The sequence below is a fragment of the Silurus meridionalis genome, chromosome 22, assembly GCF_014805685.1.
Source record: "Silurus meridionalis isolate SWU-2019-XX chromosome 22, ASM1480568v1, whole genome shotgun sequence".
Classification (NCBI taxonomy): Eukaryota; Metazoa; Chordata; class Actinopteri; order Siluriformes; family Siluridae; genus Silurus; species Silurus meridionalis.
This window is the reverse complement of record NC_060905.1, coordinates 9,480,257-9,541,896: the sequence shown is the minus strand read 5'-3', so window position 1 is coordinate 9,541,896 and position 61,640 is coordinate 9,480,257. Positions and strand designations below refer to the sequence as shown.

Here is a 61,640-nt window from a genome sequence, read left to right as displayed (position 1 = left end):
CATGATATGGCCCCCCCTAAAACACAGAGGGATAAGGGCCTTTCTCAAGGGCCCAAGAGTGGCAGCTTGTCGATACCGGGGCTTAAATCTTCCGATCAGTAACCCAGCAGTTAAGTTTCACTAATTAGCATTTTTATTTGTTGATTCTTCTTTCATTAGCAGTCACCCTTTGGCTTATTTTACACTGTAAACTAGGAATCTCACCTGTGTGTTGGTTGGCCCACCAGCAGAGGTCCTTACAGTCCCAGCAAACCAGCAATCAACAAAAGGTAACTCAAGCGTGCTGACATTCCGGCAGACAAAACTGTAGCAAGAAGCCACAGTATAAAATAGAGTTTAAATAATAGGATGATTCCATCTATGTGTGTTTAAGACATACACGGCTTTCTCACAACAGACATAATGAATTAAAATACAGCATAAAATGCTAGAGGGCTGCTTCACTTAAAAGATGAAAATGAAATGATTAAACATATAACACATATAAAATCTTTCTCATTTTAGTTGATTGAATTTGGTTATTAAACTGAACTGCCTGCACCAACATGTCAGTATGTACCTATACCTCCCATGAACTAACTGCAGGTGGTTTCCTTTTTGATTTAAACTCAAAATTGATTAATTGCCTTCATCATTGCGATGGATAGCTGGAGACACCCAGACAGCCAGGTGTGAAGTGATTCTGTATTGGAAAGGTCCACCTGGACTGAGAGCCTCTCCATCTGCCCAGACAAAATGCAGTGTAAGAGGACAGAGTAAGAGCACCTGTGCCTGCTGCTGCATGTCCCACTTCCCTGTGTCTCCCCTCTGTATTTGTCTTTCAATTCCTCAGAGTCGATGGCTGTTCCTGAACTTGTTTTATTTGGCAATCATAGCCAATTGGGCAGAGTCAGACCTGGTTGTGCCGTCCAAACCTCTAGAGGGTTGTCCCGTTTGTGGAGTCAAAACCTTGGAGTATAGTTTGATTTGGGCTAATTGGATTTGTGTTGTGGTAATCTGTCATTGATTAAAGGGATCATTAAGTGCTAAATGTTGATGTAAGAAGACTGGTCTGGCCTGTAATGTTCAGATATATTATGGCCTAAGTGGAAAGGCACAGTAAACTAACTAACCAAAATTATAGCCTGACAAATAGCAGGGTTTCTTTGTTTTTAAATTTTTGTAAAAGTTATGACATCATACAATTTTGATTAATCATTCCTTCCATCTTTGAGAGCTGAAATGACGTGTGTAGCGCCTAAAGTATGGCATTGTTAAACTCACATCCAGACACAAAGTAATAAAAAAATAAATAAAAAATAGATGCTCTGACATGTGAGACTATAATTTGACTTCATTTACATTTGCAAGAATGTTTAGACAGCATCGTCTGCTATTCTGACACAGATTGAAGCTCCCCATTTCTGTCTTGGCTTCCTGAAAGTAAACTTTGTCAGGTCATCCATTCTTGCCTTTAATCCAATAACACTATTTTGCAACTTGCATTACCGATTGAGCTTGGCCGTCTCACAGAAACACATAAATAAATGAAATAATTCAGCCTGATTTGTGACCATGTTTCAAACACAAAGTTTTTTAAAAGAGAGAGGAAATCCCACCCCCTGCATTGCAAATAACACAGACTATGAACACTGTTCAAGCAAAATGAGCTCATTGAAGCAACAAGAGCACCGTGACCTGGGGACTTTTCATTCTTTGGATGCATCTGTAATATATCTGTCTTCTTGGAGAGAAGAAGTGAGTTAAAACAGGAAGAACAGTTTGAGGGGGTGGAATATGAAATATCAGGTCTTATTTGAATCCTTCACCATCACAGAAAGAGTGTACAAAGGTACACATTTCAGGGGACTAGTAAATAAAAAGGTAGATGATATTTATGGATTAACTACTGCCCTAAGAGTTATCATTAAACTGTTGGGGCTCAAATTCTATAGAAAAGTACCTGTTCCAGATGACAAATCTTTTTTTTCTGAATAGACTGTAGCATCACTAAATGTCATACAGTCTTCCTTTTTGTAGATGTATATGCCAAATGACATTGCAGTATGAAAACACTTTGTCAAAAAGGTCAAATAAAAAAAAATCTGATAATATGAAGTATCAGGAGCAAGATCTTCCTTGAACCAGATCCAACCATTTTTTACACAGATATCTTAAACAATCAGAGTAGCTATTTCTGCAAATGATTGCATGATTAAATTGCTTCAGAACATATGGATATAATTAAAAAAGAAAAGAGCAGCTTGATTGGAACATTATAGGCCGCCCAGAGATAACTTTAAAGATACTGTTTGACCAAAAATGCTTACTTTGCTAAATCTAGTCTCTAAAGTAAAGCTTTAGTGATACAGTTAGCTTTAGTTATATGCTAATGAATGACTATCATCATCGTAAACTGTGCTAGAAGTATCATTAAATCATAGCTGTCTTCCTACAAGTTTAAACTTGAAATATTCATATAAAAGCTTACTGGGGTACTGAAGAGTACTTTATGCAGAGCAGTGACTAAAGTGAGGATGTGATAGTAGTTTTCCTGATCAAGTTACTTAAAACATGAAACTGTATTAAGGTTTACACTGGAACATTTTACAATACATTTCTATGTCTCTTACAAATCAAAAAACTATTTAGAAAATATCTCTAAGCCTCAAATTCAGTGATCTTCTGGGACTGGTTTATTAGTTCACCCTTGAGTCAGCACCAGTTCCAAAATGCATTCTTGACATGGGATGCTACAAAATCCTTTAAGTAGAAGCCTGCAGTCATCCCACTGGGGGAGTCTGTATATCTCTCATAAATCACTGGTTAACATTTCCTGTGAAGGACAACATTGTAAAATAACATGGTAAAAAGGAGTAAATATATGTAATACATATCGCAGAGGAGGACAAAAGCCTAATTGATAAAACACACATCCTTTCCTCACCAAAATTCCTGTACATTTTAGCAAACTGTTAACTTAATTGTTCTTCCATGCGGCCTGACCTCAAATTCATTCACTTCAGAGCCATATGTTCCTTTATGCTCATCTATAAATCTCAAGCACAAAAAGGTAAAGAGCAGGATATACAGTTATAAAAACTCCACACTTTTTAGTTTTTGTGCTTCAGCAGTGAAGCAAAATAGTCCAACAATGCAATGAAGTGCAGACTGTCAACTTAATTTTTGTCTATGAAGGATACATCCTTATCAGCAAAACATTTGGGAATTGCAGCTCTTTTTTTTCACAGTCCTCCTATTTGTTGTAATTGAACAATTGGCTGAATACTATTTGAAACCAAACTATTTGCTGCTTAGTGTTGTCTGCTCAGTATTGTCTTGGACTGCTGTGTGTTGGTGCAAAGTTGGGTTAACAAAAATGTATAGCTGATACTATCTGATCTTCCATCTGTATCTGATAAGCGTTCATGCCAGTAAGTGTTGGACCATCATGACGTTTAAAAAGCAGTGCAAATCATTCAGAGGCAAAGCAAAAACTTTAGGCATGTCAGCTATTTGGTATATTGTTCTCAGAAAGCAGAAAGCACTGGTGAGTTTAGCAATAGCAAAACAATCTGACAGAAAAATGCTGACTGTCATAAAAAACCTCATTAAAGATGTGTGTACCCCATCTTTAGAGGTTGCTGGTAAGACTTAAAAGCTTAAAGGCCAAGTCAAAGTTTGATAGATGCAGTCTCTAGAGTGATACGAAGTGGAAAGTGTGGACAGAAGAAGTAACTGCTTTTCATCCAAACTTCACACCTCTGTAAAACATGACATATTCAGCTTCCATTGGAATTTACTTACTGATCTTTGTTGATAATGTGACAGCAGCAGCAGCATGCATTCTTAGCAAGTCAGACTGTACATCATATTGCAGCAGGAAAGTACTAATAATTTTATAACAGTGTTCTTTATATTCTAGACAGCCTGGGCAATTTCCTTTTCTCAGCTAAGGTTTTTGTGTGCTCAGGGTCTTACCTTGTGACTTTGACCCCATGTTGTTTCCTATTAAAAGTCAATGCAACATCTTTTTGTCCTATTTCCCTTTAATATTCTGGCAAGCATTTAAGAAACTGGATTTGCGAATGCTAAATACAGAGCATTGACACACACACACACACACACACACACACACACACACACACACACACACACACACACACACACACACACACACCTTTGATGATGAGACTTATCATTTTTGACATTATTTTATTCTCCACATTTGACTGTATGATTGTTAGAACAGAGGCATTGGAAATCTGTGCCATTGTCTATTAGTGTGAAAGGTGTGCAAGCAACACACTTTACAGTTTTACAAATTCATAATTAGCTGTGAATTAAAAACATTTCCTAATATTTGTTTATTTCTTGGATAGCTATTTGCACCCCAAGGTTGAATGTAACACACAAAGCTTGACTCAAAGGCCATTTAGGTAAAGTTAATTATACAGTATCTTTCTCTGCTGGTACATTGTTTCAGCAATGAGTAAAGTGAGTAGTACACACAGTTGCTAAACCACCTAGGAAGCAAAAAGTAAGTAACTTTGCTGTGTTTTGCATATTTGTAAGAACAAAAAAATACGCTGATCAACCCAATGAAAAGAGGTGAGTGAGTGCCTGCTCTGTGTTTAAATGCAGACTAAAAACCTGGACCAAATGCACTGTATAAGCATCTCATTAAAATACAACATTGTAATGAAGAGCAGAGCTTGAAGGAACATAGTATAGTTGCCTTGTACTTAGAGTTAGACCGTATATTTTTCATTGGTTCTGTCTCATTCTTTATACTTGAGAACTACATTTTTAGAGATTGTTGTTAGCCTGCCATTGGAGCAGTATGGATTCAGGGAGTTCTGACCGTTTGCCATCACAATTATGTATACAGTCAGGAAATTCCAAATGGTCCCACACAATCTATGTGTCTCGGTTGGATGTTGGCAACAGCAACTAGAAAACTGGGAATGCTGCACCTTAGGCAGTTTTAGTGTTGGCTGAATTCTCAATGACTGTCAACATTATTACAAAGGCAGTGGCTGGATCCGCAACATTTTGCAACAAGAAGACACACATGCTTGAGTCAAGGTGGTGTTTTCTATTGTATTAAACTACAAGGGAGCCTTAAAAGGGTCATATGTACCAGTGGGGATTGACAACACCACAGTATTTTTTATTTTCATTTTACCCAGGAGAGATGCACATAGATGATGTAGAGGTGTTCTTGCAAGTTGAATAAATGGAAGTCAGCAGATGCACACCCGCCAATGAGAGCTGTGTACCTGTGCAGTACAAACAGATTGTGTATGCACATTATTTGAAAACATGCAGACAACTTCCCAATATTGTTAACAGACATGACAAGAAGACATTGGGCCAGAGTTTTACAATTTGATAGCTACAGTATAAGCCTTCCCACTGCTGATAAGGAGTTCATGTCTATACTTGCATACTATGAGAAAACATTCAACTTGCCTGCCTGCACCCAGCAGTTACTGTAGATAGAACAAATGCATTTACTGTACTTGCCCCTTTCCATACATATCACTTATTTGACATCACATATCACATATCACATATTTGACTTGTTAGGAAGCTGGAATCGGAGTACAGGGTCAACTACATGATATAATGTCCTTGAACTGTTAAGGATTAAGCACCTTGCTAAAGGGCATACCAGTAGCAGTTTGACAGTGCAAGGTCTTGAATGCTTTACCATCTGTTTGATCTACTGCTCAGACTAGCTCAAAATGAAAGTGCCCTAGTGCCCTGGGTGTAAAAGAGAACAGATGGTTATGTATCTAACCATATTTCTTCATCTCTGTGGAGGTCTACCAGGCCACCTGAGTCAGTCATGTTGACTATAATGACTAGAAGCTAAATATGACATAGGCAAACCATTTGGGGTTATGGTTACATAAAAGTGAACACAAAGAAATTCTAGTTGCAAAAGGAAATCACTTAAGCAGTCTTCCCTTTAGTTGTGGAACTATAGATGTTTGTAATTCTCCATACATCTTTCTTTTTTTAGTCACCAAAGATGAAGAAAACTAATCTTTTTAATTTACCAGGACAGACCAGGAGCTAAGTGATGTTGTCTTGCAGGCCCAGGTATAACAAAGTACACAAAGACATATGCATGCTCAAGCAGGAAATGAAAAGTAATGTTCACAAGTCTGTTTAGTCTGTTCATTTTAAGTTGTGTGGATATGAATGTCAGATAACATGGCACAATATCATCAAAGAACTGGTGAAACCAGTTTACATATGTGAGACACCATAGTACAAAAGTGTTTAAAATAATTTGCACTTCATTATAAAAAGTGAAGCCAAATTGCCATCATATTTGATAACATTTCACTGATTATTCTCAGTGGAAATAATTTCAGTGCCATGAAATAATTTGTGAAGTCCCTGTGAGTACCAAGCATTTCAAAATGCATATATCAAGAAACCCTGTCTTGTAATATTTCCCCTTGTGGCTCCACGACTGAAATGTAAAATCTGCTGGCCCTGGACTTGAGCCCCTAGTGCCATCTAGCAAACAAACAAACAAGGACTGTTCTTAGCTATCCCCGAGTGGGCAGTCACTGTGGAGTCTGTGGTAAAGGAGGTACTCCCCTGGGCCTGCTTTGGAGAAGGGATCTGATAAACAAACGTTGGATTGCCCTGTGCCCCAGAGCTTAGTCGTAACTCATCTGGCGCTGCTAATCTAGACACCCCCACTTCCTGACACCCTTCCATTACCTCAACCCACTTCTTTTTTCACACCAATCCTCTAAACTGAATGTTGCACTTATTCTTGTTACTCATCCATCATGGTGATCACCTACAGGGCTTCTTAATGCTAATTCCCAAACTCCAGCTGTGTGTTTATAACTTCCTCTATGACTGTTTGCTCTGAATGTCTGAGGACATTTTTGTTTAAGATCCACTCAGTTTAACGTTGCCGTGTTGGGAAAGTCTCAAGGGTTTCTGCTGTGTAGCCAAACTGAATATCTGTTTCCTCATGAGTGACACAGGGTATATCAGCAAACACTGATTGTATTTCCAAATCAAGGGCCAGGGATCAAGTATTGCTGGCCTTCTGGCACTTGTAAAGATGAGTTCTATTGACTTCAGTGTTGCAGCAGGGTTGTGAATTTTAGTACAATTTTGTTTACTTCCGAAATAGAGGGAATTAATTTTACATCTAGTGCATTGCCAACAAGAGTCAAACAGATCTCACAGAAAGCATTTACTGATAGAGTTCAAAACTGCCCTATTCACAAACTAACCATAGGCTATTCTCCTGCAGGCAAATCTTCATAGGTTTATATTATTATAAGTGTTTAGTGTAAGTTGGCCATGCATTTTAAATATAATCATTTTGTTCGTACTATAATCTATTTACATGCACTCTACTGTGACTTATTTTTGGTCCAACAAAACCACATGTATTTTCTCCATTAAATGAGATATCACAAAATCTACCAAAACGCGAACACAATAAAGCTGTTTTACTTAAGTGAAATAGCATTTCCATAAGACACCAAACACTGCCAGTAGTGAGCTGGCTCACAACCTGCTGGCACAGGTCTTAATTAAACTAAAAACACAATTGCAATGCTGTTATTCTTAAAATAAAAAAAAAAAGAAAGAAAAGCTCACAAGTGCAGTATTTCTGCAGTACCAGTGCAGTGCAATATTATCCTTATGATGTGGTCATTTAACATTTCCCTTTAACAGAAATTTCTGAGGTAATATTTTATGTTGTAAAGCTTATCCAATTATACATGCATTTAGTGTACTTCTTCGGAAAACCTCATTCAAATAAGAACCTGAATTATATGCATAATTACTCACAGTAGCTGGGTTCACACTTTTATGCTGCATGAACTAGTTCCCCTTAAAATCTCACAATAAATTACAAATCCTCTTTTCTATTTAGTGCTCCCCTATCCCCTAACGTAGCTATGATCAGATGGTGAGTTAATATCCCAAATGAATGCCAATGGAACTAAGTTCCACTTTTCAAGGCTTCTTGAAATGGGGCCATAACCTTTCCAGTATTACTGAGAAAAACATGGTAAATTGATATATACATTATTAGTGAAAGTGTTATCATTCAAAATACATTGGCACAGTATTAATAAACTAGCTGTGCTGAAGTGGTAAAGAGTCGTGTTTAGATTCTGACTGTTATCTCTTGGCTCAACAAATTGTCTATCTGGTGCCCAAAAATGGCCTGGAGTAAATTTCTAATTCTCCCACATTTATCTAGAGTTTGTACATGATTTGTAATATCCATATAAGGCCATCTGGTTTATTTTTAGAGAATCCTGCCTAATTTAAACATCTGGAACAGCCCTACAATGCAACATTATCTTTTTTTATGTATATTCTTTCATTTCCAGTTTTACTGCTAAACTTTTTGGTGTGCTGTCTCTCAAGAGGACAAGATAGCGCTCTTTGTCCATACCAGTGGTATATACTGGTTGCGTATCTGATCTGGTCCATGGTTTGATGCCTATCTTCAGTTCAACCCTTCTGGGTACCTGAGTCTCCCACATTCTGCAAATGTGCAATGAACCATCCGAGTCAGCAATCCATTAACGTATCTGACTTTATGTTTTCTTTGTATAATGAGCTTTAAACTCAAGGCTCATTGGCCAAAGCTTTTTAAAAAGAATGCTGAAACATCCTGCAGTACTCGGCTACACAACATTTTCTCATCATCATTCACAGCAGACCTGCAGTAACAGTGCCAATGAACAACATATATGATATGAGCTTGCTTGTCACAGAGCTGATATACTGGCTAAACTTTCTACATTTAATGTATGTTTTACCCATGTCTTAAAACCTTTCCCAGCATAGTCTTACATATAATTACTTAATCTAGTCTGAAATTACATTCACACGGTCTACATTTATGTAATTATATCCTGTTTTTGTCCTTCGCTCAACTAGTACATTTTTCCACAGCAGAGAATAGTGAATGAATATTGATTATGTAACATCTAATATACAGGATGTTCCAAAAGTCTATATACAGTATATAGTGCATTATGAAAACCAGCAGTACATCTGTAATACCCTCGTCAATTTGTGGGCATCCACTTCTTGGTTGAGTTAGCCACACTTCTAGTCTTTTTATTTGCTAATAAGTTTGGCAACAGTGATGTTTGTGATGTGCTTGCTGTTCTCTGTGTTAAAGTTTACAGCAAGCTTGGTTATTCCAAACCAAATAATTAAATTCTTCTTATTGTCAAAAAAGTCTCTCCAGAAAAAACATATGAAATATCATAGAAACTATGTATGAATAATATTAAAAGGCATTTTGCAAAACCACATATATATTAAATCCAATAAATAATTCAGTGCATATAGTTGAATTGTTTTATTTTGCCACTCCTGCATTCATCCTATTCTATTTTTAAAGACAATGTTACGGCTTAATATATAGAGTAGATAAATATACAACTTAAGTTTGACACACCTGCTCTATATTATGGTTTAATTCAGACTCTGACCAACATCAGTGTATCATTGATTGAATTTGTGAACGTACACTTTAACATTACAAAGCACTCAGGTTTTGCACTGTAGCTGCCTCAGTATATCATTCTTCTGTTTGAGAGTTTATGATGTTGCTCTTTGGCTTAGTCTATAATGATTTTCGTTTGTCCAGATGTTTATGTTTATCAGCAATAAGTCAAAGCAACTGGAATGGACTACTGCTTAACTGTGTTTTTTTGTGTGGGCTTCAGCAAAATATATGGCCTGCCACTCGTTCATTGTGTGACTGGGCCCATTAGATGGTGGCAGCGTTCCAGAGGGGCTACTGGGTCAGTGCAGGTGCTGAGGGATAGGCAAGAGTTTGCAAGCAGAGGCGTTTGCTTAACCCTCCTATTAGGGTGGAAGAATGTTGGCTGTGGAGTAACTTGACCATCCTGACAGCATTGCTTGACACCTCAGCAATCTGTCACAGCAGCAGCGCTGCTTGAACAGACAATAGCAGCTTGGCGGGCTTCAGGCTTTCTTCTCAACACCATATGCTTGTGTTCTCACAATTCTTCCTCTTTGTCTGGGTGTAAATACAATGTCTGAAATACAATGTGACAAGAGCAGGGAATGCATTTTATGGATCTTAGCAGAAGCAGAAGTCTGTAGGTAAAAAAAAAAGAAAAAGCATACATGACCTAAGATTGTGCTGTCTAAGCCAGAATGTAAGATTTTAGTGCATCACATGCATTCTTTTATTTAAACATCACAAAATGCTGAATGTTACAAAGGATTGTACAATTTTATGAGGTAAACTGTAAAGTTTTGAAGGCAGCCCGGACTAGAATTATTATTTCTGGTGTAATTCTGTTTAGAGCAGATCCCATTGCTCTGACACAATATAAAAACCCCTCTTTCCTCAGGACAGCAAGGAAACACACATTATTTTAAAATATTTTAAGTATGTTAATAAATGGCATGCTAGTATTTAATATGCTCCAGATGCTGTATGGCTTATCTATAAAATTACCTGATATTTTTTTAGTAACACAAAACAGATAAATGTCTGCAGTTTTTCTATGCGGCTTGTTCTAAAGTACCCTGCACTAAAATGAGCCACTTCCACTTTTGCAATTTCATAGAAAAAAGCAATCTGTATTCTTCACTAATATTCTGCAAAGGACACTGTGGGTGCTTTAGATGAGTTTTAAGTTATTGTGTGTGCATGATGATTCTCAACATAAAAATACAATCCATCTGCCATGTACTCCAAATAGACAGTAAAGGCATAAAAACACATTTTTTTGCACATTAAAGTGGTACATTTGCAGTGTCGCCACAATAAAGCTCATTATGTACAGTATATGAACGATTTAATGCATATAACATATTAATAAATTGCTGTCTGTATGTAAAAATAATTGAAAACATAATTAATCTTTGCTATTCTTAGTAATAAAAGGGCAGGCAGTAATTTTATACTGTGATGCTCAAGCTCAAAGTGATGTTTCACCTCTCCTGGGCTTGGTCAGTGCCTGCACTTCAAGAATTTTGGTTTTCCTTTTCTAACACATCTGAATTTTAATTCACAATGGCTTTAATGAGTAATTGAGCAAGGTGTATTTTACAGCAGAGGCACCTTTTTAATACATTCTTACATCAAACTGAATTCTAACTCGCATATAAGTCTGTATCGTACATGTGAACCCTGGCCTGTATTCTGTCTGTGACTGCTTCTAATAAAAAACAAAAAACAAAACAAAAAAAACTCTAAAAAAACACAATCTGGCATCAGTCAGACCCTATTTTTTCGATTTAATATCAAAACCTTCTTTCACATTATTGTTTGAAGTTTGTAAGCTGTATACAAGGCTTTCTTCTCTATTTTGTCAAGAATCATGTACAAAAATTGTGTGTAGGTACAAAACATATAATAAAACATTTGTATGTGTCTCAGTGGTAACTGTGCAACAACACTGCTTGTTAAAAAAGTCCAAGACAGTGGCTCACTTTTGGTTTTCAGAAATGTTTCCAGCTGCTGCATGTTTGTTGAGCTACCAAATGAGCCGCAGGCTTATTATATGTGCAGTATCGCCCAGTCTGCTCCTATCAAAGGTGACTTGCCTGCCTCAGCAGCTGACAGTGACCCAGCAACGGCACTCGAGTTCATATCTCTGATATACAAAAATAAAAGCAGTCCAAGAAAATCCCCAGAGTTAATCATCTCCTGTGATAATCATAAAGCTGAATCTCCTCTTTTCTCTGAAGCCCATTTTCCATAAAAGGTGGATTACTGCAAGTGAATGTCACACAATACGTATCATATAGAACATATAGTGTACCAAGCCACTTCTAATGTGTCCTGGTATAATGAATCACCACCTCCAAAAATGTTTCCACCTACACAGTGGGTTTGTGAGAAGGTCTACGAAAAGTCCAAAGGTCGGATCATCATGGCAGTTGCATGGAGAGAGTAACTTGGCCCTTTGAAATAATGCCACTTGATGCCATTGAGTTTGCCAACATGTTGTCCCTGGATGTAGTACATCCCGTTCAGGTTTGATGGGCCACAGGCATCAAACCACCAGCCTGAAAATTAAAGGTAATAAAAAGATTGAATTAGTAGGTTAAATGCAGACACAATGTGTATTAGTTCAATATATGAACTTGATACATCATTAACACTTAATCCGTCTCTACTGAAACACAAGAGGAGACATAGGTTATAATAATGAGTTTTTTTTTTCTGAGAAACAGCTGAGAAACAGGAGACTATATGAGGTGTCTCTTTTATTTTCAATTGAATTCTTATCTAGGAGAAAATACAGAAATATCAAGGAGAGCTGTTCTTAAAAACACAAGACCCTGTGAACGAGGAAGCTGGATTATAAACAAAGAAAAAAATCAAGAAACACCAAACAGCATATAAGTACAGAAGAAGAGTGTAGATCTGTGCAACAAGGGTTAAAATTTTACAAGATTTACAAGATAGTCTTATAAGACGATAAAAACAAAATATGGATAGTGGATTGAGAGTCAAATGGATTGAATACGTTCTCATACTTCCATGTCCATGTTTATTATTAACAATAATAATAAAAAAAAAATCAGGAGTGCCGTACTGCATGTATTATATGCGTATAACATGGATGAGTGACACTAGAACATATTTCTACATTCTACAGCTTTTGACATTGACAGCTTGCACTTATGATAATTGCAGAAGCATGTGACAGGCAAAACCAGCACTTCAAACTGTACTGACAATGCACTGAGAATATCATCCACACATGTCAGGAAAGAGGGAGGAAAAAACGCCTGGATAAAATAAATAGAAATCTTTGCTGAATTCCAGAATATGATGAGATGAAATATAAATCAGTGCAGTTTTGCTGTCCTTGTTTTTCTTAATAGTTTCCTCTCACTAAGATGTTTGCTTGTAGCTGTGAGGGGTAAAGCCTTTCATCTGTGTCACATTACAGTCCATTAAGCTCAACTATGTTGCAGCGGTCACACTCAGGACACACACATATACAAACAAACACACTCTTTCTCTCTCTCTCTCTCACACACACACACACACACACACACACACACACACACACACGCACACGCACACGCACACGCACACACACACACTCACACTCACACACATGCACACACACACACACACACACACACACACACACACACACACACACACACACACACGCCACTTGTAGAATGCGCCCATAGAATGCCCCTTATTGCATGTATCACTTCTGTGAGAGAACTTGGCGCCTCTTCACCAGGTCAAATGGCACTTTCATCGGTGACATTTCGCCTGCCTGACTTCTAAGAGCCAAGTATGCTGCCCTTTTATTGCTATAGACCAATCTGACTTAGGTCCCTAACTGGATGCTAATATTCATTGTTACCATGGTCATAGAGTTCAGGTATCAAATTAAATCATGGCTAAAACCAAAGCTTTATATCCATACTAGATGACTTAAACATAATTAAATAAGGCAATAGGGCAATGCATTAGGTACCCCAACATGTTCCTGCCATGTATTCCAATACAAGAGGTGGTAATAGTAATAATTCTCAATACTAATTATATATATATATATATATATATATATATATATATATATATATATATATATATATATATATATAATAACATAATGACATTCTTGCTTATTCCTAGCCTGATAATTACCAGGTAAAGATACAAATGTATTTAGTTACTGTTGTGCAATAAGCCAAGACTGCAAAGTCTTAGTGAAGTTGTGAGTTCTATACTTACATCCTAGGTGATAATATGTGCAGCAAATGTGACATTAGTGGTTAGGAAGTGGTAGCTCAGTAGTTAAAAGTTAGACTTTTGATCAGATGGCTGTGAGTTCAAATCCTAGTTCCACCACTGTTGGGCCATTGAGCAAGCGTTTAAACCTCATGTGCTTAGTTAAATAAATTGAGTGATTTTTACAGAAAGTTGCTGTGAATATGGGTGACTGCCACAGCAGCCCTTTTTTTAGTTAGTTGATTGGCTGTCTGACCTGTTGAAGACTGATCTTGGAAATGAAACATAATGCTGATTGGCTAAAATCATTTAATCAGAAAGAATGTTTTTAACCTGCATTTGAGGTAATTCATTTTTTCAAGTCAAAAAGCTCAAGTCAAAGTGGAGTCACAAGTCACTAATGTCAAAGTCAAAGTTGAGTTTAAAGCTTTTTTTTTATTATGTCCAGTCACAAGCCAAATTTGTGATTCAGATCTAAGAACATTGTAAAATAACTGGTGCCATGAAGTGTAAGAGACATTTTTAGAGAAGGAGTCTTCAGTGTCAGAGTCAGCATTCAGGACAATGGACTTTTTGCTATCTCTTTAACATGACAAACTAATCATTTTTTGTCTTATTGAGTGCAGAGAAAAAGTTTTCAACTAAATAATTGATAGCAGGTTGTAACTTCTATCATTAGTATATCATTTGCTAATGAATTAAAAACTGTTGGCAAAACACTGTGGAATAAGAGACACATTTGGCACATTCCAAAGACTGAAAGTGACCAAATAAAATTGTCTTAAAACAAAACCAAAAGCATAAGCTACAAATATTAGTAATCAGCTATTAAAACTATTAATACAAGTCGAAAAGGAAGTGTCCAGTTTTGTGGTAGACAGAGGTCCATTCTTGAATCTCTCGGTCTATTTCTTCTGACACATAAACTCAACATGCCTGATCTTGTTATTAGATGTGCAGCGACAAAGCCATTTAAATGCACTTGTACTTGACTAACTCAGGAAAAAAACAATTTTCCACTTGGCTGCACTTGTATTTTGAAAATTTTGCACTTGACTGGTTCATAAAAGATCTGGGAAGACAGGACCTCTCGCAGGTCCTGTGCTGTCACGTTCTGCTTAATGATGTATCCCAGCTATCTGAAAACCAAGTGCTTCCTTTGGGGTAAGAAGGTCTCTTCACAGGAAGAGAGTAAAGAGTTCATGTATTCATAGAAATCCTTGGGTTTTGGCTTATGTTGACTGAGTCTTCACAGCATGTGGAGGTCCACAAAGACCTCATTACTCCATACTCAAAGCATTACACACCTGCTTTGCCAGCAAGTGGTGGTCTTGTGGCTGTTTAGCCAAGAGGACTTCACTGTGTGACAGAGAATATCCACTGTGCTGAGGTCTACATGCAGAGTTGAGGGTAAATATGCATGCCTACAACACGCCTTATGTGTTGAACTATTTAGAGCTCTCAAATTATTTAACAAACAGGTTGGTTTGAACATATTTGAAAAAAGTCAGCAATGTAGGGTTTTATCATTAACACCCACATTAAATTACTTGCTGTTAATAAATATCTCAGTGGATATTTTACAGCTTTGTATAAACAAGCACAACAGCACCCCCAGTGGTTGTAGGTAAGAAGCCACAGAATGATATTAAAAAGTGACACTGAAGGCTGATTTCTTTTTAGCCCAGACTGTAGCACCACCTATATTGTATTCATTTGGTCTGATGTTATTCAACCTGGTTCACTTAACAAACATTTAGCAGTGAAATAACTGTAGATAGAGTGTACACACATCGTCCAAATTACAGAAAAGGACAGATAACAGAATTGTTCTAACATTTGTATGTACCATGTCTGTTATTCAGAGGAAACCAGAATGAAGCATGTGTATGGACTTAATTGCAACAAAAAAAATAAAAAATAAAAAATAAAAAATAAAAATAAAAATTAGTTAATACATTAATTAATTCTAAAGGAAAAAAAACACAAATACAGCAACCTTACAGCTTTTGAATGTATGTGCATATAAATATTTATTTATTATTTTGTCATTAGTGGGACCTTAATAGATATTGCATTTTTCCTAATGAACAAGGGTTTTTTTTCAACTACTGATAGATGGAAGATTTTAGACATCTTATCAATACTGATCCTCAAAAATGCAGATAAAGAGCTTTAGTCAAGGTTTAAATTGAACATCAGATTAGAAAAATGTGATCTCAGTGACTTTGTTATTTGTAACAAAAGTACATTTCTTTACAATTGTCTGGTTACAGTGAGCTTGATCTTGGCTGACAGGAGTTGGACACAAAGTAGCCTTCTGCTGTTGTAGCTCATCCAACTCAGAGTGCATTCTGACATGCCATTCTGCTCACCATGGATATAAAGTTGTAATGTGCTTTTTTAAGCTACTTGTCTAGCCTTTCTCCTCTGATCTCGTTCATCAACAAGATGTTTCCATCTACAGAGCTGCTGCTAACTGGATGGAGAACAATAGTTTCTGAAATGCTCGAACCAGCCTGAAAACCACCAACATCACCGTGCCACATAGAAAATTGAATAAATGTACAGGTGTAAAGGTGTTCCAAATAAAATGCAAACACAATGTACCAGTTTTTGTCAGTCTAACATGAAAAAAACACCTTTGTACATTGTGACAATAAGCTTTCTTGGAAAGCGCATAGTAGCCGGCTCATGGCCACACAGAGTACACACTAGAGCGATAGCAAGACGTTTAACTTGTAGGTCTAAAGCCAAATAGTAACATTGACTTTGGCCTTTATAGCATTTAAATGATTTTCCATGCATAGTCTAAAACAATACAGGATACGGGAAATCTGTGTCATGGTCCAGAATAAAGTGAGGTAGAGAACCAAAATGAGCACCTTGAGGAGACTAATGTATCAGTGTAGACCAAGATGCAATGATAATTTAAATGATATATAAAAGTTGTTTTTGAACTCAAGATTCCTGTTTCTTACCTCCGGTTAACATCAAGGCGCACTTGCACAAACAATTGTCATTGTCCATGTCCTTAGTGCTGAAGTCTGCCCCATGGATCACCAGACTGCTCTGCCTGCCTGCTGTGCCACTGTGGCTCTTTAAGGACAATCTAAAAGCAGGACAGAAGAAACTCAGATAGTGCCAATGATGACACAGAGAAATGCATGATTTGAGACACAGCACACAATATATTTCTTTATTCTAAATGTGTGTTTCGTTGGGTAAAAAAAAGGAGAATGACAGAAAGAAAATAACAGGCACAACTGCAACACAACACACTTTTCTATATGTGCACATTGATTTCATTACAGTAAGACATTTTCTGATTATTATTATTTTTTCCTTTCAAATTTAGAAAACTGAAATCAGTAGAATGTGTACACTTGCAACACACACAATCATACTTTTATATGGATAACACTGAACTGTAATTGACAAATAGCTTGTAAATAATAATGCTAAATTTGATATAACAAAAAAAGTTAAAAATAGGATTTATGAATATTATCATGGTCATTCAATTACAATACACCTTTAAATCTATGGACATACAGTAAAGTCCAAATGTCTAAGAGTACCAGTAAAATGTTTTTATTCCAGATTCTTACAGATTCTAAATACAGAATAGAATTCTCTATTCCAGATTCTTATGACATGCAACAACTTGAGAAAAAATCTCGATTTTTCATATCTAGCTTTTTGACAGAGTACAACTGAGCTGGTATAGATTCCACAAGTTTCAACAAGATTCCAAAACTTTTGAATCCACTTTATATATATATATATATATATCAGAGGCGATTTCTTTGACTGCAAGGGAAGCTCGGCTTCCCTTATAATGTCACAAAATTAATGGTCAAATATGTACTATTGTATTAACATTTTATTGACTAAAAATGCGTTAGAAAACGTTCATCTCAAAGACGAGTTCGTTCAGAATCAGTTACATATAGCAGGTCGGCTGACTCGATTTCCTTCTCATACATTCCCGCAGCGTCACAGTGCATTTCCCTATTGAAGCCCAGCGTCCATTGACTTCAATGGGGCTGCTTTGAACGGTTTTTTTCAGCGCTTCGAAACTAGACTAGTCATTGGATAAACGCTGCGATTATGTCCCGCCCACGGACGCTCAGCGTCTCTGGGGGTGAATGGGGAGTGGGCTGGCCCGGACTCCGAGCTTCTGCGTGATGATTGGAGGGTCTGTCGAAAGACTGCATCTCCTTTTGACTGACAGCGATTCTGTACTATAAGGAATCACTGAAGCTATTCGCGCTCAGTCCCATCGCGGATTTCTCAAGTTCAGTCGAAATAAAACTGCTGCAACCTATTTCTTTGATATTTGCTTGGCGAAATTGCTTGATTTTCATCATACATTTCACACAATTATACACCACATTCCTTGTTTCAGTTTTACAGAGTTTAATATTTTTTTAGATCGTTCATTCATTCATTCATTCCTTCATTCATGGCCATCACTTTGATTCAGGAAGACTGAGGTCAGAACTTCAAGTCCTGTATTCAGATCAGGACTTGCAGGGTAACAGGGGAAAGCTGTGTGATTACTTGGTGTTCCTTAAAGACATGGAGTTGGACAGTGCAATGCCTCAGCTTTACAAACTGTTCTCATTAGTGGCAACAATTGGAGCTACATCTGCAGGTGTAGAAAGGAGCTTCTCCTGTTTAAAGCGACTCAAGTCCTACACCCGAAACACAATGGGCCAAGGCCGTTTAAGCAGCCTAGCTCTGCTGGCCATTGAGAGGACACTGGTCAAGTCACTTGAAAAGACTCCTAGTTGGTACGACAGGGTCACAGACCATTTTCTTGAAAAGGAACGTAGGGCAGAATTTACTTTTAAATAAATAGACAATTTTATGATGTAGGCCGAAAATGAGCTTCCCCTCTCTGACAGACCAGTAGCCGCCACTGATATATATATATATATATATATATATATATATATATATATATATATATATATATATATATATATATATATATATATATATATATATTCTGCTTACTTAAAATTCTAAATATAAATAAGTAAAAATTAAATTTGAACATATCACAGATTACTGATTGTATTTTGGCAAAAAATTATCTTTCTTGATCTATGATCAACCAATGTGCAACTCCTTTTTGTTTTAAGTGTGACACTGCCCGATGATATAGGAAAACAGACTTGAAAAAAAGAAGCAAACACATGTATAAAGTTATTTTAGTAAATCATACTCAAAAAACAAACAATGCTACATTCGTGCCAAATCTACCCAACATCTAAAGATGATTAAAGGTGCTAAAAAATATGAGAAACATATCCCACATATAATCCTAATTAATGAAGCCTGACATGCTTCTCTCGGGACAACATGTTCAATCCGCCCCACCTCTGTTCACATGTTAACAGCTTGCGTCTGTTCGTATGACAGTGAACATACGCTTAAATTAGGGCCAGTATGTACAGGGGCTGAGCAGTCTGAGCACACATGTGGAAGATACAGTGGTGCTGAGGGATGTGGAGAAGGCAAAGGAGTACATTTGACAGAACATCCAAATATGTTCATCAAGAAGACCACACAGCATTATGAAGCTGATAGATGAGGCAAAACAGAAACAAATGATAAAATGGTATAACCTTGGAGGAAATACAAAAGAAATCACAGCATTATTGTTGGCAGCATACACAGTTACTATGGGCTCATTTCCCTTCAAAAACTCTTTAAAAAAAATGAAAAATGACAGGAATGCTTCAGAAGATACAAAACTGTAATGGGCTAAATAAAAAAAATGCAAAAGACACAAAACTAAATACCACTAATTTACTGACTTTGCAACAATGTTACAACAGGCATAACTAATTGACCACCGATCAGGCATAACATTATGTCTACCTGTCTAATATTGTGTTGGTCCCCTTTTGCTGCCAAAACAGTCCTGATCCGTCAAGCATTAACAGCATTAACTTCATCAACAATTTGAGCTACAGTATCTTGTCTGTTGGATCGGACTACATGGGCCCCCATACATCAATGAGCCTTGGCCGCCGGTTCACCACTGTGACTTTGTTGGACTTTTGATTAATACTGAGCATTGCAGCCCAGGAACACCCAACAAGAACTTCTAACAGATCAACTTTAAGGACAAAATGTTCACTTGCTGCCTAATATATCCTACCCATGAACAGATTCAATGATGATGAGATCAGTAATCATAATGTCATAATGTTATAATATACCTGTTCAGTGCATATTCAACTTGAATTATTATATATACAGTATATATAGTATATGTAATATGAGCTATTAGACTACTAGCATAAGAATTAGTTTTTTTTTAACAGAGACATTAATCTAATCACAAAAGTTGTGTAAAGTAAGAGCATCTGCAAATTGCTTTAAATGCAAATGTTGAACTAATTACAGTCAGTGTCATATTTCAGACAGGACATGAAAATAACTTACAGGTGGTGGATTTTACTTTGTGTGCTGGGGTCCGTACTGGTCATTCGTGCCCAAACAAAAGAAAAGTTGATGTACTGAAAAAATTTAACCCATTCACTATCTTCACATGTAAAAGTACTTCTTTGTACTGCCATTTATTTTTACATTAATAGTAATGTTATTAAAATAATATATTTTATACAACCTACTCATGCTTGCGTGCTAGAATTTGTTGCTTTTGTTCTTTAAACCTCTTTGACCCCCCTCCTTAAATGCTGCGTCTTGGTATGACTTTCCTTCCCTCTTATTATCCATACACGAGGGGCTTTTTTTCTCAAAACATGAATGCTTGGGGTCAAGAAATAACATTGCAGGACCAAGCCAACAAGGAATAAGGAACCCCAAATGAAATAAGCTTTAGCCTCACATGCTTGTGTCCTGAAATCCACCCCTTCCTTAATAGGAATGGACAAGAGCGAATGACTGTTATAAATCTCACTTCACATTCAGGCTTGGACATGGAATAGGAAAACTTGATTGCATTTTGGTGGTGTCGAAGGCCTGTTGTGATTCACTAAGAGGGTGGTGATGCAATGTGAGGGGTCGAGAAGCCAAACGTGTGGTTATGTGGTTGTCGATGTGACCACCAGTTCTGTTTTCTTTTTTCAGTTAATTGATTCAGCAGATTTCCTTGTCAAGGGTTACCTGATCACTGCAAATCCATCCACTTCAAAACAGTTATCAGGACATGAGGTAATAGTTTGCAAAGCAAAATAACACAAATGGACTGTTATGAAGCCAAAATCCTTAAAGATTCGTGTCCACATTATTGCTGACTGCATGTCAGGAAACGCTTAATCGTTCAACTATGCAAATTGCACCTGCTAATAGTCTCCCATTTTACAAGACAATGTACTGTCTACAAATTTGAAACTATCGCATTGACAATGTTTATGTTCATTTCCTGTAAATTTCTGCACATCCTTGCAAATTTTTTGAGCAGTAAAAAAATAATCTACCAACAGCCAGTCTGGTTAGTTCCTGTTCAGCTACAACCACAGGCAGACAAATAAATGCATGGCATTTCATTTTTCAGTTTAGGTTGTGGTGACTGCATCCCACTGATAAGAAGATCAATCCAGAACACATGCATACAACCAAACAGTTACATACACAGGTTTCCTCACCAAATCATGTTGCTGTGGCTTCTGCTTAATTGCGATAAGCAAAGCGGAGCAAAAAGACTTCCTTCTTTCACGTCCAAATAATTATAAGTTGTTCTAATGTCTAACTGCTGTTTTAACAGCTCTCATCGAAGACAAGAACATCTGTGCAGCTTATCATCTTTTACCTTTCTATCCCCATTCTTCACAGGCAAACTCCTAGTCAACTACACTGAAATAACAAAGAGCTCCCTGGAGCCAGGATCCAGTCTTAAAAACTTGATCTAATGCAAACTGGAGATAGGGTCAAATATTCTCTACTTTTCACAATAAAATGTGCCATCTGATGTTTGTAGTAAAGTAAAGGAGTTGTGGTTTGTTTGAATTGCCGAAAGATCGATTGATCATCAGATATGTGACATTATGAACAGATTAATAGCGAGCGTCAGATAGTCTTTTGTCCTTGTTTTTCCTTCTGTTTTGAATCGTCGTTCAGTAGAAAAAGGAAAACACTCCCTATAAACGCAGCTGCTTATAGTATGTTCTTGACCAAGCAGCCCACCATGTAACAATACATTGCACAATAGTCGTTTAGATGACAGTAATGTATGAGTATATTCACTCATTGTTTGCATAGAATGTACAGTTGGCTGACTCAGCTGTCCCAAACTGAGTTTACATTACATCCTTTCGGCATGAACAATGTTTTTTCCATCAGAGCAAATGTAGGGGAATACTCAAGAGTATCATATTATATATAGAAGTAAAGCAACCACAACACTCCATTTCATTTAGATTAATGGAGCTGTACAGTTAGCTTTTGCACTGTCCAGCAAGGAAGAGCCAAAACGATTAACGCTCGCAAGAGACTTAAAAAAAAAAAAAAAAGTAGCAAAGACACGCACCACATATGGCTCCATATATCAGGTGAGGCTACATATTTAGCACGATGAAAGGAAGTAGACTTCCTTTTCTCCTTTACTTCTGCAAGTGTAGGACATGTCAGAGCCCATCGATAAAATCACTGCAAGCATGATGGCCAACTTTTGTAGAGAAACCACAATCATCTCTCAGTGAGCCTTTTATCTGTCACCACCTATCTGAAGCCCGGCACTTTAACATTACTTCAGTACCTGAGCTGTTATTTGAAGGGTGCAACAATTGCAAACTGGTGAGAGCTATTACATTTGCTTACTTCTGTAGAAATACATACTCTTCAAAGTACAGCATGAGAGCTTGCACAAAGGACTGTATTCATCCTGCACAGTGAGGAGTTAACACTGATTTGATGTAGGATTAGCTGGATCAACTGTTGGATCAGCCTGCCAAATAACGAGGGCGTAAGAAATATTGTTAAATGAAAAAAAATTTGCAGTGATAAACGAGGCAGTTACAAGTAGGACTTATACATACAGTAAAATATCAATGGTAGCATTACTCGTATTAGGCATTTATTTCAGTAATTACTATTTTCTTAGTCATACACTACCACATATACGTTATCTATTTTTTTTTTTTTTTTTTTGATTTGCATTATATTTGTCAACCAAGTAATAACTGCCTTTTCACTCTGCACTATGCCACACATTCTATCCCTGATTGTTCTGGGGCTTAAAGCCTTGTCCCTATGTCTATAAGTGGTAGTCTAAACATATTTCTGAATACACATTTCTTTTCACTGTGTACATACAGAATATTAGTACATTTTTATGTGGTTGGACATTTAGGGGGATGTGGCAGAAAAGAAGTTGATTAAGGGCAAAACATGGATTAGAGGCTCACAAGAAATTGCTCCATGCAGTCCACAGACTCAATTTTAGATCATTTCTGTTCCGTTACTGTTGAACGGATCTTTCTATATCTTAATATGTTTTTTAACATAAAATAGGCAGATAGTGAAGACTCACGAAAGCCTGGGCCCATAAATCAGAGAAAGAGTGTTAACATATGAACAGCTGTGCTGCCTATTATAATCATATTTATAATGATTTATGACAGGCAAACAAATGTATGTAGATCAGTAGACTTAGCTCGCAAAGACTTTCACCAGAGTTTACAGCTTATTCATGTCATTCAAGGAAACTTGTCTGCCAAGTTCTTCTCCCACATCTACATCATAGAGCTGTGCGATTTCCCAGAGGATTATTCCATTATGGCAAAAAAGCCATGGAATTCAAGCCTTGGCTGGTAAATGTATAGAGATATTAAATAAAGATGTAGCATTTGCTGTAAGTATACCCATGCAGCAGGGGAGCTGGATTTTTTTTGCCAGAAGGTGAGCTGAAGAAATAATACAGAATAACCTCAGCATATGTTCAGTCACACACTTGAAGAGGAAATATTTATTGAATTGATATTAAATGCATGTTCTTTTTTCTGGCAATGAGTGCTGTTATTTAAACTGTGTGCATGTGCTAAGTTCATGAAGAGGTGCATGAACACTTGCCCACACACACATATATATACACACACACATGCACACACACACACGCACGCACACATGCATGCACACATAAATCCTGATTTGTGGTAGTGAGTTTCAACAAATGTGATGCAAAACCACACAATAGCTACACCCTGGCAAATATACAGAATTGTTCTGCAAACATACAGCATTTGAGTGCAGAGGCATTTTGACTATGTGAGGGAAATGACCATTTGTAGACCCTAGAATGTCAACAGTCTGTATGAACCGGTATTTTTTGCAAAACTGACACAACAATGTTTTACTCAACCAACACCATCCATTACACTGTAAGAATTTACAGACTGCCTCAAACCAGATTCTACCCCAACTGATATCAAAGTGAGCTCATCCGCAAAACTGCTTAAAAATCACAAAAGTAATTATGAAGGTTGTTCCAAGTTTCAGTTGGATCAGTCCTAACCATAGTCTTCATTTAATTAGTCTGGGAGAAGCAGCCAGCCCTCAAGAATTTTCTCTAACCAAAAGGTGTCCGAAACTGTCAACTGTTGTTTCCCCCAGACATGGGGGCTTTTACTCATTTACCACATTTCATTTACATTTAAAGGCTAAATCCTATTTACACTTCAAAAGGAAGAATAGTATAAAATCTCTGGGCAAAATTTGTCCTGGGTTCTTTTTTAAAAGTACTTCATGTATTTAGTCACCGCAAAGTTATAAACTTTGAGATGGCAACCTCAAGATTATGGACCCTGGACTTATCCAGCAGCCATTGTTCTTCATGTCAATGAACATATTTTATTGTTTTCTTGTCTTTTGTTAGTATTTGTACTCGCATCCACTTCTTCCACTTCAGTATTACATGACTTCTGTCTTAGGAAAAGTACAAAAAGACTCATGAACAGCCCCAACCCCAATTTTATAGCCGTTAACTACCAGCCTCCTTTTAAGAATTAAACACTTCCACTTTACTGCAGTTATCTGTTCTAACTACATTTGTTTTATATAAGATTGTTATTTGCACTACTTGCACAATGTGCAAATCTGTATTTACCGTAATCTACTGTATTTACCAACTGCATCATGCTGTTTACATCGAATTTCACCTATTGTTTCACCATAATTCTTATTTATTTCATTCAACCTAATTGACTACTGGTATGCATCATACTGTTTATATCTGCATATTATCTTAAAATCTAAAAAATTAACAATAACCTTTTTATATTTTATTTATTTGCTACATGCACTATTGTTTGGATGCTAAATACATTTAATTGTTCATGTACATGTACTCTGACAGTGAATCTAATCTAATCTAATCTAATCTAATCTAATCTAATCTGATCTAATCTATTCTAACAGATACAGATATGATGTGGCATGGCTACCAAATACATTGTGATTACATTATACTACTTTAGCTACACTTCTCATAGATGAAAGTTACTTAAAAATTAGATGCCACTCACAATGCACTAAAAATGTTAGCTGGTTTGTGTAAAATGCCTGTACTTTGCCTTGTGTACTTTTCCACTTTTTTCATTTTCTCCACCTTGGAACAGTAATAACATTTACATAAACTAGTGCTGTATGATTCAAGGCTTTGTTTATTTGGTAAGAGTTTATTACACTAGTTTATAACATTTGAGGTTGACCAAGAGACTAGATACATGCAGGTAAGCTGTGTGCTGCCAGGTTTGCTAGCTTTCCCATACTAATTTTATAAAGGGAAATATTGCTGTGCATTGTTTAATTCTCTTAACAACAACAACTCACAGCAATTCTACTTCATTACTCTAACCACCTTAGACGCAAAAGTGTTTTGTGCCAGCTCTCACTGGTTTTGGCTGAATCATGCTTCATAAACAGAAAGTGAAAAAGAATACAACAGGCGAATGATTACGATTGCACAATTGTGCTTGCAAATATTAGCATGATTTCAGTCCTATCATCATGCTTGAAAGTTATAATTTGCATATAAGAATGCAGGGTCACAGGAACCCAAAATTACTTTTCTACATTTCCTCAGCTTTGTGATTTGAAGCATTTCTTGATTGCTGACATATTGTTATTGTACAGTGGCAGATGATTCTTTGTAACTGAAGCTCAGGTTTCTTTTGCCTAGTATACTGGCACAAAATTCTAAACACACTGTGTGTGACTTGATGGTCATTAGAGAACGCTTTAAACACTTTTAAACATGTCATACAATGTTCCATCTCAAAATTTCTTAGTTACTTAGCATTTCACCAACTGACAGGACTTTAAGGAAAAATGGAATAAAGACGCAACACTTATCCAAAGTTTTTTAGAACAATTAATGCACTGAGAGGTGAATGTACACATTAGCTTAAAATACAAAAAAATTTATCCTACAGTGTAACTGTGCACAATATGTTATAGTCAGAGTTAAGTTAAGCATTTTGTAGTGAGGAGGTAATACATACATTTTGCACTTCAGAATTTAGAAGTTATGACAGGCATAAGAGCTGTTCAGTAGAATCATGTAAGGATTACAGACACATGATAAAAACAGAGGTGTGTTGAGGATGTTAACAATTCTCAGCTTGACTTTTTTTGTGCATGATATAGGCTTGAAGAGAGCTTTAAGAGCTGTGTTTAGTCCACTGGTTTCAAGCAACCATATTATATCATGTTGAAATTCACATTTTGTACTGTAGTTACACTGAACAGAGTATTTTTAATATGAACATGTCTAGACAAATATAAAAAAAAATAAATGATAATAGTTATAATTAGTAATAATTAGTTGAAATCAGTAGTTTCTCAGAAGATCAGATCTCATATTATCAGAAACATGGCTTAGGACAGATTATTGCGAATATGCTAGAAATTTTAATGCAGCACATTAAAATTTAAAAACATTAAAAAGATTTTTTATTTATTTATACCTTATTTATTTTTTTTATTAACTTCCTTTTATGTGACATACACTTCCATTGGACAGACCTACAGTAAATTTATAGCGTTTAATACAACTAAGTTGATGGTTAGGAGAGTTGAATTCATGACCTTTTAATCATCTTGACCACTGAGCTACCATTGCTCGGAATCTGCCATAAATGTGTAGGCTGGTACTGTACATTATGTCATGTGTGGATAATGGAATACTGCCAACCTTGTGGCTTCTAATTTTTAGGAACATCTCTTCTTGTTTTCCCTTGCAATCTGTACAACAATCATATTTCACAACTCAAACAAGAAACTGTGTCCGTTATGTCATGTCTCTACCATTAAATGCTCCATAACTACACCGATTATCTAATCAAGCCATTTGCGATTACCAAGAACAGTCCATATCAGGGATTCCAGATGTTTTTTTAGCATTTGTACAGTGTTTGGCCAGAAAGATATCAGCATCACACATCATTTGTAACAACTAAAATTGTACCCAAGGACTTTTTTTATCATCATAAAAGTTTGGTGTATATTTTATCTTTTGGAATCACAACAAAAGACCACATGTTACACCATATTTTGCCTTAGTGAAAGTGGATGGCAGACATTTTACAGTGCGAACGACTAATAGTTCAAAGATACACTTTTCTGATATGTGCGTAATTAAAATTTAATGGTGTCCTAATTCTCCTAACATATCTAAATATTGAAAGAAATTTTTAAGACAAAAAAAAAAAAGCAAAAAAACATTAGCTACATATGGTCATTAGCTGTAATTTATCACGTGGCACACATGTGGCCAAGTCTTCTGATTTATTTCCGATTGTGTATGTAATTGGGCAATCATTAACTTGAGCAGTATTAATATAAGTGAGAATAATTTTGTGATTTAGGTTACAGCAATAGTTTCTGCTGCAGTTCTGTGCCACAGTGCTAAACCTAAGTCATTTCCTGTCCAGGTTTAAGGAGCTGGCATTTCAAGCAACTAGCATGTCTAAACCACTGCCTGCGATAAACAAGAAATTGTGGCACTTTTATAATAGAAAAAGTTTTAAACAATTACCCATGGTTTCCAGAGTAGTCTTGTAGCTATTCTCAGTGTGCTCGACTGCTATATATGGTTTGCATTTGCCAAAGATCATGAAGCATTCTAACCATAAATCATATTATATTTGTTTTCTGTTGTACATTTTTAAAATGCACAAACCACCAGGTTCAGACTTAAAGCAGTGAAAGTACTAGAGCACACTACCAGAAGTGGCAACATCTCATACAGTTTGTTTAGACCCTTGGGAACTGGTTTTCTTTGGCCAACGTTCCATATGAGCAATGTGTGAGTCTGTGACCACAACAGTTTAAAAGAACAAATCTATTTATAGACCCCAGAATGCTGATTAGATTCCTAAAACTTTTTACTGGCATAGGCTGCTCATAAGCCAGGACAATATGACGCACTAAGAAGCTTAGCGAAGCTATATTATAGTTAAATAAGCACACCTGATGACATAAGTTAGTGTTTATTTGTTTCGATGTGGTTCCATGTGTTCTCAATGTCAATATACTTACAATATGTACAATAATGTTTTAGAAATCATGCCTATAAAAAGGAGATTGTGAGAAATGTATTCAGTGTATGATAGTGTGGTGCATTGCTGGAGGCCACAAAGTTGTTTGTTCTCTTTCCAGTCTTACCAATCAAGACTGTTTAATAATCCCAAAAAGCTGGCCATTGGGGGTGAGTGCCAAAAGGAATACAATATAGCCATTACTTTGAGAGTATGAATCCAACGAATAAGACATGAACCTTAGAGCATCAACCTGGATTATACCTGACACCTTTTTTCTACTGAGTGTGTTATTTAAAGTAATAGACATATGATCTGTGTTACATTCTTGTACATCCTTACTGTAAAATAATCAAAAGAACATTCAAGGTGAAGAGAGAACAGTAGGTTAAAAAATTATCAGCAGCATCTTATCTAGCTGACTAACAGTCTTTGGAAACAGTAAGAGGTTTTAGTTATTTAAACACTTGGAATGATTTGTTCCAAAATCTGGTTGAGCTCAAATGTCAGCTGTAGAAGTAAATGCCTGCTAAAATTAAACCTCACTGTAAAACACTTAATAGAATACAAATACATATGATATGTACCCTTACTTATAATATGGGGCTTAAACTTTTTTGGGTATCACTAAAATTCTACTCTCTATGAAACATGTATATAGAAAAAAAAGTTGTGTAGTGGGAATATACAATTGTTATGCACAAAAAAGGCACAGTTGTTATGTCATGGCACTGCCTGGAGCAATGGCAAACACAGTAATATTGAAGAATAAAGAATAAGTCAATATTTTTTCAGAATAAAGCACTTCAGTAATTTTTTTAGTACCTGTACTTGTTTTTCTCACTGCCAATGTGAAAGCGGTCATACTGGGAGAAGGCCTGATGTCCATCCCAGTCAGTGAGCTCCACCCGGAGTGCATACTGTCTTTGACTGGTCAGCATGTACACGAACTCGTTCCCCAGCCAATGCTCAGCTGACACACTCCCAAAGCCCTGGAAGGGAGAATGCACCCAGGGTCAGTGCAGGAATTCCGGAGGGTTACTGATGGGCCCTGGAGCAGGCCATGGGAAACACAGCCTGGTCCAAGAAAGCTCAGCAATCAGCAAAAGCAAGCAACTTTAATTTATCTTGCTTTCTAAGATTATAATTTGAAGTTTTAGGAAATGTTGACACATGATGGTATCAGCACTATATGAACTGATTTTCAATAACATTTGTAAATGCAAGTTGTTCAATGAGTTATACAGTATATACATCGCTAATGCATAATACATACTGTACGTGCAGCAGTTCACAGTCTTTCTCAGAAGTAGACATTTCACTTTGTTCACTTGTATCATCATTTGGTAATTAACTCTAATCTCTTAATATAACAGTAGGGATGCCGCTCCCAGTAGGACTTCTAAAAGTTTTTTCCGATGTGTACACAACTGGCTCAGCTCATACTTGCTGGAACAGCTTCTGAATAACGTCTTAATGCACAGTAATTTCATAGAGTAGAGACTATTTGAACCAAAGCCCCAAATGAACAAACTCCACCTGTAAATGGTGTGACAAATGAGCACCATATGGTATTGGATCAGACATTGTATTCTTGTACAGTTCTTTTTTTTTTGTAAGAAATTGAATATGTAGTACTGAGTAATCATTACATACAAGGAAAATATGCTAATGATTTAATTTTAAATCCTGAAACGGTCAATACGTAATCAGAATGATGCTGGAAGAAAAGCGAAAATGTTTGGCAGAGACTGCATGGGATTTTGAGAGCAAGCATGAAGGAGATATTGCTGTGGTCTTTTATTAAGTGCTGGCTATTGATTTCAGCGTTTTGAGATGATTGTGATGCCAGTGATTTATGATATAAGATATGCAACTGGCCTAAGGCGAGGTGTGGGTGGGTGGAATAAGATTATCCCCCAAACAGTGTTTTGAGTTTGTGTTTGTTGTCAAGGTGTAGGCTATGTAATTTGTTAAAAAAAAGCCAGTCTCTGACTGTGGTCACATATGAGCAAAACTTCCATTCCCTCTCGAACCCACCCCCTCTTACTTGCAGCACAATTTCTCACGAGAACTATATGAGTAGCCAAAGAGGGAAGTGGTCAAGCGGGGCATCCTCCTGGGTGAGCGGTTATGGGTGAAGCCCAGTACTGATGTGCTGTTTCGCAATAAGCCTCTCTAAGGTTACAGGTTGTCATACATCACTTCACTATTAGGCACAAATAGCAACCTTCTTTAACCTACAAACATTCTCTACTAATGGGTTTTGTTGAGCCAAAATCCAGAAGTGAAGTGTTTACTGATGTCTCACAACGCTACTTAATTCCAACGTTGTGCTAGAAGACTTTCATGTCAAGCAAAACTATGATGCAGAACATTTAAATTGACATTAATATTGTTGATATTGTTGACTGCTGATAAGCAAATATATCAAATATACAATTATTTATCATTATTTATCAATTATATATCAATTTATTTACATTTTGTTTACTAGGTAATTATCACACGCTGTTTAGTTGGCCATTGTTTGAGATTTCCAGCTCAGAGCTTCAACTCCCAGTAGATCTAATTCATGGGAGGAGTTTACACGTGCGAGGGACTTGTAAATGTTTTTATACCGTGAATGTTTTATGATGATTTCATTGGTGTGACATTAGGTTCATACAGGGATTCTTAAACAATTTGTCGCTAGGGACTCCTTTGTTAAAAACATCATCAATTCCATGGACCCCTTCAGCACTGATTTTTGAGCATAATCCAACTGTTTTAATATTCAGCTCATTATTATATATATAAAACTGTCCAAAAATATTTAGACTATTTTTGCAGCACCTTATATGTTTTTATTACTGAACTTTCCTCACATAGGGCACCTCTGGTCCAAGTTGATTTTATTTATAGACTTTTTTTTTTTTTACATACATATAAACATTGAAATTAAACCTGTTCAATTCAAGTAACCTGTCAGCATTGTAATAAAAAATATGAATCTCCTGGCTCTGCTAAACAAACCACACCACAGGATTAATCTATATTCTGCAAATGACTAAACCGTAAGTGCTGGTAATATCTTAAAACATTGATATACTGATCATGTGAATCATGTGAGTCTTAATACGGCATTAATTACACACTGCTGATAAAAAAGCCCTGTCTGTTGGAACTCTTAATGATAACAAACCCCTGATAAAAACTATCAAATTACATCTCCACATCCCATGACATATAGTGAAGCCAAGATCTATTGACAAAAACGTCTCCATCACTAAAAAGCGGCCTTTTGTCTATTTAAACTACAATCCTAAGAGACTGACGTTAAGTGATTTCTTTGCACAGAGACACTTCAATCAACAAAGAAATATTTCTAGATGTACTAGATGTGTTGGAGACGGGTAATCACCAAACTGTAATTCGGCTTCGATACTTCATATCTGAAATCCCCTGGTATAGAGTATGCGTGTGAAAGGCCAAGCGTTTAATGGGTAGAATAAATCGTTACTGCCCCCGAATGTCAAGATGTTTTCTCTTATTAATAACGGCAATAAAGTTCCATACATCTGCTTACTGTTCTCTTTGCTGTCCCAGATATCCCTCACCGCTGTCAACAGTTTAAATGAAGGTTAGAAAGATGATTTTTGTTTGGCGTACCATCTTGTACTCTTTCCATGTCCTCTGAAAGTCCACACTTCCATCCTCTCGGCGTTGAATTACTGTCCATCCTCCTCCAGCAGATTCCATATTACAGTATACCTGTACAGTATACAGTACACACACACACACACACACACACACACACACACACACACACACACACACACACACACACATTAAAGCTTCTTAAGAGAAACATCCAAGTTACAGTGCATATTAATAGTAATTGTTTGTTTTATTTTAAGCCATAAAAGGTCTGCGCTTAATTCTGGCAGTGTGGCAAATATGTCCCTAACTAATCACATTCCAGACATGGAAGAGCAAAGTCATCCATTTTTTTTATGGCTTGAAGGGATTTAGATGTTATAGTTTCGTCCAATCATCTTACAAATTCTCACATAAAAGTCACATAAAAGAAACTTAAATTTTTCTTGTCCAATTTCTGTATTAATTTTTGTTCTTTGTTCCTGAGCTTTGTCCAGAGTATTATATGCACTGAAAGCTTTACTTCTGTCTTTATTCCCTGCTTGATTGAAGATATCAGAAGAGAAAGTTCTGCAAGTGTAATTTAGGAAGTGTACTGTTCGCCATCTTTCCAGTGAACTAATATTAGCTGGGACTATTATATATTTTTTTTTTGCTAGCTAATTAATACACATATATTACAGCAAATAGACAGATGTTGCCAACAAGCTGCTTTTTTGCGTTCTGGCTAAAGTAGGCTTGCCTACATGTTTAGTTAGCAATTAGAGCAGGGCAGAAGTCCAGGGTCTAAGATCAGACTGGAGACAAAAGCGACACATGGCTGTAATCTAGCCATGTGTGGCTCAGTGTAAACCAATAAGGGGCAAATCGGTGACTGCCTTTCTTTGGTGGTGGAGGAGAGATTTTGTTAACCTCACATACATCCAGCTGAATACACATAGTCCAGTCAGAGGACAATTACCCGAGGAACCACAGACTTGACTTATGGTGAAACCAGACACCCAGACACATGTCTATATACACACAAACACACAGATACCAGCTACACTGAAAAGCTGTGTGCGTGAGTCAATCTGTACCCAGAACATGGTCATAAATTCCTGTTTACATTACGCAACATATACATTCCTTCTTTATAGTTTTCACACTATAAAACATACCATAATGGCCTGCAGTCTCATCTATATGACGCAGTGCTCTAACCTTATCTTTAGAACAGTGAAAGTGACTCCAGTCTAACAGCTACTATACATTTGTTTAGCTCAGTTTAAAGTAGAATTTAAACAAAGAACAAATCTTAGACTGACTCAAAACCTTTGGGTAGTGGATTTGGAGCCATTGATATAAGTAAAAGATAAACGTAATGTAAACGAAATGACCCCTCTGCCCTAACACTACGCTGCACTCAGCACTCCGCTCAGCGTTATCTTTGCAATCCAGCAACTGCGTCAATGTTACTCACAATGGCTTTATTCCAATCTGCCAATGTTTTGCATCAGCCATTCTAATGGGCTATTATTGGGTTTCCTAATCTGGCTCTGATATACCCATAATATTCTCATTAGACTTGTTGATTAGGTGATGATTTTGGTCAGATATGTTTGCAGTAAGGCATTCAGTATAATAAACATAGGAGGGTGAGGATGTGAGAAACAGAATGAGGGATAATCTTTTGCTGCATTTATTTTTAACTTTTTCTGCAGGATCTGAACACAAACACACACACACACACGAATGCACACCTTTTTAGTTTCTTGTGGACTAATGTTGATGGTGTACACGCCATTTTTCTGAAAGCCTGCCTCATAGAGATCAGCACAGTCCCGGAATTTCTTCTCTTCGTCGGCTTGTTTCGTGCTGTTGGGCACCACTGTGAACGACAAAATGATAGATGTAAGAAAACATGACTATGTACCCTTCACTGCTGGGTCTTATTGTGTAGCACACAATCTGTCACTACAAGAGCTTCCCTTTCAGCAGAAGATCAATTCTTATGTACAATCGACTGACTGATGTTCTATGACAAATAAAATAATACAAAAAATCAGGCAGGTGATGATAGAATTTTCTAAGCTCATGCCAGTTTCTAGTTTCTAATACCCAAATGAATATTAAAACAGAGGTTATATGATGCAATGGTTTTGAAGTAAGAGCAGAGAACTTTTTCTGACAAGACTTCCAGCAAGTATTGAATATATATGTGTGTGTGTGTGTGTGTGTGTGTGTGTGTGTGTGTGTGTGTGTGTGTGTGTGTGTGTGTGTTTAAATGGTCGTGATTGGCAGGGGGTGTTCTGAATTTATTGCTGCTCAGGATAGGAAAGGGATACAATGTGTTTAAGATCATATAACACCTTTTACATCTAGTTAAATATGCACAAATCAGTCACACCTCCTGTACTGGGGAAACATTTTTGGGACACAGTATGAGACACATTTTAGGTGATGGTATGAATTAAAGCTCTAGCCACAAAAGCAAAGCATACCCAAGCTCAGTCAGATAACAGAATAAATAACATGCCAGAATAGAAGTCCATGGCGAGTAACTGAACATGAATAGAGCGCATCATACGCTAGACTCCTGGAAAGGTCTCTGGAGTTTTATCGATAAGATCTTTCAGTGTATGGAAGTGAGTGACATGTTTCCAGTGTGAAAGCTCTTTAATCAAAGCGCTGATCTCTTGCACCCAATGAGGAAACGTTCGGCTCGTTCAGGCCTCTCAAAGCTTGCAGCTGGTTCTCCTTCCATCTGCACATAATTACCCCTGCCAATATTTTGAAACTAAGCAAAGGTCTGCGGACAAAATACTACAAGCTATAAATTTCAAGTTCCTGTTATAACAAGTGGTTTATATTTACACGCCAAGTCCTGGTTATATCTCTGCAGCGTCCTACCAAGTCTTCTCTCTTATTCTACTAAAGAGCCTAGCTCAGCTTTCACACCCTTGTTTTCACTGTTGGGGCTGTTTTGGGAGAAGAGATGTCACCGCAGAGCAGGATGGTGTTTAGGCCTGGCTTTGATCCTTGGCGTGAGGAGGAGGGCAGCGGAGATACAAAGTCCTTCAAGGGAGACTATTATAGCTGCCTCACTGTGAAAGAACTGAGTGTCAGTGACGTGAAACTCCTGCAGTGACAGGTTCATCGAGTGGAACTGCATGCTGTGGAGACTAGCACAACAAGAAGCCAGACCTGTCCAATGGAGATTTATTGCAGGCCAAAGCAGCTGAGATGAAACATTTAGAGAGATCATGCCCATTGAGCATGCAATGTACCTGTGAATGTCTTATTCATCTGTGGCTGAATAAGGGCCGTCCATCAGATGGATGTCCTACTTGGACTCGCATTCAAGCAGCATTTTGAGCTCATGAGAAATAATATTAAGTGGTTAGTGAATAAAATGGTGACTGTCTATCAGGGATAAATGGGCTCTAAGGGGTTTACCCCAAAAGGAAAATATGAAATAATTGAACAAATAAAAAACCTTTTTAATTGAGATGGTGCATATAAAAATACACTGTGATTCCAAAATGATAATGTGTGTGTCCTTGTGTATACAGTTTCACATGTACGTGATGAGCCTGAGCTATGAAGGTCAAGCTTAAAGGTTTTACAACCTGTATTCCTTAAATCTCTACCCTAAAGAAATATTTAACTCCCAATTATATTAAAAATGAAGGTAAGTTACTAATATGTATGAAAAAATGTTAGCTTTCACATTCATAACACTGACCAGCTCTCAATGAATAATAAAACATTTCAACTTCAGATGTATTAATTTGACCACAATGATTACAATTATATCTGCAAGAACTAACATTTCATATATTATTATTATGCAAATAAAATTATAAAGGAGGTATGCAAAGCCAGAATATATATGTGAATAATTATGTCTAGTGAATAGTGATATCTGTGATGAGGGATGTGCAAGGTCAACGTTCCAACATTCTTGCTAGACGCTGTGTAGACATTTTTGACAGGTGTTATTGATCAATGTGTGCGTCTGTCACCATGTCACCAGAAGTTTTCACTGTGTAGTAACATCTGGATTCAGACTCATTGACATAGCTCATTGCTAAATGTACTCATAACCACAACTGCCTCCCAAAAGGTTTTTTCCCCTCAAATAAACACATTATAATTATTTTGAAACTGAGAATATGCTAAAAGCAATGGTTTGCAAAATAATTAAATGTGAGCAGGAATGATTCCCAAGGATAATGAAGATGCACATAATATGGGACTGACTATCAGGAACCATTAAACAGCTGGTGTCTTGGCATTAACATCTGCATTAATATGCTATTCTCTATTTACATATCAGTTTTTGTTCATTCAGTAGGGACTTCTGATCACTGGGAGTTTTTGTAAAAAGTATTAGCAAGCAAAACTACTTCTATAAATCAAGGCTTTAGTCAAACAAACTTTCCTAAAGTCTAAAACCCTCCTAGAAAATTGATTAAGATTCCCAATGTAAAACAAGATTAAAAATCAGATAAATAATAAAAAAAAATGTTTATGGTAAATATAAATCAGACTTTACACATGACCATAAAAATCTGAGGCTGCATTAATATTAGGCCAGTAACTAAACGGACACTAAACTGAAAAAGAGAGCAGAGGTAATGACTAACACTAGCCAATTCATTTGGCAAACCAGAACATTACATAAGGCACAAAGCATCTTAGTGATAGTATGCCAAAATCCAACAGTTTCATTTCAGACACATTTGTTTAAAAGACCATGAAAAGTGCCATGCTGAGGTACAATATATTTCTCGAAAACTAAACCCAGTGACTGAAAAAACAATACTTTGCAGCAAAGAGGCTGTGGTAATCAAAGATGACTGATGCTATTCATTAGGTGCGTTAACACAGCACAGAAAAAATAAAAATGATGTGTGGCAGAGAGGGAATCGTTACAGCCTCCCAGAACTGCTCAGTTAACAAATGATTTAGCTCCCAGAGATTGTAATAGGTTTAGAAGTGATAAGTGATGAGCTCATCAAAATCTGGCAATCATAGAAGAACTGTGCATAGGGAAAGAAACAAACGTTTAAGCTACTAAAAAGGAAGAAAAAAATATTTTATTACCAAAATGTAAAATTATATTCAAAACAATCTAATGATTTAACCCAGAATACAAGCTATTTTCAAGTCTGGAAACAAAGACCCCACATTGAAATATTATATGCCAAATATTTCTAATGATTAGCTTGGTTGGGAATTAGATATGTGCTCTCCTTATTAAGGAACCCCTGACCTAGTTTTAAAATGCAATAGAGGTGCCATGGTAGTGTGAAACTTGGAACCTTCCCTTTCACCTTTAGAGCAAAGATTCTCCCATTGGACTCATTAAGTGAGGAAAGTGACCTCTGTAGTGAATTTGAACCTACAAACTGCTAGATAAAAGCAAATAAGCAATCACAAAAAAGCAAGCCAATTTGAACCCAATCCCCCTTCTCCTTAATTCTACAATTCTAATTATTTTATCACTTCAATTACCTCTAAACAAGGAAAATAATCAACACCTAACTGTACTAATACATTTTTAACATGTTGGTGTCTTATGACTGTTAACAATATCTCACTAAATTAACAAATTAAGAAACAAGCAAACAAAAGACTTGAATATTACAAATAATCCAGCTGAATGTTCTTATCGTCTCTTTTATAAACTCAGTGGTCTCAATTGGAATCACAAAAATGCAGACGTCTGGTTAAAAGTGTCACTTGAGTGTCAGCTCAATGTCATAATGGCAGAAAAAGCAACAGGAAGTAAGTGCCCTCCCAGCAGGAAGTGAAACTCAGAGTGCCCAGAGGTCTGAAATGTATCCATGCTCTAGCCAGTCCCAGCACAAACATCCAAGGTAAATTTTCTGTGACCACTGAGATCTGGGGCACAAGAAAGGTCAAAAGGGCAAGCCCTGGTTACAGTGGAGGGGTTGGGGGACTGGAGTAACATGTTGCTGTAAGACCAGCTCTGACAGCAAGGGAGAAATTACTAGTCTTAAACTGCTGTGGCTGTGTAAAGAGAAGTTTGTTGAAATTGAAAGAATTTAAAGCATCAGTTGGGAATTCTGCAAGTCACCAGACTTCAGTGAGAATTTCAGTGAATATCAATAGTACAACTCTAAAAATCATTGTATGCTAAATTGAATGTGTGTGCCTTTGTTACTGTCTCTTAAGATTTGTTTTTCTGTCCTGTAGTAAACTGGTTATTCTAAAAAAAATACTAGAATCAGATGACCGATAAACCTATGTAAGGTGAGCATTACTGAATGTATATTGATATATATACAGTTATTGAGGGAGACATTATGGAGTCTCAAGTTGTAACTGCTGACATTTCGGTCAGCTGTTAAAGCACAGGCAGTGTGCTGAAGCGTGATAAGCTCCATCCGTTACAACACAATAACGTCTGGCGCAAAACATGCAGATGTGGACGTGATACCGTTCAAGCAAGCATTTGTCTGTTTTCTGCACATTTAAAAAAAATTATATTTAATTTTCTACTTCTGTTACAATCTTGTTTTAAATGCTAGATTATATCGAAAAATTTGCAAGAAGGGAGTGTTCACTTGAGCCTTAAATAGTATGCGTTGCCACTGCTTCAAAGTTTAATCTAATTCAACTTTGACCCCATTGTCTCTGACCTTTCCCAGCAACTAATGAGATAATCAGCTGCATTGTTAGAAAATCTTAATACAGGCTTGAGATTTTGCACAGCTACATCACAACAGACTAAATTTTGTGAACAAACATCTATCTTTAACCAAACTATACCTATAACTACATATGTTTATATAAAGACTTCATTTATAATCTAAATATCTAAAATTAAGATAATAGTAAACTGTAGTATGGTGTAGGTACTGTACACACACACACACACACACACACACACACACACACACACACACACACACACACACACACACACAACCACTTTATTAGGAATACTCAGGCATGGTTGATAGTGCCAGGAAGACAGTTTTGAGCATTTCATAAATAGCTAATTTCCTGAGATCTTCACAGTGTTGTAGAGTTTACATAGAATTGTGCAAAAAAAGTTCTGTAAGTGGAAACACCCTGTTGATAAGAGAGACCAGAGAAATGGGCCAGAGTGGTTCGAGAAGACAGAATGACTATAGTAACTAAAATAATCTATTTTTACAACCGTAATGAGCAAAAAAGCATTTTAGAACACTTTGAACCTTGAGGTGGATGAGCTACAACAGCAGAAAGCCACACTGGGTTTCACTCCTATCAACTAGGACCTGGAATGTGATAATCTGATATTTAAACAAACATTTCGACCTATCCTATTTACACTTAATCCATGAAAATAAAAAGAAATGCTGGCCACATACACACTGGCAGCGATATTTTTGTGTGTGTTTTTTTTTATTATTATTCTCACTTTACAAATCATACTTGCAACAATATATTTAATAAGAGCATTTGTAATTGTAGACTGAAAATGGCAAGTTCTCATAAATGATGCTGAACATCTTTAAAAATGATTAGCAGTGACCAGAAGAAAAACATGAATATAAGTTTAATTATTCTTGTCTCTTAAACTCATTAAGAGAACTATAGACCTTTTAAATTAGGATAGAGTACTTTTTACTCTCATGTCATGAATGTGCATCATTTTCTTTATTTGTTTTGCACATCACACTTTCAAACTGCCAAACTTCTGATATGCAGAAAAAGTTTTGAATTCACATGTTATAAATTATAAAAAAAAAGAACATTGGTAATGTGAAGTCATGTAAGAAATGAAGCTGCACAATTTCTATTTTTTAGTAACAGTTTTTTTTTAACTGTCAGGCTAACAGAAAAAGAGCAAACACTAAAAAAAAAAGATGACATTTACAGAGTCTTGCATTTGTGGAAGATGCATTACAGCTGTCACTTTCCAAATGCCTGCAGGTGCATTATGAAATTTAAGGATACAATGTGTTCATTTGAGTACAAAATAATACACAACTGTTCAGGGACTTCTGTTCAGGGACTTCTGTTCAGTTGTTAGAGGGTATTGTTACTGTGATTATTTGTTCGAGGTGCAGAATAATTCTGATCCACTTCAAAGTTTTGGCAGTCTGCTCTGCTAAGTAAAATCTTCGGTTTCTCTGTGTATTTTGGTAATACTGAATACACAAACACAACTGCAATATTCCTTTCCTAACTAAGTATTAGTTTCTGATCACAGTCAACCACTATGAGGGGTGAAATTTATTTCAATTTATCTTCTGGGACTATTAAAATATTCTATATTCTAAACATACATGAATGTATCATATTTTAAAGGCACATGCATGAATAACATCTGTATACAATTTAGCAGTATCTATGAGCTAGGGTTTTGGTGCATGCTTCCCTTTTTTATTTTTAGCCAATTTCCTTTCCTTTTTGTCATTTCCCAATCCCCTGTTCCAAATGTCCCCTTGCTGGTGCTGCAATATCAGACATATACAGCACATGACTGGCACTGCTGTGATTTACATGGGAGAGAATATGCCATTCCTTCTACCCAAATACCATAGCCAATATTACTCGTTTGGACTACCAGGCATGGATGGATTCTTGATTAAATGTTTTTCTCTTACACAACATGCTCAATTTAAGTGAAACTAAAAAAATTAGTGGAGGAAAACGTAATTGTCCCCGTTCTGCTCTAAACAACCTTTGTAAACACTATGTTGGTCAGTGGCATACAACAATTCCAACTGGCAAACTATAGTGCATTGTTTATCAAGAAACTAGTCATTAGTGTAAATATAGTGTTTACATGTCCTTTGTTTTAAGTTATAAGACCATATTCAGAATTCCCAAGAATTCCACACTATTTATGTGCATTGCTTTGTTTAATTTGAACATTTTGAGTAAAAATAATACAAAACTTGTGTGGTCATGTCCGTACCTCCGTCCTTGGAGCAGAGGTTAAGAAGGCTGTGCACAGTGTCCATCAGGTCCTGCTGTTGCTTCTGCAGAACTGTGCTGTTGCCCGAGGCTTTGCCCAGCTGGGCCTCCAGCTCAAGGATCACACCACTCTGCCTGACCACAAGCGCCTGCAGATTGCCCTTTTCCTCCCTCAGCACTTCCAACTCCTCCCTGTGCCTCGCCTCCATTTCCTGCATCTTTAACTCCAGAAATCTGTGAGACAAAGAAACAATCAGGTAAAAGACATTGAGGAGAAAGACAATAGCAATACACCAAAGACAGTAGAAACAGAGAGATATCAGGCGAGATAGGCGAGATAGTAGGATGAGCGAGACACCAAGACAGAGTTACAGATTCTACAAGACAGTAGAACGTTCCGGATATCAAAAGAGGTGCTGTGGACAGGAGGGAAAGTGTAGAAAAGTGTTTTAGGACAGGATGCAGCTGTGCAAAGCTGTCTACACTCTGTTGCGATTGTTCTGCTTTATAATTCACACACCATAGAAGATTAAATTGATTTAGCATGGTTATAATAGGTGTATAAATATTTATCCGAATCCACTCAGTATCCATGGCTGAAACACTGGTAGAAGCAATCCACATTTCATCATATACATTTGGGGATTTGTTTAAGGCCAGGCAGGATCCAGTTATCTTTTTATTGCCCATCTTGGGCATATGATATGCATCAGATTGTATTTGTTTAGAATAAAATAACATATGCATATCAAATTCTGTTTGATGACTTCCTGGACTTCCTATTAATACCATAACAAACATTTTACCCACAAAAAAGGGCTGAGTAGCTTTGCTAAAACACTGGGAATCAGGCTTACATACTTTGATTTTATATATATATATATATATATATATATATATATATATATATATATATATATATATATATATATATATATATATATATATGTGTGTGTGTGTGTGTATGTGTGTGTGTGTGTTTGTGTGTGTGTGTGTGTGTGTGTGTGTGTGTGTGTGTGTGTGTGTGTGTGTTTACATACTTGCAAACAGACATCCAAACTGCATATTTATATCAAATTATTGAATTACGCAACTCTTTCATCTATGAAATTATATCTCCAAAAGTGCTTTTAAATAAAGGGGACGTTTTCCTCCTCTTGGCATGGTGTCCTAAATTGCACAGTATGAGACCAAGCAACTGTTTGAGATCTCATTTGTTGAGAATTAAATGCTGTGTTTTGCAATTTGTGTCTTTTGGATATGAAGCTTGCACCAATCTTTTTTCTCCTTATTACAAGGAATCAGATTTTAACATTCTATGTCTTCATTTCTCAGTGAGGGTCACATTTGTACAAAAAAATTACTTCTACTTAAAATGATAAAAACTGTGTACAACTGATCATTGAATTTATGAGGAAAAACTAGTTGCATACCAGCTCCATCAAGCAAATCCTTCAAAATGTATTCTACACTGTGTAAAACTGCAAGGGTTCCTGAATTTGATTGTGATTTGTTCTTATGCTTACCCATTCTTATCGTGGAGTTTACTGATCTCATTGGTCTGCACCATAAGCTGCTTCTCCAGCTTGTTCGTGGACAGTGAGTTCTCCAGCAGCTGAATCTCCAGCCTGGATGTCTGATTCAAAACCTAAGTTCAAGTTCAAAATGAAGCAGGACAGCCAGACAGTAATGATATCGCACTCATAACCACAAAGTAAGCCATTAAACAAGCAACACCTGTAGAGAGGCCATTAACAGGAGAAATTGAGATCCTGCTGTTCCTTGGCCATGCAGTAGTGAGTAAGAACATTGGTTCCCTTAAGAAAACTCTTCATTTCACAAAACCAGCTGAATCAAGTCATGACCATATTCCTGTGTGTCTCGTTCAAATTCGCATAAAACATCAGTACTGGTGGGAATGCAAGAACAAACCGTGGCTACAGGGAGAACAGTTATGTCATATGATTTGTGTATTTTATTTGGCTGTTTAGTTGTGATCCTGCAGAGATAAATATAAGATGAATAGCTCAGTATGTGTTGTGTGGAAAGCTTCATAGTGGGGAGATACCTGAGTCTCAACATCAGTCAGCTTGCGGGTCTGTTCAGCTGTCTGGGAGAGAAGATTGGTTCCCATTTCCAGCATGGCTGCTGTTCGATTGTGGACGGCACTTTGCTGTAACTGAGCCAGCTCCGCCTTCATACTCTCTTTGATGTAGTTCTCAATCTGTGGCAATGAAAACATTTCTAATTAACCAAACAATTCGAAACACATATAATAAAAGGAAACAAAAAAATCCAAACCCATTCAAATGATACTTTTTTTTAAATGATCAAATTTGAATGATGATTCAAATTTAAATGATCAAATAAATATGATTTGTAATTGTATACACTAGTTATTACAACTCATGAGAATGAATCAAATTTTCACAAACCTTAATGCAACTTAAAGGAAAAAGTATATAATTTGTTCAATGCTTAAAATGAAACAAACAATCAGACTTCAGACAATCAGACAAATACAAAGAAACTCAAAATATTCAATTGATTATAACGTTAAATGAAACCTGTCTCATATAAGATTTTTACAGGACATTTGTACATTTGTTAAGAATTAAAATAGAGCCTTAGATATTTTCATTAAGTAGGAATAATGTGTGGTATATATACATCACATTTTAGATTTCAGTTAATTTTTTTCTTCTGCGAATTCTGTGAAATATTTTTAATATATAGAAATGTCATTTAAATAGTTTCCTCATCCTATTTTGCATGTGATGGCATTAATGGATTTACACTTTTATATAACACACGACACACACACACACACACACACACACACACACACACACACACACACACACACACACACACACACTAAATGCATGCACGAATGACCAATGCAAATTAGTTATCATTATTTAGTTTCTTAAAATATGAGAGTCAGAGTAGGCAACCAATAAAAAATTGGACTGGGGTGGAAAAATTGACAGGTTCCGATCTTATTAGTGTGGTAGACATAGGAAATAAAAAGATATACCAGTAGCTAGAAAGGAAACAGGATCAGAAAAAATATTGAGTCTCAAGCTACTTTTACACCTGGACAAGAGTGTTTTACAAACTTTAAGTGGCCAATAAAATGGAAAATGACACCAACTAAGCACAAGGACAAAGAAGGACCTCTCGGCAGTTTGCCTGTAGGCCACCAGAAAGCAACAGATGTTCTCTGCAAGCAAAGCATAGTGTCACTTTCCAGTAAGACTAAGACGATGGAAAGAACTCAAAAGTATGTATTAGAACTGAGTTTTAAAGATTGGTGGATAGTCACTCATTTTCCACTACACAGTCAGTCTTTAATCATGGCTTCTTCCAAGCAGGCATCATTTCAAATAAGCTTCTTATCTACAGTAAAATGAAGTTCTTCATTCCGCAATGAATAGAATGATTCACTCTAATACTAGACTCAGCACAGTAAATACCTGAATGGCTGAAGATGTAGGTGGAAGCAGATGTAGGGTCATTTGTTAAGGAAGGAAGAGATGAAGATGTTGTGATAGAGGAGAACTTGGGAGCTTATCTTTAAAGCTCTCTTTCATCCTAATCTACTGGCTTGAGAGATGACAAGACCAGAACAAGGTTTAGGAACACAAAGACTACTTATGTGGATTAGCCCCCACACCCCCACCCACCCGTCCTCCATCTAAGCAGCTCAAACACTTACATTAGCTTGGACCTAACTCTGAGCTTGTCTTTGTCCTATAATCTGCATAAGTTTGATAACTTGATAGCTTTGTCTGTACTGGAGGTTGTTCATGGTCTCCATCTTTCTGGCAGAACACAGTAGTACAAGACACATGTTGTTCATATACACATATGAAGAAAAGGGTAATAAAGGGTGTAGAAAAAAAAGATACGAAAATAAAACAAGAGAAGCCAGACAAGTGGATTAAAAAGGAAATTGAACATATGTAGGTCTTGGCGGAGCAGGGAAATATGTGTGAGCTTTTCAGTGTGGTCCAGATGAAATATTTAAAGCCTACGCTGGGGAATAAAAGAAGAAAACTCATGGCAGCCATTTGTAGGGTCATTCCAAACTAAAGTGTTGAAAAATAATCTGTGTCATTATTAAAGAGACCAACGGATTAACTCTGAAAGTAACCCAGCAAACACTTAACAAAAGGCAGGACACAACATGAATGGGATAGCCCAATTCAGGCCATACATGTGCATGTTCTCACCTAGTGCCAATTTCACATAGTTTCTGCGCCTGCTAGCAAATTTTCAGCAGGTGAGAGAAAGTGGAAGAAATATTTAAAGACACATGGAGAAACTCCAAAAGCTAAAGATCAAAGTGAGGAGCCTGGAATTGAGAAATACTGATCAAATACTATTTTGGCTAATGCTACACTGTTACTGGTTACTGGTACTGTTAATGGTTAAATAAAAGCTTGTGAGACAAACATGGTTGAGAAAAAGTAACAAAAAGGACTCTGTCTATCTAATAGTATACTTTATTGTTACTATATCTATGTGTACAGAAGATAGCTGCCTTTTGTATACCACATGTCTGTGTTAGAAATTGATGCTATTTTTTCACACGGTACAATACAGAGCATACCATGTGACTGAACAAACAACAATTTAATTTTTTATTGGGAAATTATTTAAAATTATATGTAGAATTCTGCAGGAGTATGCACTCAAAATTAATAAAAAAATTAATATTTATTTTTAATTATATGCAGTTGGGTCAAGTAGAAAATGTTGCTGTTATTCGTATGCACCAGAAGGCATGGATATTAAATGAGGTCAAATAAAATCAGTAGTTCACCAAGTCATATAAATAAAAGTAAGAGATTTTATACATTTCATGCTTAAGAAGTGTTAAAATATGTCCACCATCAATGTGTGTTTCTGCAGATTAACAGATGGTGTTTAACAGATGGTCATACAGTTTACAAGATTTTAGCTACGGGATATGTTTCTTGTTCGACAGAATGCTGGACAAAGCCGTGAGTACGACATGTCACCTTGAGAGTGTGTTATTGCTAACACCCATTTGCTGAAACATTAGCTTAGACATCCTTTTCTGGGCTTCTCCAGAGAAAATGTGGCTGACTCATGGCTCATACTGGTGGGTGTCCCTAACGGAAAGTACCAAGGAGAAACAAGATTAGACAAACATACGATTCAAATAAAAATACAATCAAGGAAGCAATAAAAATGGTCCGTTGTACGTATTCGATCATTTTCCACTTTAAACCACAATGAAGCCTGAGCATCCAGAGACAATAGTGGTGAAAGGGACACAACATTAGCTCATATTTTTTATAATAACTGGCCACTGAGCAATGTAAAATGCTTACAGTGGCTGGTGTACAAAAGCAATCAAGTTTAATAGCATGTAAAAATGTTGGTAATGTTTAATAGACTGTAGTGTTAAGAAGAAAAATTTAAAAATCTTAAGCAAGACTTTAACTGATGAGGAGAACTCCACCTCCAAAATCAACAACAAGGGGAGCACACTTTTCACCATGCAACACGCACAGTTCTCACAGTTGCAAGAATTTGGCATAATGAAGTATATCTGAAGCTAAGGAGCCTGTCAGACATGGCTAAACTGCACCTGGGAGGCTTGGCTTACATCTCTCAGCTGCCCACCAACTGAGGTTCATACCAAATGAGTCGAGGTCAGCCCTATCAGTGCTTTAAGATCTGACCGCAAGGCACCTCTGTCTAGGTCAATATCACCAGAATCGCTTTAAACTACAAGAATTTAGTGCTTGACTTGAAAATTGATTGTGTTTATTTGCAATGTGTACAAACGTTGAAAGGTGAAAGGGGCATCCTTTGTCGAGTGGGGGTTAGAGGAAGCCTATAGATTACATGATGCATCTACTGTTTGTGGATTGCATCATGATCATGTTCAACTCTAAAATAGCACTGAGGTTTCCATTTAGAGTAATTCTCTTTAGGTATGTAGTTCTATTGTGATCAGTGGGAATACGGCCGTGGCAAATTCTCTCAGTTCTCTGACAACTGTAAGAGTTTACGAGCACCGGGAGCAGCATTTCGCCGCACTATTAATAATGAAACAATCTGTTTGAGCTGTCGTCTGGTGTGTTGAGGCGGCTCTTAAAATTAGGATACCCAAAAGGAGTTTTATGACTGCCGACATAAAGATAAATGTTAGATTCTTCAGTAAAAGGAAATATTACGCAGCTGTATGCATTAACTGTAAATGTTAATGTAAAGATTAAACATGTGACTACTTGTTATATCTGAGAAAAAGCAGATCCAGCAGAACATTTAAACAAGCATGGTTTGTTGCTAATAATAAAAGGTACATATACATTGGAAATGCATTGTACAATGTAGGGTCATGGATTTTGCATGATGGTTTACTTAAAGTTAATAGACATCAATACATGTTGAAATGATCCTCTTAAAAAGAGTTTATTGTTAGGAAGAGAAAAGTATAACTTTAAAGTATATATCTCAACAGCTGAAGCAGAACACTAGCCAGGCAAGCTAAGTACTTCTAGTGAGAGCTACATGTTATGTCCTGCCTTATCTCACCCACTGTGCTCTGAGACGGTGGGACGGTGGCCTCTCTCGCATAGCGCGATCCTTTGAAAACATGCTAATGGCTGTCAGGAATTATAGCATTGTATTAAAAATACATAACATTCCTGTGATTAAGCTACACTATGCAAATAACTATTATCTCTAACAAGCTTTAGACTAACAGGTATGCTTATGTCAGCCTTTAAGACACATTTATTACAAAAAGTGGACGTATGGCCCGGGTTGAACATAACTCATGCTGGGTGTTCATGCTGGGCAGGCTGCTTTTCAGTCAGTTCTTGTTTTGTGAGATGCTAAAAGGCTGTTTTGTGAGGGCTTATAAAACTTACTCGGAGCCTGTGACTGACACTCTGTAGATGAGGATTAGTAGAGCAACACTTAAGCTGGGCCTGAAGTTAACCTTTACGACCTGGATCCCATGGGCCAGCTCCCAGGCAATCCCCCGAACTCAATAAGCTCTTACACATGCATTAGTCACTTGCCCTACCATACATGCATTGTGTGCCTGTCTCAATACAGGTCTATTTTTGTGAAGCACCAGAATAACAAAATATTAGGGTATAATGTAGACAAATGCACATGCTGTGTGTGTGTGATGTAGGACCATGTATGCAACTTTATATGCTATTAGATGGTTCAACATGTGGATTCTGTTATGTAAATGAAATAGTGGCCTAAAACTGGGCCTAATTCAAGAGCTCAATCTAAGCAAAGAATCGTCACACCAGCCAGATACAGCAATCAAAAACAATGAAAGCACCACCAACATGATTTTAGTTTTCCAGCTCACTTTCACGGCAGTAATTTCTATATGCTAAACAAAAAACAATCCAACTATCTCACACAACTGTAAACATTTAAACAGATGCAAGTAATGATGGTTGTCTAAGATTCAATAATGCACAATTTTGACAATGCTAAAGATGTAGGAACAAATATTTAAGTCTGTTTACTTTATAGTCAAAAAGTTAAACAACAAATTTAGCATTCGTTATGGAGTAGGTGTTTGAAAGCAAACATGGAGGGAAAAAGCAGGGAAAAGAAAAATAGAACTGTTTAATTGAAAAGCATCTCATCTGCATGTGAAACAAGCTTAGGTAAGCATTAATGTCAATATCTGTCCTAGTTAGCATTCCAGACCAAATAAAAGCTAACACTCCTTTGACGGCCTGCTTGTCAATTCTGTGTGGCTTGTGGTTTGCAAAAATGCAATGGCCAGATGTTCCAAGTCTTTGCGAACTGACGCCTGTGAGAAAATTATTTAAAACTCTATACATACATTCATACATACATACATACATTACATACACACAGTTTTATATATAAAATTATAATTTTATTGAGGGTGTCACATGTGTTACTATGCTTCCCCTGTACATTCAGACTGATGTGGGGGTCAACATTCTTTTTTTTATATTTTTTTTAGATCTAATCTGAAAAGTATAAAAATGCAAATTCAAATTATTGTTCAAATAATTGTCCTTAGAAATGGTTTCCTTATAAATTGCAGATCAATCGTACAAAGATAAAAGCTTACGTATTATCTATGCATTTATTAAAAATAAATACTTATTAATTCACTATTAACATATTAATATATAATATGGTACTCATTGAATTAGATTTTGATTCATGGCACACCACAAGACATCTATGTTGCTTTTCATTCTAACATATTCCAATAATCATAAAACCAACATCAACAACTAATAATAGCAATAATAATAATTATTATAATAATAATAATAATAATAATAATAATTAATAATAAGTATTATTATTATTATACAAAAATAATTTTCTGTCTCACATAAAAAAACAGCCTTACAAATTGTTGCAATCTAAAGTGCTTTGATAAATAAAATGTCACTTGAAATCATTTTAATCAGGGGGAAACAAATGATGACAGGATTGAAACATAGCCATGGACATTAAAATTATAAATTGGAAATTCTAGCCGACATATCTAATCTAAACCATCAATGTTTCTAAAGTTTATATGATGATGTTATACAGGACAAATTCCACAGAAGAGAATACAAAATCCAGGCACGTCAGAGAACACAAAATCCAGTCACACAACATGACTAATGACAGTTAAACCAGCTTTTAGGGAACCGCGATATTCAATCATCATCAACACCTCGGCATTTTCATTTTTGTAAAATATGCTTTATGTATTTTATAAGACAGTCAGCTGTGACAAACGTTAGAGTTCGAAAATACTTTTATCACTTATAGGATAATTATTAGTGAACCAATGCTCTCGTTGCTCTATTTATTTAACTATTTATTATATTTAAAAAAAAGTTTTTATTCAGTTCCAGCAAAAGCATACCAACATGCTTTACTATTAATATCAAACTGCTTCAGCTTCGGTTTTGCTCTACAGGAAAGTAAAATACACAAAAGGTACATAGTAAAAGAAAAAGCAATTAATTTTTTATTTCCTGTATTAAAAAGTGAACTTTTATAAACCATTAAAAGAACACGAATAAATGTTTGGTTTGACTTAATACCCTGTTCTCAGAAATGTGAGAACCAAATCCAAAAGAAATGTTTGCTTTTCCTTTTTATTTTGGTAGCGTAAGGAGCACTTCTGCTTGTTATTCTTATCAATATTGTCTATGTGGAGTATTAGAGCTTGTCTAGACGGGGATTTGGATCACTATTATATTAGTATAAGGATTTTTAATCAAAGCTTCTACAAGCAATATCAATTTGCCATTTAAAAAATTGCCAATATCAGTTTGGAAATGTTGATGCACAAGTCAAACACTTTGAACAATTCTGTTCAATAGACAGCCGTGTTTACCACATGAGTCAAGCTAGATGCTGTCTATCATGCCACTAATCACACTGACAGTAGACAAATATTTAGCAGCGCAGATTGTGTGACTGTATATTTGCTCAAATCCTCCGGTTTTGAATGTTCTTTTAAGCCCCCTTATATTTGCGCATGAAAGACTGCGGTTCTTTGAATTAGTGTGATTAATTGCAGTGTGTCTAGACGTGTGGGACAGGAAATGCTCGCATCCATCCGAGGCAATGCAGAGGCAAATCAACAAACAAAACAAACTGGAAACTCGCCTCCCCTCCTCGCCAGCCTACCTCATTTTTACTCAAAACATTTCTGCAGAGATGAAGGCCAGAAGAAATTAAGCTAATGGATTGGTTGCTTTGGAGGATGTATCACATTCTAGTCAGTACAGGATTCCAAAGGAACATCAATGGCACTGGTTCTTTGAATTCTGCAATATTCCAGGCTAGATTATTTAAGATCTTGAGATTAATCAATCATATTCTCTAATTTCTTCATATATATTTTGTAATTTGCCAATTCCAAAAACCAGCTAGTTATCAACGTCTTTTAGCAATAACGAGTCACAGGGTAGCACAACACACCATGAGCAAAATCATTATCTGCCCTTTTTCACACACACAAACTCACATTGGAAATTGTCACTAGTGTCACTATGACTGACAACAAAGAGACAGTGTTGCATCCCTCCCTCCCAGAAGCCCTTTCCATATGTGATTCCTCGTTAATACATAGCACAATCTACCAAATCATTAAACCTTCAAACACAGAGTCATACCATGATGTATTTTATTGACGTACTTTACTGACAATACAACAAGGAACACCTCATAATTTCCCCTGTGGATCATTCATGCCTTTTCCTCTTTTCTACTAAACAGCATACGATCACATCAACAGTCACTTACATCAGACTTTGGCTATGACCACCTCATCCCAAACAGTGGGTGAGGATGAGGCATGCATTACTCCTTCCTTGGGTCTGGACAAGGCTTTCTGAAGTTGCACACCATGCTGACAGGCATGTTCATCAAACCGGAAAGCAGAATAGAACACAGAAAGAAATGGTTTAGAAACTGTTTACGTAGGGGGTTTGCAGTGTAAACAGTGAAATCTAAGTAATGCAGGAAAGGGTCAGCATCAGTGAGACCAATATCAGTCTCAGAATGAACTGACATGTATTACTGAGGCTTTGTGGTATTGCAGACCAAACATTTTGGAATAAATTTCCCCACAGATGTCCAGCTAAACTGCCGAACTCATAATCCACTATATAAATTTTGTTCAGACAATACACTAGGGTCTAACGGGTTCTTTTGGTCATCCCGTTGCTTTTTCTGGAGACCTGTACTTTTTTAAAACTGGACTACATCAACAGATGTTTATGTTCACTTATTAATGACGCAGCTGCAGCCAAGCACTACAAAGTGTAGTGGCAGATTCCAGTAGCTCTTCGTCACAATTTATGACGTATATGTTCTTGAGGTGGTAGCAAAGCCAGAGACATAGTACTGGCAAAACAGATTGCGCAAAAAAAAGAAAGACCAGACGAGCCAGCTTGGATGATATGAGACTGCCTAAAAGTAAATATTAAGATCTTCAAAGCTTGAAAGCACCAGATCTTTCCAGTAGACATTTCCTATTGATATACACTTATAAATCTACATAACAAGAACATTTGGATTTGGAACAGTCCTAAAAATAAAAGATTCTTAATGGCACCAGTCCTGGATCTTCTTGGATAGCTTACATTACCAAATTCCACTTTCAGGGGGGAAAAACAGCAAAAACCTGTAGGGGATAATGTGCTGGGAAACAAAATCTTCAATCCAGCCGGTGTCTAAATTTTAAAGTGAAAATAAAACATTATACATTTTTCTAATTTGGTCAATTAGAGTGAGTAAAGTGAGTGAGCATTAGGTAATTTGTTATGAATATTTTCTGTATTTTTTCTGTACATTAAAGAAGCTACTACATCATTTTTTTTTTTTTTTTTTTTATTATTGTCCTGTGCCCAACAATAGAGAATTTAAGTGTGGACTCACAGTAGGAACGTGACCTTATTTAGTTATTTCATTTTTTTCCAGGAACATTTGGTTTCTCAGTAGGGACTCTGTTGCCATTTCTGTGTCCTTCTCTGTGCTTGACTGTTGTTTATTTTTGCTTTTGCAGTCGGAAAGTGCAGTAGAAGTGTCTATAAACAGTGTGACAAATATACAGGAGATCAAATGAGGTAAAGCAGCCAGGCAGCAACACGCTCAATGACTGCTGTATCCATGATTTTTAGAATTGCGTTTTGGTATTATACTGCCAACACAAAAATATATCTATATTCTTCATTTAACAAACCATGTGGTTTTAATAGGAAAAAAAAATTACTAAGAGGCAAAAAAAGAAAAGCACACGAGAGAGCAGGAGGAAAAAAGAAAAAATTAAGGAACATTAAAGAGCCGAAGTGCAAACACATCTGCAGGTCACAAGTACATGGACATGACAGAGTCAAGTCAAGTTTATTTCTATAGCGCTTTTCACAACAGCATACACAACAGACAAGCAGCTTTACAAAAATCAACAGTCAAGGTGAATGGTGTGCATTTATCCCTGATGAGCAAGCCGTGGCGACAACGAAGAGCAAATTCTCAAATAACACCTTGCCCTCCCTTTCCTTGTGCTATATATGTGCCAGTTTGACAGAAAGTTGCCCTTGCAGACACTGAGCAGAGATCCATTCACAAATATGCTCCTCTCACTGTCCGGCTGTGTGGGAAATCCATTACCTTCATATTCCATCTGTAACATCAGGAGGCATGTGTGCAGAAATTTTAAGTCTGTATAATGAAGGCTGACACCTGCATTTTAATGCATTGAGTTCATTAGGATTAGCCCATGAGTCATTTAAAGCAAGGTTTTATTGAATGGTCGCTTTTCAATTTCTCTCATCTATTCTTCTCAAAGGATCACTTAGGTGGGACTTCAAACCAGACGTTTTATACTTTATTGGAACTGAGGTCAGTACTTACCTCTTCTGTTAGGAGTATAACCCAAACCATTATTATAAAGAGCCCCCTTCACAGTGGCAATTGAACCCAAATTACCAACAGTTGCAGGCTGTTTGAAGCTGCAGTTTTACTCCCCAGCTGATAGCATAATGTAGCTTGACCTTTGTCACCAGCCATTACCCCCGAAGCACGCTCTTTGTGCTGATTCGGAGGAGGTGTGAGAGCCACTTTTCCATCAGCAATTATCTCCAGTTGGTGCCGCCCGCTGTACCCTTAGTGCCATGTGGAATGTGAGAAGGTTGGACAAGTGCCCAGCCAAGGCAAATACAATGTTGGCGAGGATTCAGACGTGCTATAAAGTTAGGGTGGTGGAGGACAGGCTTAAGGATCAGTTACAGGCTTCAAGCACTAAGCTACAGATCCAACACAGTTAAATAAAATTGAAAAAAAAAATCAATATAGAATTCATTCTTTATTAATACTGTATGCAGTGCCATAAAAAAACAACAGTAAGTGATTTAGAACTTGACCAGTGTCATGAAAAGTTCTTGCTTGATCACAAGATGCCAGTAATAATATCCCTGTTGCTGCTATGGACTCAGAGCAATATATGCTCAGCAATAGCATGGGGTGGGCAACCCGGCAGTGACATTAGTGTGTATATTACAACTAGTTTGTTTTTTTCTTTCTAATCACAGGAGTTTAGTAGAGTGTTGATATAATTGCCACCAGCATTTATTAGCTTAATTTGTTCAGTAAGTGGATAAAGTAAAAAGCCTACTGAATTTTGTGGGGGGAAAAAACAAACAAACAAGACAATTTATGATGTTTAAATGCTATTTTCATGCATTTTTGCATACAGAGCACTGAATATTTGATCTGTATTTACTTGCCATAGTAATTTATCTTATCGTGTATTAGCTTACTAACAGTTGCTTAGGATATGTTTTCCAGAATCACTTCATAAAGCTACATAAGCTAATACTGTACATAACCTGCTTTGGGACAATCTTTACTGTTAAAAGTGCTATACAAATCAAATTGAATTGAAATTGAACATAAATACAAGTGAATAAAGTGAGATAAATGCTTTAGAGCCCAGCACTAAAACCATTATATAACACCAATTTTCCCACCACATACAGTTGCCTCACATATATACACTTCATCAAGCCAATACAAAAATGCTTGCCAGACATGTCCTAATGCGTATGCAGAGAACAGCACAGCTCATAGTCGTAATGTTAGCAAGAAAGATTTTTGTTGAAGATGCAAACACAATATGCTTTATCAACAGAGCCATTATCAGGAAAGGATAAAGACTATGGCTACATAAGGTCATCCCTCCCAGGAACTAAAGGACTCAAGTTCAATTACTTTCCATACTCTGCATTAATGCATTTAATTCTGAGTTGTGTTAGACACTGCTTTTTAGCCTAGTTCAGTGGGCTTCTGAGAAATGGGACTAGGTTATAGTGAATCTTCTTCTCCTAGTACGAATTTCATTTCAGACCTTATTTATCTGTACAACTTTTTTCACTGCATTTTCTGCACTATTTTTGTTTTTCCAAAGCTCATTTTCCCAATATCTCCTTTTTGATAATACAGAATGCAATACTCGTACCTATGAATTAGTCCCATTGTGGATTACATGAAGATTATCAGTAAGTAAGATAAAGCAAACTACTCCCATTAGCTCTGAAACCATACGTTCATATAGACACTCATTCACACTTACATTCCAGTGTTGTCCTCCTCTTTACTAACCCATCATATGTCTTCCCACTAGCAAGGTTATATTATTTTGCTCATTATTTATCTGCCTGTCTTTCTTTAGAAACTTTGCTGTCCAGGAGGAGAGGCTTCCGTCACTCCCTTTCATCTGAAATGTGAGGTTTTGATTTACTGTTGCAAAAAAGTTAAAGGCGCTGAATACTATAGACATGGTAAAACAACATCCTGCTGAAACTCCTGGCCCACAATTAGAGTATAGGCAGATGAAGATGGACTTTGCGCTTAACATCTGTATAAGCCTGGGACACAGCTTCAGAGCAAAATACTAAATCTGAACTCCTTTCCCGTAGAGTCCTTTCTTATGCATGACATAAATATATGTGACAGATGGTGCCACTTCTGATAAAGCAGAGAAAACACGTGTGAAAGAAGAATGCACAAACGCCTCATACGTTTTTTGATCGAAAATAGACGCCGCAATCTAAGAAATTTAGTCAGGAGTTCGAACATTTAATCTCGATTTGATGCACAATATAGAAAGTCAAATAAAGGTAAAAAATTATCATCAGTTTGACACCTCTTGGAACATATTAATGAACATTTTAGCAGAACAGAAGAACATTGCTGAAAAACTGCAACATTGATAAATAGTAGCACAATATGAAGAGATTAGATAAGGTACCTGCTATTATATGATTTATAAAAACATAAAAAAAATACACGACTCTAGTAACAGTTTAATGGTCCATATTAAAATAAAATATGTGTGAGATACATAGGGATGTTAATCTTACATAATGTTCATCTCTGGCCCAAATAGACTAAAGGCTATGCAGTCAAGTTGAGAAATCCTTTCCAAGTTCAAATCCTCTGTGTTTTTGTGTCTAAAACAATATCCTATATTTCCAGTCAGTTCACAATAAAGCACTGAAGCATTGTTTCATATCAACAATCTGTCAATGAAAATTACAAGATTTATAGTAGTCAGGCTCTTATTTATGAGAAAGATAGATAAAACTTTACTGTCACTTTATCCCTTTGTTTTGTATACATGTCTTGAATGAATATACTCTGAGGAAGCAGGAAAGCCAAACACATTTTTTTATAAAATTATCAGTTTATTCAACAAGCTTTTATGTCTGTGATACAAGAGATAAATGAAAGGTAACTTCTCCTATTAAATTCTAGAGTACACACTAGTGAGCAATAACGTAATAGAGCATTTTTACTGCAAGAATGCTTGTGTTACTTACATTTAATAAAAAAACTGAGGGTGCAAAATTAATGCGATATTAAACCTTCTCAGTTTACAGAGTAAAGCATTAGGTCCTTGCTTGACCCCATTTCAGAGGTATAAAAAAAATCACCAAAACAACATCACTAACATGCAATTTTTAAAAGAAAAACGTCTTTGCATTACCAAATACACCCATTTTTTTCCTTAAAAAAAAGCATGAACACAAACAACTCTGGCTTCAATTTTCACATGCATTTAGTAGGGGCTTGACAGAGCTATTTATGTATTTTTTTTAGATATTCCCCTGACACGCTAAGTAGAGGGTTCTGTTTTACTTTCACCTTCTGTGGGGATTGAATGTGAAGCACAGACACATTTCACTGCTTCTGTGATGAATGTGCCACTATTCTGGTTCCTTTAAAAAACAGGAAGGAAGAGCACTCCAGTCTCATGAGCGTCTGACAACTCAGTTTGTTGCTTTTGGCCAGCACTATCAGCAAAAACAAACTTTGATACAAAGGAAGTCACCACTAAAATAGCTTGGTCCAGCTTAGGGTTTTTAGCCATGCTGTGTGGCCCTCAGATAATCAAGAAAAGAGTGAAAACTATTCAGCGAAGGTGAACCGGGAGACAGCATTTGTCTAGCTTCAGGATTAACCTTTTGTCTTTGCACTAGGAGCCATTGCCTGTGTCTAGGTTAAAGCAGAACAGTGTGAATTTTACATGGTCAGGGTTCAGCTTTTTGATTTTAAATCAAGAGCACAAAGTGTGAGGCTTTCTATTTAGAAACAGACATTTCTAAAATGTTTTCTCTGAAGACAGATTGGAAAAGGTCTATCATTTAAACTCCCCCAAGGACTTCCACATGTCCTCGTGGCCTTTACTCTTGCCGAAGTGGAGCCTGAGCCAAGCTTCAGTGTCGCACTGAATACTTTTAGCTTAGATAAACTTCAACTGGACTTGTTTGCTTCAAAGGCCAAATGTACTGCAAGCTAATACTGTATTTTCTAGGTCCTATTTTTAAGGACAATCCAATTTGATCACAAAGCAACAGTGTACATTTGGATCTGACAGACTCTTAGAGACTATAAACATCTGGAAAGTTAGAGGGGATTTGGAATAGTGAACCATGTCTATAAGAGGCTAGTTTCCTCTACTAAATGTCAGAAGATCCTCTAATCCTCAACAGTTCTCCTTAAGTCTCAGGCCATTTCTTGTGCTACAGTAATCCTTAAACAAACAGAAGCCACATTTGACTCGGACACGTTATCAGGATCGTCTTTTACCCCAGCACAGAATTCCACAGAGTAAGTGATGTGCGCAGTTCTGGTGGTCAGCCCCATCCATGCCTTCTTTCCATATTCAGCCACAGACAAGCCACTATCTACCTATGTTTCATCAGGCTGGAGATGTAGGGCTATAAGAATCACCTCAGCCCTTCACCAAACAGTCAAGGCGTACATGATTAAGATAGATAGACTGGCCTGGGACACTTAATCTTGTGTGATTAAGTATGTTGACTGAAATATGTTAACTGCATCCTCATGTTCCACTTGTATAATTAGGTTGAATTAGCAGGACTGGGGTTCAGTTTGCTCTAATGCAACATGGAGTTGTGCAATTGCTCTCATTAGACAGTTTTCTGAGAACTGGAGTTTATGCTTGCAGATACAAACATGCAAATGAGTATATAATGTAGCATTCTTTGTATTGCTCAGTGTTACATTTAAGAGTGATACATTTCACTTTTTCTATGACTGGAAAGAAACTTTCCAAGGAGGCAAAAAAATATGACCTTTTGCTGAAGTTTATTCTTCAGATCAGGTACAAGAAGAGCAGTAAAGTAATACAATCTGCAGTTGCAGATAAAGACAGTGTGCTCAGTGTGCCTGTGTGTATTTTGAGCCCAAGAATGAAAAACGGTAAAGATCATTGTGTCTCATATTATCAGTAAAGTGGTATTATTGCATTACCACTGCTGGCTGAAGCTCTCACACTCCTACATCTGAAGTAACGTCTCTTATTTGTATAGAATCCAATCTGGAGCCACTTAGTCTGATAAGAACTAATGGAAGCTTCAAATCTACCTAAAAATGTGCTTTAGATTCTGCTTATGCATTTCTGAGATAAGAATTAATTCAAATAATAACATTAAATGTGAGGTTATAATAAAACTACCATGAAATAATATGTTTCCAAAGCACATTAATGGCAAAAATGTAAAACAAGTGAATGTACTTAATAAGTTATAATGTATTTAAAAGCAAAATGTTGCTTTTTAACAAGACTGAGGGATTTAAAGGATTTTAGATGAAATTGTCATTAATCATCATGTCATGAACACTGCACTCAAGTTCTGCTTCTGCTCAGTTTGAAACAAGAAGATTAAAACAAGAACATCAGAATGCCTACATTATGCAGTCATTGATTGCTTCACCATGAACATCTACTGCAGTTCCTACATTTCAATGTTTACACATTCTTCTTAATATATACACAACATATAGATCCACTACTACTGAGCTGCTTAGATCTTCAGAGAAGGATAGTGAGAGTGGCTAATGGTAAAGGCAATTAATCATAGTATCTACAAACAGCAGACTATATTATATGCATGTCTGCTTGATAGCAACAGTGGGTTTTTAACTCAGGCTGATTGCTGGGTCAATTAGTAATTATATTAAAATAAGTAAATGTAATCCAAAAATGGTATGCAGAGAGTTTGTTTAGATATTAGATATAAAAATGATAAAAAATAAATAGGAAAAATTAAAAAACAACAAATACAAAATACAAAAAGTGATAATGCAAATAATTAGATGAATATATGAAGTGGGTTTTATATGTTATTATTGTTGCTGTTTTATTAGTAGTAATAAAAGTAGTATTGATTTTTTTCCTGCTGGTATTATTTTTCTAAATTTGTGGTTATTTCGAATGATCAAACAAATTGTTGAATTAAGCAAAAGAAATAATTATTTCTCAGTAATTGGTCCAGCATAAAACCTAGCAACAAAAACCTAGAATACAATAGCCTGAACTGTAATTGTAGTCAAAATATTTTTACACATGTCTTTCTTACAATTTCACATAATTTAACTGTTTAAGGACCATATTAAGAAAAGAATCACTTTTGTGACAGATTAAACCATGACACTGATTTTAAACATTCCATTGAATGCTTTTAGTTTGTTGGCTTCTAAGCATTCAAATCGAAGTCACTTAAATTATTCCATTTTGATTCGAATGACAAAACATAAAGCAATGTGCAAAATCCAGAAGTATCGTTTCATTTTGAGTTTAATGGAGCAGTTACTCAGATTAAAGATAAAGTCACATTTTACAGTGTTCTCTAAGCCCCCCTGAGTTTCTCCTTCACCTCCTGCTATTTGAGAGACAGTATACAAATAGTTTCCTGGGTGAGTGACTAACTGGCAGACTTGCAACGTGTGGAGTCCACCTAGACATCTGTGAAATCAGGCACTAGTCAAGCGAATCAACACTGCAGTCCAGTTTGAGCCACATGGAGCGGATGCAAGCTCGGTAGTATACGTATAAATCAGGAGTGTGACAGTTTAAATCACAACACTACTGCTATTTAAAAAGAATTGATTGCAACGCTTGTCATGGCATGGCACAGGATTTGTTCTCTGGCAGTAAGACTGACACTAACACTTCTAAGTTCAAAACAAAAGGACATTGACTTGGAGACTCAAATGGACATTAAACACAGAAGACACTGGTTGCATTACCTCTGAAACAATGCAGCATGCAGTTGTGAAATTGCTCTTATTCAAACTTTTTTTGAGAAGTAGACTTTGCAGAATTTATACATTTCCAAAATAGCTTTCAGGAACTATACAACTGTGCCTATGCATTTATTTGGTTCTTTTAAATGTATATAGAAAAGTAATCTACAATGACTTGCTCAGTTATTAGCAACAAAGCCAAATAAAGTGTAAGCTAAGTGTGCATTTGATTTGAGTTTTTTTAAGCAGCTTTACCTTCTGTAACCACTGTGTGTAGTTCTCCATGGTGTGCTCCAACTGCTGAATCTTCTGGTTTGAGTAGTCAGGTTCAGGTGGGGGAGCATCTCTCTGAAGTGAGTTAGCATTATACTGAGCGCCTGCTTTTGTCTCGCGGCAGGATGTACCTGCATTCCCATCACCTTCTGGGAGAATAAAAGTGTAGGTACACTGGCCATGCTGGAGCCGGTGGTATCTGCGGCTAGAGGAACCTCCTGCACTGCTGCCAGTACTGCTGGCCCTCCCAGAGGAGCTCCGTATTCCTTCATCTGCTGCTCTCTTCTGCTCACTCCCAATACAACTGGCCACCACCAGCAGAGCTGCTAAACACAGGGAGCGATAGGCAAGTGTCCACCAGGGCATGTCAGCACCAGGGAAGAGATCAGGGATAGAGAGCTGTCAAGCAGATCTTTTAGAGGTTTCCTTTGGACTAATTTCGTTGCTTTAACAAATCCTGAATCAGCAGCCTGTTGGCATGTCCAGTGGTTCAAGATATGCAATGTCCATATGGGACCTCCTTGAGAAAGAACCTGTGGAGAACATTGCTGGTCTGGTTGTATCCTCACAATTGTAGTACTCTTCCAGTGTATCCTCTCGAAAAAAGAAAGAAAGAAAAAAGAAGTGTATTGAAAGGTTTTGTGCACGTGGTACACACTGACAGATGTTACATAGGCACTGTGTGGTTGAGGTTCTGAAGTCAGGTGTCCATAAAGAGATGCAGCATGTAGAGTATGAACTGTGCCATCAGACCTCCCCTAGTGCACTCTCTCTCTCTCTCTCTCTCATGTTCTGCTAACTCAGTTCTGTCTGTGACCAAGCGACTGTGCAGGATTCTTTGCTTTAGGCTTCTAGCATGCTCTGTGCCTGCCCCTCAGAGTGACTGGAAAGGAATGTGTGTGTGTGTGTGTGTGTGTGTGTGTGTGTGTGTGTGTGTGTGTGTGTGCGTGCGTGCGTGCGTGTGTGTGATAGAGAGAGAGAGAGAGAGAGAGAGAGAGAGAGAGAGAGTGAAAGCGAGAGCGAGAGCGAGGCAGAGAAGGACCCCAGCACAGAGGATGTTCTCAAAGTATAAGGATCATTTTACAAGCTCTCTGACCCTGGGCTTTTGTGGTAGCCCTGCCTCTAGTTCATGGCCTGCTGTAGCCCATGTACTCCACCACACACACATACACACTTGCCATGTTTATGTTTACAAGTTCATTTTGTTTCCTTTAATGTTTCTGGTTTCCCTGTAATTCTACATACAAAGCCACATTTTCAGCTTTAGAAATTTACAAATTTAAATGTGTGAATTCTTTTACCATCAAGAACACTAAAGAGAAAATTGACATTTGTGTTTTTTTCTTCCTGCTCTATCTACAATTGTGAAATAGAGCAGTGAGCAGAAATAGAGCAGCCAAGAC

The 61,640-nt window shown here is 36.7% G+C and overlaps 1 protein-coding gene across 2 annotated transcripts; it reads right to left on the bottom strand.

The window, feature by feature from the left end:
• Positions 1-9,346: 9,346 nt before the first annotated feature.
• On the bottom strand, positions 9,347-61,144 carry angpt1 (angiopoietin 1). Of its 2 annotated transcripts, none has more exons than XM_046834376.1 (9): positions 60,220-61,144; positions 42,905-43,060; positions 42,363-42,484; positions 40,838-41,070; positions 33,654-33,781; positions 31,924-32,025; positions 29,098-29,264; positions 16,735-16,865; positions 9,347-12,054 (listed from the first exon to the last, which is right to left on the bottom strand). In XM_046834376.1, the coding sequence occupies exons 1-9, from the start codon at positions 60,601-60,603 to the stop codon at positions 11,891-11,893; spliced, it is 1,587 nt and encodes a 528-aa protein (XP_046690332.1). In that variant the 5' UTR covers positions 60,604-61,144; the 3' UTR covers positions 9,347-11,890. The 2 variants fall into 2 exon arrangements, with proteins under 2 accessions (XP_046690332.1, XP_046690333.1); XM_046834377.1 differs by having other exon boundaries at positions 42,363-42,472; positions 60,220-61,140.
• Positions 61,145-61,640: the final 496 nt, after the last annotated feature.

What these genes read in the sequence shown, in the direction of transcription:
- angpt1 (XM_046834376.1), bottom strand. Translation starts at nt 60,603, where the DNA reads ATGCCCTGGTGGACACTTGCCTATCGCTCCCTGTGTTTAGCAGCTCTG. An exon ending in TGACTGATGTTGAGACTCAG is followed by an intron (nt 42,485 to 42,904) that starts GTATCTCCCCAC and finishes ACTTGAACTTAG; the next exon opens with GTTTTGAATCAGACATCCAG. An exon ending in AAACTCCACGATAAGAATGG is followed by an intron (nt 41,071 to 42,362) that starts GTAAGCATAAGA and finishes TTTGTCTCACAG; the next exon opens with ATTTCTGGAGTTAAAGATGC.